Source organism: Falco punctatus (assembly GCF_963210335.1).
Source record: "Falco punctatus genome assembly, contig: scaffold_46, whole genome shotgun sequence".
NCBI classification, from domain to species: domain Eukaryota; kingdom Metazoa; phylum Chordata; class Aves; order Falconiformes; family Falconidae; genus Falco; species Falco punctatus.
The window spans coordinates 742,401-813,390 of record NW_027660143.1 but is presented as its reverse complement, the minus strand read 5'-3'; the positions used below and the strand labels follow the sequence as shown (position 1 = coordinate 813,390).

Sequence of the window (70,990 nt, the reverse complement as noted above, 5' to 3'; positions counted from 1 at the left end):
TGCACATTATCCCACTGTCTCTGTTCCGTACGATTCTACACTTACCGGGATCCCCCTCCCCCACCCCCCGTTTGTTTGGGGGTTTTTTTTGAACAGCTAGTACCAGGCTTGCCATGTTCTGCAGGGCCCTTGCAAACATGACGGCAAACAAGGCAATAGCAAACAAACGATACTGCCAATTGAGTGAATGGATGCCAAAAAGGCTGACATTTTCTCAGGTTTTGATAACATGTTGCTGCAATGGGGCGCCTAAAATCCACGCAGCATGTACCATCAAAATCCTCACAGCCATGTCCTTGAGCCAACAAGAAAAAGCCAATCCTTGCTCTTTTTTGTATGTAATAGTGGCCAATTTGACTCACGTTCTTAACTGCTTAACAAACAAGGTGATTTAACTCTTGAATGCTTTCCCTGCTGTTACTCCGGATAAGAGAAGAACCACTGCAATATGTTCCCGTCAGTTCCATAAATCAACTACATCATTACCTGCTTCATCCAAAGCTATATTGCGTTTAAGCGCATTATGCTTATCAACATGTTCACGTGTTGATTTATGTGGGTGTCATGGTCCCATCATAGCCTCCTACTACATTAGCATCTACCTAAAGGCAACTATCGACGCTCAAAGTGCAAACAATATCAGCTTCTTTTGGATTAACATTATACAGAGGTAATCACTTATCCCCGATATCAAGGCTTTCAGCAAGATTCTTCATTCCCCACATACATTCACTTGTTTGCAACAACGTTTGCAAGTCAGGAAGGGCACACCAAGCCAGGATGTGTTCAGTTGCTGTGCTAAGGAGACCCACACATCAGTTGTTGGGTTGACTGGCGGCAGCAGCACTCCCACGGTCCGGCACGCTAAGCTCAGGCCGCACACAGCGAGCAGGTATCCATCGCGGACCTGCATCTGTAGAAACACAAGCATCACCTCTCCCGCAAGTTAACAATCCATGCGGTCCTGCCAATGCCTGGTATGAGGGTCTTTCCCACGTACTAAGACACCTTGGTGCTTTTGCTGTCTGTCACCAGTTGACACAAAATATCGTACAATGGAAGGCACCGCATGGTCGACAGAGATTTTCAAAAAGTTCAAAATATAGCATGCTTTCTCTGAACGTGCCTCTGGGTCATTCCCCTTTTCTGTTTTTCAAGCAGGCGTTTAAGAGTATCATTCATGCATTCAACGATGGCTTGGCCCGCAGGGGAATGGGGAATACCAAATTGCTGGGTATTTGCCCCAGCAGACCCCAGGCCCCAGCACCATGTCCCCATGGGCAGGGCACGTGGGCAGGCAGCCTCAGGACCGTGCTGGGCAGGACTGTGCCTGCAGGAGGGCTGCTCCCAGCTGTGGGGCTGCCCAAAGGCTTGGTGGAGATGCGACTGCCGGCACCACTGTGTCTGTTTCTGCAAGCCCCCGTGGTGGCAGCGCTGCTCCCACAAGAGCAGTGGGTTGCCCTGCCAGTGAGCAGCTTGCGGGGTGCAGGGCTGGGAACCCTCTGGGGTGCACCCCCATCTGAAATGTTAAATCTTTCCTCTATCCTGGTGCTGGGGCTCATCCATCCATCCCGCTTCCGGGGCTGTGTCACCCTCAGTGCCTGAACCCAGTGGGGATGTGGGCACTGCTGGCACCCACAAAATGGGACATGGGGGTGTCTGGTACCACAGTGGGTGTGCTAGAATGGGGGGACCAGGCTGGGCTAGAGAAAGGGGCCAGCATGAACCTCATCAGGTCCAACAAGTGCCGACTCTGGCCCCTGGGGATGAACAAGCCCAGGCCCCGGCACAGGCGGGGGCCACCTTGCTGGAAAGCAGCTTGGCAAAGAAGGTCCTGTCGGGCTCCTCAATGAGCTGCCTGCTGGGCAGGGGATCTGTGCCCCTTGCAAAGGGGGGATCCGCTATGTATTGAGACCCCACGGTGAATCCATACACCACGAATAGAAAGGCATGTTATCCCCAGGTTGGCATATTCAAATGGCTAACAAATGGGGTATGGCCTTGGTGCCTTAAACAGTTTTGTCCAATCTAGATAATAGAGTTGAAACATGGGAATAAATCCCCCACCCCATCAAAACACTCCCCTCAGGAATTGTTTGTGAACCATTTGTTGTGAATCGTGGAATAGAACAATGGAGCATGGCATACCCCAGACTTGTGAACCCTTATTCCAAGCATGTGTCCTTGTTGGGGTTTTCAGGCACCAGGGTTTAAACCTGGAGATCCCACCTGTTATGAAAAAACTACCAGTCAAGGAAACACATTGCAATATGCAGTTTTGCTTACCCACAAAACAAAATGGAATTTTGTGTGGGAAGGAAAAAACCCAAACTACGACCCATCAACACGCTCCACTCTTCGATATCCAGCCCCTCAGGGTCTTTTCTGAGCATGTTCAGATGGGAAGATGTACTTTGTACTACCTACTTCCTCAAAATTATTTACATATGCATAAGGCACTTGGGTATGTCACTTTGATCCTGGGGGCCTTTCTTGGGGTCTTTAGAGATCGTTAGTGGTCAACAACTTGGTGAACTTCAGCTGAACCTTCCTGGGGCACCTGCACTCTACTTGTTGTTATAGAACTTGATTTCTTCTCTGTGCTATATGGTTTTGATGGCAACACACCGATAACCCACTTCCCTTGTCTATTGGTATAGCCCAGGTGCCTCAGAAAGCTTGCCACCTCTTACTGAGCTTATTCAATAGGTTGAGTTAATCATTGCTTTAGTTGCAGCCTCTCCTAGTGATTCTTTATAGCTTCATCCCATCAGCGATGAGAAGCGTCCAGCTCCGCCGCTGAAGGCAGCAGCCTCGAGTCACCAGGCTGCTCCCTACAGGAAGCAATCCTAACTGCCTGGATCTCACCGCTGAGAGGCTGTATTTAAAAATGGAGTGTTTTCCAGCAAGGGAAACAAGGCTTGAGCACTCATACTCCAGCTGGTGACTCTCCCAGGCAGCTGCATATTGCCAGTCCCTCAGCAGGGCAGGTGTAGCCAGGGCCCTGCCGGAGCCAGCAGCAAAACACGCTAGCCCTATTCCTGCAGGAACTACAAATGCCGGGGCGGCTGCAGGGGGGCTCTGCGAGTCGGGGTGCCTGGTGCCTGTGCACAAGGCACATGCCGGCACCTCTTTCCCTCCTTAGCTCTCGGCTCACCCCCAGGGCTGCCCCGGCCGGGCCTGACTCCAGCTGCCCCAGGGGCCTGGCACACCGGGGGGTTGGAGCCTCCCCACCGCACCCCCAGGCAGCCAGCAGGCAGCAGACACCCCTGCGCTGGCCTAAGGGCCTCCCTTGCCCCGCGGCCGGCCACAGGCCCCCCTCAGCTGGGACACAGCCCCAGCACAGGCTGTGCCTGCCCAGACCAACACGGCTGCCAGGAGGCCGAGGGTGGGCTATGGCAGCTCCCAGCATGCCCTGGGAACAACATGGCTGCTAGCAGCCCCGGGCCTACAGCTCCCAGCATGCCCTGGGAACAACATGGCTGCCAGCAGCCCCGGGCCTACAGCTCCCAGCATGCCCTGGGAACAACCTGGCTGTTGGATGGCCCTGGGCCTACAACTCCCAGCATGCCCTGGGAACAACCTGGCTGTGGGATGGCCCTGGGCCTACAACTCCCAGCATGCCCTGGGAACAACATGGCTGCCAGCAGCCCCGGGCCTACAGCTCCCAGCATGCCCTGGGAACAACCTGGCTGTGGGATGGCCCCGGGCCTACAGCTCCCAGCATGCCCCGGGGCACACCTCCCAGAAGGCCCCGGGGTGCCCCTGCCCTGCAGTTGGGCCCTGTGGGGAGACACCAACCCCCAGCCCTGGCCCTGCAGGCCCCACAGCCACTGCCCTGGGCTGCTTGAGCACAGGCCCAGGCCCTGGAGCCCCCGTGGGGCAGGGACGAGGGGGAGAGAGGCACCGAGCGACAGGGAGAGGTGGGTCAAGGCAGAGGGGTGGCCGGAGAGGGACAGGAGGCATCCAGAGGGGCAGGAGGAGCAGGAGGGGCTGGGCAGGGATGGAGAAAGGACAGGCACTGGGGAGGAGCAGGCAGAGGGTTGGAGCGGGACAGAGACAGAGGGGCAGGGGGGTGCCCGAGGGATGCAGGGTCAGCAGCAGGAGAGAGGGACAGGGAGAGGAGCGGAGGGGCGGGAAGGGGGACAGAGGCACAGACAGGGCGAGCAGGCTGTGACTTTGGCAGTGGGCGGCAAAGCTGCTTCTGTGGGTCTTTCCTTTCTCCCTCTGCCCTTATCCCCTCCCCACCCTTCCCGTCGGTGAGACTGTGTCTGTGGTGTGCCTGCTCTGGTGAAAGGAGCTCCTGCACCAGCCTGAAGGCAAAAGAAGAGGGGCAAGGAGCGAGGCGTTGCAGTCCTTAGTTTGCAGGTTTCATATATCGTCCCTGTTCAGAAAACACAGCGTGTATGTGGGTCTGTGGTGCCGGCAGATTTTTATTCTTTATAGCAATTTCTTTAAATACCGGACTTCATGCAGAAGGTTCACATGGTGCTGTGCTTCTAGTAAACAGAATTGCTTTTATGCATGCTGCAGTCTGGAGGTGGCAAGTGCCAGGTTAGAGATGAAGATGGAAATGAAAGCAAGTGACGCGCATGCAGTGGTGATCCTGCCACAAACGTGCTGTGTATTGACCTGGGAGAACGCTGCAGGGACTCTCAGAAGTCAAGGTTTTCAGTGCTGTTTCTGTATTTGAGACCCAAGGGGTGGTTTTCCTCCGTGTGCGTTTCTGTGCAGGCATGTGCATGGAACATAGGTGTGTCTCTGTGCCATAAGTGGGACTGATGGCAGCTTTTCATTTCATTCCAACTCAAAAGTAAAGAAAGACTGTACCTGCAAAAGAATTCAAACAGCTGTCTTTCTTTCCCAGAGTAAGCATAGAAGCGTGGGGGAGCAGTTTGCAGGTTCAGAATTTGAGCCTGCTCTTGGTGGTAAACCCTCAGGAGAGGAAAGAGAAGCCCCACTTTTTTAACTACAGCTCTGCTTCCCTTAATGTGTCTTCTTGTTAGATTGTGTCGGTGGTCTATTTAAAGAACGTGATTAAACTGTGCTTGTTTATCAAGATATTTGAGGGTTATTTACTGTCTTAAATCCGCTTACGAGTGGGGCGCTCTGTTGCCCTGTGGGCAGTACAATGTCGAGACTGGTAATTTTCCTTTTCTTCCCTAGTGTACGGATGCATTTATGAAGGCAAGTGTTGGGTCTTATTGGCGCCGCACAAGAAACCAACATGTGATACCCAGACATTCACTGTTAGAAACAGGAAGAAGCCCTTGCTTCAGATTCTGCAAAAGATGTACCAAGGCTGAGGAAAATGGCAGAAAGGGAAGAAATGCCGTAGCATAACTTTGGGATGGCAGGTGAGGTTTCCATCAGTGTTCCTCAAATGTAGCAGCCTCATTTTGTTTGCGGATGTGGTGTTGAACTCAAACTACGAGCTAGTTTCCTTTATTGTGGGTGATACTATAGCGCACGTACCTTTCATGTCCCAAGTGAAGTTGCCAAGGCTCTAGTTAAACTTCTGCAGAACCACTCAAATCTTCCTTAGTGCGTGATTTCCTTCAACAGTCAAGTCCAGGTCTGTGGCATACAATAACCCCTCCCCCATTTGGGATCTGGATGTGGCTGATTTTTAATTTAGACTTATCTGCTGTTAGAGGTTTTCTTTTTTTGGTCCAAATAGGGAAATGCTGATTGTGTGTATTCTTTTGCTTTCTCATAGTGTTGTTCCATGTTTAGTCATTTGTTCCTTACAACAAAAATGTATGGGTGTCTATGAAGCTGGAGGTGTTTACGTTCTTGTGGCTGAATGTAGCAGTGGAGCTATCTTGCTGTATTTAAATCAAGAGGAGCATAATGTAATTTCACTTAAAATCTGGTCTTGGTAGGCAGATCCTACCCTGATAAGCATTTTAAAAAAAATAATAAAAAAAAGTTCAAATCTGTGAAGAGGTATAGGTGGAGCACCTGAACTCGTGCAAGGCAGAAATCCTCTCGCTGGTATCCGCACATTGCAGAACTGTTGCCATCATGACCGTGAAATAGTGAGCCATTAATGTTAACTACTAGCAGCTTGTGAACCTAACAGTCAAGGTAGAAAATAATGTCCCACTGCCACCTTTTTTTAATTTTCTTTTATGCTTTAAAGTTTCTGATTTGATACTTTCTGATGTATTTGAAACCTGTGTCATTATCCTGTGTAGTTTGTGACAAGTGTGTGGCAGATGGGACTTTTCTGCTTGGAGAGGTGGTGAGATGGAGAGTGGAGAATGGTTTTATGGCACAAGTGTAAAAGTATAAAAAGGGATTAAGAGGCTTGTGTACCTTGCTGCCAGTTCAGTGGCATGAGAATTCCTGTAATGACAAATTCCTTCTGGCTCTGAAGGAATGAACATGCCAACCTGCTGAGTTTCCACCCAGAGCAACACTAGCAACGGATGTCGTTCCCAAATGGTGAGGTGGTTGTAAGCTTCATCAGTAGTAGAAGCTGTGGAGAAAGTCACGAATCATCTGCCGTTCTGCAAGTCAAGTGCTTGGCTCTTCTGTCACTAGTGTTGATTTAAGGGTACATTGCTTATAAATCGCACTTGACCTTTGTAATTCTTCCTACTGCTAAGTTCTCAGTGCCATAAGAGAACCATTGTGCTGTGAAGGTCCTGTAAACATACGGCAATGTTTGTGTTTATCCATTTTGCCTTCCCTTAGATGATGTTATTTTGTAATTTGAAACCTTAGTGGCAGGATTTGGGGCTTTATCCTGATCAGCCATCTAAGGGCCAGCTCTCGGCTGCAGCTGCAGCATAAGTATTCAGGTAGTTTGAGCACCAAATGAAACTTCCACTTGGCTGTCATTTTGGCTTTTCCCTTCCTCTTAATTTTTATATTTTAATAAAGAGTTTTAAGTATTTGGCTTCCTTACAGAAAAAAAAAAAAAACCAAACCCAACAGTGCTATCCTTGTCCTGTTATGATAGACCCCTAATCTGGAGGGCAGAAAGCTGAGACCACCAGGAAGATGTTGAGAGGAAGGGGAAGAATGTTAGAGCCATGAGTTGGGTGTTCTTCAGCTGGCCAGATCTGAGGAGATGGAAAAGGTGCCTCCCAGATAGCTACAGGGAAGCACAGGAGAGCAGCTGGGAGCCAGAAGTGTGGTGTGGGCATACGGAAGTGCTACACTGTGGTGTGTCAGGCAAATTATTATCAGGAAGTTTCACATTTGTTGTCATTTCCCAAGCTCCTGAGGTGCAGGAATGCTGGAGGCAAGAAGCTGCCAGCATCAACTATGTGGAGAAAGAACACTTCTATCTCCATTTTACTTTCCTCACTTCTATGTTACGGTGGCAGGGCAGTAAAGACCCTGACCCGGACCCGGACCCGGACCCTGACCCTGTGAGTACGCAGGCAGCTTGTGTGGCCAGTGCCGGTGCGGTTCTGGCACAGAGGATCAAGCGCTTCACGCTTCAGAGCTGTCAGGCTGACACTCTTCAGCACTCAGTGAAGCTCTAAATTACAGCTAAAGGAAGACAGAAATTTTGCTTCAGAGCTTGATAATGTCATTCTGATCCATCCTTTTGCTTGTTCAGTGGCTACAGAAGGGAGCCACTGCCTTGGTAGGAGCATCCATTGAGTTCTTCCTGTGTGATATTAGAGAATCATTGTGTCTGTTTATGCATGAGATCATTACAGTAGGTGTTTTGAAGATGTTCACATGTGGTACATAAAACCTTTGCCAGTGAAATAGTAAATCCATGCAGTGGGGTCTAAAGCACACAGATCCAGTGCAATCCTCCAAAGCGCTTTGAAAGTCTCTCTCCGAGGGTACAGACCTGGCTGTTGGTAATTCTGTTGACCTGCCTTTTATAGCAGGTTGCTTGGAGAAGTTGCTATGTCAGAAGTCGTCTTCTGCGGGCTGGATGCTGCAAGTGGTAGGATGTTTAAGGAAGCAAATGAATAACCTTCAGACTTGGTTTTATTCTTTTAACAGATTGTACACAAATGGGAGGCCTGAGTAGGCTGCTTTTAGCAGGGGAACGTGACCTGACTGCACAGGAGGCAAGGAACTCTCTTCTCTCGCTGACCATGAGCCCTCAGTTTCAAGGCAGATCTGAAGAGGAATATTTGACCCATGGGAAATGCAACTTCAGATACATAACTCAGGTGGGACCGCCGTGTGTGCCCTGTGATAGGAGCCATGTATCCCAAGCATGAACGTAGAGATTGGGCCCGGTTTTTAGCTTGGTTCAATATGAACTGATTCTGTGATCAAGAGCAGGCAAGTCTGCCCCCTGAGAGGATGTTGTCATGGGTGGAAGGGTTGAAGTGCAGTGACTGCGTCAACAAACAGGTGGTTTGAAAAGTCTTTTGGGCAAGGGTCTGGTACTATGGTGTAATGCCTTTTCCCTTTACAAAGGTGTCCAGTAAACACCAGTGTTCCTGCATGTGTCCAGTAGCGCAGAGACCTCTGTACTTTCTTTGGACTGATTGTTGTGTAAGATCTGGGGGGTTTTGGACAGCTCTGAAAATTGTTCAAAAGGTGTCTTGTATGTTGGGTGAAATGGGTCATCACTTCCATAAACCTCTAGCCTGTAAAGAAGAGCCGTGGAAGTAAGGAGATTTTATTTTTTGCTGTTTTTATTGTCACTGGGAGGAAAAGCAGTGATTAGCTATTGACCTGTGATACTCCAGATGCAGGCTGTGCAGTGCATTTGAGGTGGATCACTCCTGTACTGCCAAGACTGAGCCCAGACTCCTCAACGCTTTGCACACTGGCAGTGGAAGTCCTTGTGCAACTGTGGGTACTGGCTTTCTGTGCTGTAGCGAGAAAAATACAAAGCACTGGGGTTAAGGTTTGCAGAGAAGTGGGAAAAAGTTGATTATTTTGTGCTAGGAAGAGAATGTCCTGTACTTTTCAAACTTTGAATGTTTCCACTTGGAATTTAAAACCTGCTTTTAACTCTGTTGCTATGTTTCAGTGGGAGGGAAGGTGTCTTGTAGTTACAGATGATCCATTCCCTTAAGGATCTTTGCCTTCTGAGTTGAGCTTTCTTGGCTTTACATGAAAAGTGCCTCAAGCTGTACGATTTCAGATGGCAGTGAGGGAATTACATCTCCGTGGGGATTTAGAGAGAAATCCAGAAGTATGTTGCCTTATCATTTCAGTATATGAACTTTTCGAAACAGGATTTGCTGGGTTTTGAGCAGGAGACCCACTTCCCACGTGCCTACATAAACCCCGTTTTCTCGGACAGACACATGCATTATGGTTTGTGATGCAATATTGACTTGATTCGTAAGCCGTACTGTGCTGTGCTCTTCTGGGCTTGTCGTAGTCCTTTGAAATGCAGCCCTGCACCTCAAAGGGGCAAGCTGTGTGGTCTGCTTTCCCCCACAACACAGAGCAATGTAACTGTCGTAAGTACAGGCAGAGCAAAACTAGTTGAGGGATTTGTGGGCTGCTGTTCGAATCATGATGGGCCAGGAATCAGCCCATGCTTACTAATACGTTTAATTGTCCTACGCCACCTGAGGGGCAGGGCAGTGTCAGGGCATTTTCCCAGGGAATAAAACTGGACATGTCTGATTCTCTCTGAGGGTCCCCTATGTAAAAAAACATCCTTCAGCACCATCTGGGTGCTTGGTGTTCTCAAAAGGACCCAAAGGGATGAAGTTCACTCCTGCTGCCTGCGTGACAGCAGGAATTATGTCTGCAGCTGTGCTTCTGCGCACTTCGAAACTGCCTCTGTTTCTTTGCTTGGTCAACCAGAAAAAAACCAAAAAACCTAAGCTGACTTGGCAACAGTGTCTTGCTGTCCTCTCTGAAGGAAGTAATTTACCATCATCTCGCAGCTTGTCAAATGTGCACCAGGTGTGAAGAAGAACATGAGGTGCACTGTCCTGAGCTCTCAGCAGGTCAGGTTTTGCTGTCCTCTGGAAACTGTCTAGCTCTTCAGTTTTTCTCCACGAAGGTCACATTGTTTGGAGTAGTGATGAGGTGGCCCCCCAAATGCCCCAGCTTTGTTTCTAAGTGCTATTAAAGTGTTTTGCTTCCTGAAGAGACTGTTCCTCATGAGGGACGGTTACTTCTCAGTAAAGTGACCCCCTTTCCGTCTAAAGGGATGGAGCTTGAGACTGTGGAGGTGGAGGTGCTTGGTGAGGGAGGCAGTCAGGCAGTGCCACTCTGGGGTGCCCAGCTGCGCAGGGCAGTGACGGCACCCGTGTGCCTGGCGAACGCTTCTCTCGCAGTGTCGCAGGGAGAAGGTGTGAGGGTGCTGGGAGAGAGCCGGCGCCCCTGGGAATGACAGCAGCTAAAGGTGAGGGCTGGCTGCGTGGGCAGCAAAGGGTGAGCCAGCCATTCCCTTTGCAAATGCAGTGGAGAGGGAGGGAGCCCCTCCATCAGCACAGCAACGTCTGCTGGGGCAGGGCCGGAGGCACTGGCACCCAGGGCAGGGCTGGCAGGGGGTCTGAGAGAGCCACTCCGCCACCCCCTTGCTTACTGACCCTGTGGGGAAATCGCTTTGGGGGCAGCGATTAAAAAGTGCGTGCAAAGTTTTTAGGTCCAATTGGAACACTGAGAAGGGGTTCGGGGCCTTTCTCAGAGCGCCGCACGTTGCATAGTCATGTGTCATACGCAGATTTGGTGACTGGTTTCTTGCTTCTAATGCAAACGCGTACGCATCCTCAGTAGCACTGCTGAAGTGTTTTACGAAACACGCGTGCTCCCCAAGCGGGATTTTGGCCTCTTTGGGGCAGAACTATTTCAGTTAGAGGTCACTATCTCCCACTACCACAATTATCTTTGTCCTATTTTAAACTCATTTTCTGTTGATGTCAGTGGATCCCAAGACCTGATCAGCTTGTGTTCTCTGGCAGCCAGAACTTTCCTCATTGGAAGTCTTCTTCCTGCGCAACTTAGATAACGGTGCTCTTTTCACTGCCTGCTCTTTGTTTCTCACCCCTGCCAAGGCTGCCTCCCTTGATGAGAGTCCCTTCATTTGTAAATACTCTAGAGAGTGGGTCAGCTTGGTGGAGGTGTCAGCTCGACAGAAGGGAAGGTGGAGAGTCAGATCTCTGCATGTGGCAGGGGCTGCATTAACCCTCATCTCCCGCTGCGTGAATGACCGCAGGCAGAGGCGCTGTGCAAGGAATATCAAGCCTTTCATGAATGAAGAAAGACAGATCTGGTAGAGGGCTGGGGTTGCAGTGGGTGGGTGCAGGTCACACGTCAGAGGGATCTGTGCTCCAGCTCCACACCTTCTTTATCAATATATCAACGGTGACTGGGGCAGTGTGGAGCACCTTGTCTCCTGGTGTTCCTCAGGGTTCTGGCTCGCTTGGTGGGCACATAGTCGCTATTGGATGCCCTCTGCTTGCTGCTGCCCCCCTGCTCCCCGCTACAGCCCACCGCCGTGGCATCCCTGTGTGGCTTCCCCTCCCAGAGGGTTTTGGAGCTTTTTGCCACTAGGCACACCACCATCTTCTTCCTCTTCTTGGGTGGCATGCTGCCCTGTGGGGACGTCTCTGGCATCCTGAGGGTGTCAGCCAATGTGGGGCGCTTGGCCTGTTTGCCAGCAGCCTTGCCTGATCTGGGCACCACCCGGCAGGAGGAGATGCCCGGTGGTGGTGGCAAGAGGGTCAAAATGACCCGGAGCTGCCTCCGCAGCACCTCCTCTACCAGTTTGGCCATGCAGGGCGGATGATGCTGGGGTGCAGTCGGGGGGCTGGCCAGGGGTCTCTTCAGCAGGATCTGCTGAGGACTCTCTGGGAGACCCTTGTGGGGACCCTCTGGGCATCCCTTCAAGGGGCTCTCCTCTGAAGTGTCCATAGGACCCTCCTGAGAGGGCTCCATGGGACTCTCTGGCAGCCGGGTGGGGAAGACCGCTGCCAGCCCACCCTGCTTGCCTTTGGCGTCCAGCAAGGGGGATGTTGCCACCCTCTGCCAGGAGGGATTGGTGTCCTCCTGCATTGCGGCCACCACTTGGTCTTTGGGACAGTCGTCCTCCATCATGCACTCTAAGAGGTCAGGGATCCTGTTGAGGGTGGTGGTCAAGACAGGGACATCAGGGACACCATGGTTGGTGTCCTTGCTGTCCCCCAGCCCTGCCGCCAGCGATTGCTCCTTAGAGCAGCCACCCTTTGCCACGTACTCTGAGAGCTCCGGGAGCTTGTTGAGGAGGGTGGTCAAGCAGGAGCAACTGAGAACTTCAGAGAGCTCCAGGATGCTGTCGAGCCAGGCGAGCGGGTCACTGCTGTCCATGGTGGCCGAATGCTCATCCTGAAACTGCAGATTGTCCTCTGCCAGCTCAGGAAAGGCCTTGTTGAAGGCATCTGGCCCCAGCTCGGGCAGGTCCAGGAGGTTCTCTGGGCTTGCCAGGGTGGTCACCACTTGTGAAAAAGCAAACGAAGCCAAGCCACCCCCAGGGTGATGCAAGCCTTCCTTGGTGCAGGTCACCCCTATGGGCTCTGCCACCCTGCAGACCTCACCTTGGTGCTTGGTCCTGCTTCTGCCAGAGAGCATATCCAGGGCGGGCTGGCAGGGGGTGGCAGCAGGGATGCCATCCTCACTGGCCACCACGTCGTTGTTAAAGGCCTCCAACAGCTTCTGGGCGCTGCCAGGATGGGTGCTGAGCACAGGGGGGACCTGCACGCAGTGCAGAGCTGCAGGGTGTTGGGGTGGCAGGGGCCCAGCATGGGCAGGGATGTGCAGCCTGTAGGGTAGAGGGGCTGCCCCTGGCCCACGTCCCATGGTCCCAGCCCCACTGGCTGGTGGGGCACAAGTGTCCCCATCACCACTTGCTGTCCCTGGCCATAGGCAGGGGGACAAGGAGCAGGCAGAGGGGGCAGCCGCACAGCGCTGGGGAGCTGCAGCACGTGTGGCAGCTGCACGACCTGCCCCGAGTCCCCCAGGGGCCCCTACACCCCCTGCCAGGTTGCCAGGGCGGGCTGATGGGTGACAGTGGGGAGCTGGGAAGGCCAAACGGTGATCAGCAGCCCCGGGACAGAGGGCAGCACACCAGCAGTGACCAGTGGCGGCATGGTCAGGGTGGTGAAGCTTGTGCCGGGCACCTCTGATGTCGTCGGCAGCTGGAGGGGGAACCTCTCTGTTGGCAGAAGTGAAGGGGGGTGATGGGGTGAGATGCTGGCCGGCAGAGCTGGTTGGGGGTTACCCGGAGGGCAGGAGCACCACGAGGAGCGTGCTGCTCTATGCCATGGCAGTTGGCCAGCGTGGCGTTTGTTGGGGCAAACAGTGTTCTGGGGTTCCATCTCCATGGCGATCATTCCGCCAGCACCTGGGTCAGCCAGCGTTGTGACAGTTTGACTTTTCATGACAGAACAACTTCCCATCTCAATGGTTTCCCATCCTGCTGATGCTTTCCTGCCCTCAGTGCTGATTTCCCACCCACACCATAGTTTCCCATCACAACTGTTTTTCAGTTTGGGAGTTGAGTTTCATGTCAAAGGGGAGTTTTCACCTAAATTTCTGTTGATGTCAGTGGATCCCAAGACCTGGTCAGCTTGTATTCTCTTGCAGCCAGAACTTTCCTCATTTGAAGGCTTCTTTCTGCCTTCTTTCAGCCAGGGCAGGGCTGGGAGGGAGTTTGAGAGAGCCACTCCTCTGCTGCCTTGCTTAGGGACCCTGTGGGGAAATTGCTTTGGGGTGGGGGCAATTCGAGAAAACTGGGACCTCAGAGAAGCATAGTATTACAGGAAGCTTTTTAGGGTAAAAGACAGCTGTCGCTTTCAGGATGGCCGGCATTCACCATCCTAAATGTGTGTTGCCACGGCTCCCTAAGCAACGCAGCCTGCAACCTCAGCACGTGCTGACAGGAGTAACGGGGGCTGGAGCGGAGTGGAGACCCCGCGGCCAGGCTCTGTTATGCTCCTGCAGGAAGGGGAACTTGACGGTACCACAGAGCTGATGAGTTGTCCGCTGCCATGATTTTCCCTTTTATAACAAATTCTACCAGGGACGAGCGATGACAGAAAAGGCAGGACTATGGTTACGCCAGGACTTCACAGTCCCTTGAACTTGTTGTAGTTCCAGCGTACTGGATGGACTGTGCCCAGATTCTTTCTTTTCCAGTGAGTCTGGTGGAAGAGAGGCAGCTCCTGCAACCCACCAGACTCCTTGGAATTTAACTTCTTGTGCTGGCCCTTGGCACTTTGACTCTGGGACTTCCAGTCCCAACTTGATTAGTGTTGCCCAAACGGTTTTCATTGCACCTGTAATGCTTTCTGGCCCTTCTGCCCCGCTGAGGATGCCATCAATGTATCGATACACTGTGGGGCCAGGGGGAATGGTGATCTGTGCTAGGACTGTGGCCAGAGCATTGTGAGCGATAGTGGGGCAGTGTTTGTATCCTTGCAGAAAACTGTTTGAAAACATACTGAGTCCCGCTCCAGGCAAAATCAAACCGGGCTTTTTCTTGTGCGTGGAGCAGAATCACGAGGAATGCATCTCTAATATGTAAAGCATCTAAAGCTAACCTAACATCTATGTTAACCCTAATGTCCCACAAAAATCACTGGGTAGCTAGGTTACTGACAACAGCAGGAGAGGAAACAGCACTGTGAGAATGAAAATATCCCACCAAGTCCATTTTTTTGTCTACCTATACAGCAGAAGTGTTCTTTCATGTTAAAGTCAGAGTATGTTCTGATTTGCACTGCCCCACTAAATGGTTTTATGCTGTAAAGGTTTACTGAGAAATAACTGTTAGTGTTCTTCCTGGTTATGCACCCACATCTTATGATGAAAAAATTAGATGATAACGTCTTTGCTGTGCTACACTGTTGTATAACTGAAAGTTAGGTTGTGTTTTCATTTTAAGCATTCTCAAAAAAATACGGATAATTACAGCTTTTACTAACAGCACTGCGGCAAATGTGAATTCACTGGTGGGCTTTTAAGCCTCACCTCGGCATGTTTGATGTAGGAACAAACATTACAAGTACTCTAGTGTGTTTGCCAATGCTTTCCTGCACAAATTGTATTAAAAGCATAGATTCTTCTGGTCTTCCATGCAGAAAGTATGGTGAGAATAAATCTGATATTAAAATGACTTCTTCAGATGTCAGAGGTTTATTTAGGAATGTCCACTACCTGTATTTTTTTCTTATTTACTTGCAGTGGGTCATAACAACCTGCAGAGAAGATATGCAAAGTACGTCATCCCTATTATTTCCATTCCTGGGTTATGAGAGCATTTGGCACAGAATTTTAGATCAGTTGCAAAAAGTAATGCTGGGCCACGCATATTCAGATTGATCCATGATCCCAGGCAGCTCTATGGGATTTGGTAATTTTCTTTAATAAGTAAAGGAAAACTGCATGTATTATGAAAATGAGAATTTAGTGAGACAAAGGGCAGGTCCAGTTCCTTTTTCACTAATACACAGAGATGTTCTGACATATCAAACAAAAAGAAATTCTAAAGAAGTAGACCTTTCTGAGCTGGAGAAGAGGTAGATGAAATAGAAAAGATAGATCTAAAATCTGCAGCAAAATATTGCCTCTAAAGGAAGATGTGTTGGGGTTTTTTTCTTTCATGGAAACAAATGAACAATTACTCTGCAATTCTCCAAACTGGAAATTTGCAAAAAGCTGTGTAGCGTGGTTTTCAGTAGTATAAAAAGCAAAAGCTCTTCAGGGTTTCAAGTACATCTTTGCAACAGCTGTTAAAAATATGCAAACACGCAGATTGTTCCATTGTATGAAAACACCTTCATTTACTACTTATTTGTCATACAGGGAGTAAACTAGCAGTGACGACCGTTGGAAAGTTTTAGATGAATAAAAAAATCCTCCAAACCAGGAAAAATACTGTGCTATCAGGTAGCTGCAGCTTTGCTGTGTGAGCTTATTATTCACATAGTGACACATTTTTCTAAATGTGTCACTTAAGGCAGGGATGGCTTCTAATTCTAAAAAGCCATTTGCCTAGAGCAGTCGCTCATGTGCCACATACAGGATTTTTATGCTAACGCTATTAAAAAATTTCCCTAGAAAATTTTCCACCTCCTTCGAGTAAATACAACCGATGTCCCTAACTGTCTCAGTTTCCTATTCCACCATAGGTTGCTGTATTTCAAAGACAAAGTTAACCAACGGCTGGTTACTAACCGAGGGCTCAAACCATTTTTTGCAGCAGTCAGGTAGAGAGTTGCCATTTAGTCTGGACCCACTGAAGTGCCAATGTAAATATGAACAAAATAAGGTCTATCAAACTTTAGGTTCTCTAGCAAAACAATGGAAAGAAGATGAAGAACTACGTCTTGTCTACTGTCTGTTCCCCATTTGTCTGGTGATCGGCTCCCTGGAAAACAAGAGGCTGGGCTGGTGGTGGCTGTGCCCATGAATATGCCAGCTGAGTGCTAGGTGGTAGCAAGGAGAGCACTAGAGAAAAGCACAGACCCATTGACCCAGCACCACCGTTCTCATGTTCTTCATGCATGTGAGGCCTGTTAGCCATTGTACATGTATTTATTCTAACATGGGACATCAGTCAACAGTCACAACACCGGTGGATTACCAGCACTTCATCATATGCTTCACATATAGAGTTAAAGGAGAAATTTACACAGACGTGGGTACCACTAGGTTTGCTTTAATCGCCACTCAGAGCTGGGCCACCGCCCCAGAGAGTGGCAGAGAGCAAAGGGATACAGCACAGCTTATACACACTTATCAAATCATTATTTTGTCAATGCCCAAGGTTTTTAGAAGTTTCCTTTGGTCTTGTCCGTTCTGCAAATCCATCACCTGACCCTGTCCCTGTTGATTCATCTATTTGCTTCCAGTCTCTGCCTCGGTTCCAAGCTCCTCCTCGGATCGTGATCTTTCTGCCTGCTTTAACTCACACGCTCCTTCAAGCACACTTAGTCTTTGAACAAGCAATTCCTATTCACATCTACTGATTTTTTTTCTCAAAACACCTGTGTTTCTGCGAGCACCTTTGTGCACAGTTGATCATCTGTTGTTTCTCTGTTCTCCCACTGATCAACTGGACTGGGTGTTAAACCAGGCTTGGATTAGGGCTACACTAGGGACAGGGCCTGGTTCTGCCACTTTAGCTGCTTTAGCACTTTAAATTTCTGAATTCAAAACACATTTTCTTTAACAAGCAATACCAGAACAATGGAGAACAATTAACAATGGTTTGGTCACTGCTGTGACAAAATAATGACAATTATTATTTCTGGTGTAGGTTGCTGTATGTCCTATTTATGAAACTAGGATTTGCCGGAAGAAAAATGTTCTATTTCACACCCACAGATGAGCTCCCTGAAATGAGCATCCACGTTTTAACAAGCCTTTACATCAAAGGCTGTAAACGAGCGTCAGTCTGCACAACCAGCTGGGAATCTTGTGTTGTTCCAGGCCCATCTTTTTGTCCCATTCAATACCTTGTCTGTGTGATTTGCCTTTTTGTCTGTCTTGTGCTCTCCTGCTAAAGACTTTATTGGCTTCAGTTTTCTGATACTGCTCCAGCTCCTGCATCTAATGCTCCTTATCTCTATCTGCTCCATCAAGGTATTGCTGAAACAAAGAAGTCCAAGAGTACCAGGGAGTTGCCTCCCCTTCAGGAGGAAGGGAAGAGAAACAACTTGCCCGATGAAGTGCTGGTCCATTTCACCTATGCAAACAGGAAAGGAGTGAAGAAACAATGAGAATGTACGTGAGATGCAAAGACGCAGGATTTCTGGATAATATTACTGTATTCTGGTGTCTGTCGTGTCCGTGTCTCCCCCCCACCCCCTTTTCGCTTTTTTTTTTAATTCAAATCACTATTCTATTAACTCTTTTTTTTTTTTTTTTTTTTTTAGATCAAGCTTTAACGTTCAGACCCATAACTGCAGGGTTCCAATAAGCCCTTGTTTTTGTGCCCCATGGACAAAAATGCACTACCATTCTACAAGCACACACTTTTCCCATCTGAGAGGCAAACAAAACATCGTGGCTATTGGAAAAGAGTAGCATAAATATCAAAGAGCCTAGGTGATATCAATTTAAGCTATCTACGTTCAGGTTAAAAGAAAACCTCAGGCTAATAAGAAAAAAATATTTCACACGTGCGTAATAGAATGAGCTTAACTGGAGAATTCTTTAGGGGGACCGATGAACTGAAAACCATTTAAGAAGTGGTCACAACACTTGCTAAAGGGATCCTTTCCAGGAAAAAAAAAAAGTTGTTGAGCAAGTTTTTCACCCAGTGAGTTTAAAATTCAATGGGAATAAGTATTCAATCAGAGTGAACATTAGTCACTGGGTATGCCTTTTATTTTCATTGCGTCATCACAACAATACATGCAATAGTTATAAATTTCATGCATTTGCAAACCTGTTTTGATGCTGCTGAGGAAACAGTTAACGTTCTAGATTGGGGTGCAAATTTAGTGATGCTGGGTTTGCATTTCTTTTGGACACTGTATTCTTCCAGAAGACCCTAATTCTTCTCTTCTGTCTCCAGCAATGCGCTGCTGACAGAGTACAGTAACTGAGTCAAAAACAGCAGAAGTTTTTCCTCAGCTTGTGTCTTGGATGGATTGTTTTGATCAGTAAGAAGGAGTTCTACTGTACTACCTGTAAGTAGATGTCCTGGGTTTTCCAGCGCAGATCTATACAGTTCTTTAAATATATTTTTTTTTTTTTTTTTCTTATACAACTTAAACAAGAAGAATGATTTTTAGGGTGTTTGCTGTATGACTATAGGAATGGTCTTTTTCTAGGGGAGACTCACTATTTGGTCAGCTCAACCAGTCCTTATTTCAGTCAATTCCCGTCAGCTGAACGGTCCTTATGCTCAACACACAAAAGAAGTAGCAGGACTACCAGGCTGGAACAGGGGAAGCGCGAGACTTTCCCTTCAATTGTTGTATCGGACAACTAGTTTGCTAGTTGCTGCAGCTCAGACAGACCGGGACCCCAGGGACCGGGACCCCCGCAGCTCGGGACCGGGACACCTGCGACTCGAGACCTGGACCGGGACCCCCTGGACCGTGATGCTCACGGCTAGGGACTGGGACAGGGACCGAGACTCCCGGGACCAGAAACCCCACGGCTCGGACCAGGGACCGGGACTGGGACTCCCGGGACCGAGACCCCCGCAGCTCAGGACTGGGACAGGGACAGTTATCCCCATGGCTCGGACCGAGACTGGGGCCAAGACCCCGGGACCGGACCCCTGCGGCTCGGAGCAGGGACTGGGACTGGGAGCCCCACGGCTGGGGACCGAGACCGGGACCCCCAGGACTGGGACCCCCGCGGCTCAGACGGGATGGGGACTGGGATTCTCACAGCTCAGGACTGGGACCTGGACCACTGGGATCCGTGACCCCGGCAGCTCAGGACCGAACTGGGCCCCGGACCCCTGCAGCTCGGGACCGGGACCCCGGGGACCAGGACCCTAGCGGTTTGAGACCAGGACCGCCACCCCCGGGACCTTGACCCCCGCGGCTAGAGACCGGCACCGGGACCCTCGGGACGGGACCCCCGCAGCTCAGACCGGGACCAGTTCTAAGCCCTCTGGGGCTGGGACACCCGCAGCTCGGGACCGGGAGCGGGATCCCCGGGCCAGGACCCCCACGGCTCGGATCAGGGACCGAGACTGGGACCCCCGTGGCTCAAACAGGGACCAGGACTGGGACGGCCAGAACCGGGACCCCCACGGCTCGGATCAGGGACCAGGACTGGGACCCCCGGGGACCAGGACCCTCTGTGTCTCGCACCAAGACCAAGACCTGGGGACCGGGACCCCTGCGGCTCGGACTGGGACAGGGACCGGGACCGCCGGGACCGGCACCCCCGCAGCTCAGGACCACGACTGGGACGAGGACCTCTGAGGTCGGGACCAGGACCAGGACCCCCACGGCTCGGGACTGGAACTGGGACCGGGACGCCCATGGCTCGGGATTTGGATGACCAGGACCGGGACCCCCAGGACCGGGACCCCTGCGGCTCGGGACTGGGAGCGGGACAGGGACCCCCAGGCTCGGACCAGGAACCCCGGGATAATGACCCTTGCGGCTCGGACCGGGCCGGGACCAGGAACCACGGGGCTCAGACCGGGACCGGGACTGGGACCCCGGGACCGGGACCCCCGCGGCTTTGATAAATGAATTGTAAAGGCAAACCAGCTCGTTTTGTCATGACTTGTGGAAATGCATCTGTATCCTGTGCTGACATGCTATTTTGTTTTGCTGCAAGCCACACAAGTCTGCATCTAGAGAGGACAACGTATTAGTCATCACCAGTGTCCTTACACAGCCTCTTTACAGCCTCACTGCCTGGAACTGCAGGCGTGCTCTTGCCTTTTCCAGGCATCCGAGTGATGAGTTTTGCCTCAATATTGCCTCCACAATATTTTATTTTTCTTCACTATTTTCAGATGACTCCTAATAGTTTCACATACGAAGCACTTACTCACTTGTGTAGATCATTAAAAAAAACAAACCACCCACCATGAATAGTGTATCTACGTATTTTGCCACAGTGCAGGTATGTTTTTTAATTATAATTTCCAATTCATTACCAGGGTTACTTTAAATAATTTAATTCTTCTTCTAAATGCTTTACCAAAACACATAACAAATTCTCCCCCTATGAATGCTCTGCCAGTGCAAGCTATGAGATTGGCAACTTGATCGCTTGCTCAAAGTGATGATATATTGAACTGCTTTTGCTTCACAAAAGTGTTTTGCTGAGTTGTCAATCCATGTTTCAGTCTTAATATTTTATCTTTTCTCACTTGTCTGACCAAAGAATCATATTTATCTTTATGTTGAGTTTCGTAGTGACGATGCAAATTGTATTCCTTGAACGCAGACACTGAATTCTGGCATATCAGACAAACAGCTCTTTCTTTGTACTCTGTGAAAAAATAATCAGAAGTCCACTTTTCTTGGAACACCCCGCACTCGGAGTCAATTTTTCTTTTTTTTTGACATGATGGTGCGTGCGCTTCCCGCTGGTGCTGGCTTGCTTGTCCTGCCTGGGAGCTGGAGGGAGGGAGGGAGGGAGGTGAGAGACGGGGCAGCAGCCCCCCTCGCTGATGCCACCACCCCCCTCCTCAGCCCGGCCGCACAGTCCGGACAGGGTGGCCAGAAGGGACTGAAGGGACTTTGCCGCGCCGGGGCTCCGGCGATTTGCCCGAGTTGGCTGGACCTCGCAGTGCAGAGGCTGCCGACTGAGCTTGCCCAGCAGAGGAGATGCCCACACCTCTCGCCCGCCGCGCACGGCAGAGGAGGAGGAGGAGGAGGAGGAGGAGAAGGAAAGGAAAAAGCTCCTTTCTTGAAAGTGGAATGGCAGAAGGTGCCATAGTGTTTTAACGTATTTGGACAAAATTATTCTTTAGAGAGCCTCAGTTTACTTTTAATGACTCAAGAACCCAAAGCCAGAGTATGCGGTGCATTTGTAGTTCATCAGTTGAGCTTTTACTCCCAGATTCGTTTGGAGCACAAGGCTACAGTGCATCTGATACCATCAGTACATGCCATTTAGCCCATAGCAATCATCCAGAAAGCATCAAGTAACCTCTCTGTTACTTTCTGGCCAAAGTGCTTATCCACAATGCAAAGTCAAACAGCTTAGCTTGAAACAAGGAAAAGCCGAGAGAGGGTTTACACAGCTGTCACCTAAAGGTTCCCAGCTGAGAGGCACATCTACAAGTGCTTTCATTTCTCAAGTCTCAACTAAACTCCTGGCTCACTCTGGCATGATCTGAAGAGCCCGAGACTGAGCGGCTGTGGTGCTGGAGCAATGCCCACTGGTTTCCCGCTGCTGCCCTGACAGCCCTGCAGCATGAACAAGGCAAGGTGATGCGGAGTGTCTCTGAGGAGCTCTCGCTAACATAGTCCCAAGGCCTTAAGGTGGCTGTGTAGACAGAGTAATAACAGGAGCGGCTGGCATACAATGCCCGTCTGCCTCTGCAGTCAGCTAAATAGTTAATTGCATCCTTGGCTTTGTTTTACACAATTCACTATTGTGCCTGGAGGCTCCTGCATCTCTGCTGTACATCTCCACTGAGGACCCAGAGATGGAGACCTGAACTTCTGCTTTGCCTAGCAGCTAAATTATACTTTGTATAGAAAACTGATCACGTGGTACCTTTGGTGTCATGTTGTATAGATCTGTGACCCAATGAATTCAGAGTTGCTCTCCAAAGCTATGAAGTCTACCAGTCTTACGCTTACAGAGTCCCCTACAGGAATGCACACACTCCAGCTGGGTTCTCCACTCTCTCCTGAACTATGAGCGAGGAGGAGGAGGAACTGAGTGTAGGGCTTTTCATTTCTTCCCCTTTCATGCAGCACAAGACACTCCAGAAGCAGCCATGGCCCTCACGGAGCCTCCTGGCCAGAAGACTTCAATCTTGAGGGCAAAGGCTGAAGAGTGCATGAAAGTGAGAGAGACACAGGGGCAAGCACTTGTCCCACCTTGTAACATCACTTGTCGGCATCTTCTCATCTGACCCCAGGCTGCAAAGGGTTGCAGCTCCGCTTGTAAATGACTGGGTACCATTACAGCGGTATTATCAAGCAAGGAACAACGTTAGAGTAGCAAAAAGACACGGCTTTGCCCTCGGCTGGGGAGGCACACTGGGACAGCCTCCAGCGCCAGACCATTTTTAGCAAAACAATCACAAATACAATTAACTTCTTAGCTGACTTGTCTACAAAGAGGGAAAGGCTCCATACGATAAGCAGCACTCACTATTACTCTGCTGCAGAATTTAGTTCTTCCAGAAGTAATACACTCTGTTTTGCCAGCATCTAACAGCAAACCATGTAACACGAAGATGCGGAGTTAAGGTACCTGTAAATGCACTGGTTTTGTTTCCTGGCTTTTGTGCTTCCCAGGGCTGTCCTTTGTTGTGCAGCTCTGATATTTTCCAATGTTTTTATATTTGGATATAGTAATTGCTAACACAGAGCCTAAGGCTAGCAATCATAACATCTATTTACAACATGCACACTGGCTGTGTGCACCTGTTCCACCAGCCTCCCATTTGCTTCAAACATGTCAGTCTCCCTGAGGACACGTTCAACGAGAAACCACCCCCCTACCCTGCAAAGCCCTGCTTTATTTGCTGCCAAGCCTCCTGCATCCCCCTGGGCAGATTACTTTTGGAAGGCTGACCAGGGAATATTTACCAGCTATTGAATCAACAGAGTTCAGCCACATGCCAACATTTCATGCTGTTACCTGAACGGTGTCGGAACTCTCAGAACTCCATCAAAACCGAAGTGGTTTGCACTTTGGTATTAAAAGTTATGTGCAGGCCTGAACACCTCGTTGGGAGCTGGGCCACACAGCAGGCTCCTCTGGGCAAAGATTTCTTTTCTAAGCAGCCGTTACGCAAGTACCAATCTGTGAAAAAAAATTGAAACTCAAAGAGCGAGAACCTTGATTTGACATAGTGCTCTTGCTGCACGTTCCATAGAAGGAAAGTCACCCACATCTCTAGATCTAACGGAAACAGGAAAGAAGCACCAAGTGCCAGGTTCTGCGTGTGGGCTGGGGCAATACCAAGCACAAGCACAGGCTGGGCAGAGAATGGATGGAGAGCAGCCCTGAGGAGAAGGACTGTGGGGTGTTGGTGGGTGAGAAGCTCAACTCGGCCCAGCCCGGAAAGCCCAGTGCCGGGGCGGGTGGAAACTGGGCTGTAAATCCTGGGCCAAAGTTATTTCCTGCAGCGTAAGAAAACTGCGTGGTTCTGGTGATGTCTGGTCACGGTCTTTAAACCCCCGCACCCCCCACCCCCCCCAGTGGATATTACTAATAACAACGGGTTAGAAGCCAGCAGGCAGCCCCGCGGCGCGCAGGCAGCGGGCAGGCAGGTGCGAGCGGAGCCCAGAGCCCCCGGCAGCATCGAGGGCAGCACCGCCGCAGGCAGCGCTGCGGGGCCGGCGCGGCGGAGCGGAGCGGAGCAGAGCGGAGTGTCCGCAGCAGCGCGAGCCCCGCGCACCGCCCCCCGCGGGGCGCCCCCCCCCTCGCTGCCGCGGCCGCGGGCGCCAGGCGCCGGGAGCGGGCGGGCAGCGGCGCCGGGCACATGGGCAGCGCGGCAGCGGAGCCCGGCGCCGCCGGCCCCCCGCGGGCGGGCAGCCCCCGCCGCCCCGCCCCGGCACAAGCGCGGCGAAGCCCCCCGGCCCGACCCCCGACCCCCGGCGCGGGCAGCTGCGGCCGCTCCTCCCCCGGGCCGGCACCGCGGGCTCCCCCTCCCGCCCCGCCGCCCGCCTGCAGCCGGGCGGGGGCACCGGGGCGCGGGGGGGCAGCGCCGGGGCGCGGGGGGGCAGCGCCGCGGCCGGGGCCCGATCCCGCCGCTGCCGCGCCCGAGGCGCTGCCGCCGGGAGCTTCGGGCTCAGGCTGATGCCAGGGGCCCGGAACTCGGCGGAGGCTCCGCGCTGGCAGCGCTGCCCGGTGAGTAACGCTGCAGGTCAGACCTGAACCGCGGCGTGGGGCCGCAGCCGGGAAGCGGCGTGCGCGGAAACCCCGCAAAGCCTCCGCAGCCGCGCAGAAAGCGCGCACGGGCCGGCGCGGCGCTGGGAGCCGCCGCCACTGCCGCGGCTCCCGGAGAAGGGCCAGGGCCCGGGGCGGCTCGTTGCCGCGCAGCCAGGCTCGCCCCTGCAGCCGCCCCGCAGGAACTGGGACATGGTGCAGAGGAAGAGCGGGCCGCCGTCTTGGAAACTGCTCCGCCGGGCAGCGGCCGCTGGGGGATACACGTGTCAGCAAGAACCGCTGGAACAGGAAGCAGCTGTTTCTTCCAGCTGTGCCCAGCTCACCCTTGGTCATCGAGAACACGCAGAGAACCCAATGTGACACCCACTGCCGTGCCAAAGCTTCATTTATTGCAACACTGCTACGAGTCTGACAAGGGAATCCAGCTGGCAGCTGCTGCACATCTGTCACCTCCAGAAAGCAGCCCCGCTTCCAAGGTGCGTCCACCAGCAGACGGAGATCGAGGAAGAAAAGGGAGTGCTGAGTACACAGCAGTGCTCGGGTATGTTTCCCTTGGCAGCGTACAGAGCAACCGCATTTCTGTCGGGCACTACAAAATACGCTTCCAACGGCAGACTAGAACCTGATCACCTGAGGCCCACCCTGCCTGGGCAGGGGTACAACAGGACACACAAGGGAAACCACATACCACCCTTGCGGCGAATGAGGAGACGGGACGCAGCTTGATGCAAGCAAGTTGTCCATTTATTAGTGATTTTCTTACAATTATATACGTTTCTACCTTCTACATATTGCACACTGATTGGTTAAATCTTAAGCGTAAAAAACACTGATTGGTTGATATTTAAGGCACACCGTTAGAACAGTAGGAACTTATTCGTTTACCTTGACATAGCAACAGTTTCTATTCCAAAATTAGGGGGTTTCTTTCTAGGCGGCTTTCTTGATTAACAAAGTTACATATCGGTGCCATCCGTTCCCTTATCTGGCTACTTGTTTCTCTGTCCGCCTGGCTGCCTCCTCAGCTGTAACGGCTCAGGGGTCTGCAGTTAGCTTGTTCCTTGGTTCCCAAGGCTTGTGCCCTGCAAGTTCTAACAAGTCTCTGTTCATCAGGCTATCAGTACTTGGACTCCTGTCCTTGAGGCCTTGTCCTACACACCCTGCTCCCAGTAACAAGACTGTCGGTAAAAACGTCTTATTACAGAAGTTGCTACCTATTTAAAATACCTTATTACAAAACATCTTATTACAAAAGTTACTACCTTTTTGAAAAATATCTTGTTACAAACCATCTTATTACAGAAGTTACTACTGCTTAAGAAAGATCTTATTACAGAAGCTGTAAGGAAAGGTTTCGCCTCAATTCATCTTACTGGCCGGTGCTCCCTTAGCACATCCTGGCCACAGCTGGGAGCTACACAAGCCGAGGTGGTCCTGACAGCTTCTCTGCTCCCTTCTCGTGCGTTTCGCTCAGGGCCGGCTCGTATGAGCACGCATGAAGCCATTACATTGATGGTTTAGGTGCTCTTCCACATGGATCTCCTTAACACCACAAACAGAGGATGTGCCCCCTTTATCCTTCAAACAGTATTTTAACATGAACAGAAATGTATAGCTATTAAAAACTTAAGGTCTGTATCAACATAAGTACAATCTTCCTCTAAAAGTTTAAAAAATATTTTCAAGACATAAGTAGAACAGAGTACTAGAACAATAAATAACAATAATAATAATAAATAACTTATCATTACAGATAGCATTAACATCAAAAGAAAATTATTAAACCAGAAGAATTCTTCAGGAACGTAAAAGATCAGCAGCTGTGACATACATACACTTGCTGGTGAAACAGAGAGCTGGTTCAGGAAGGAAGAAGGTTTCCTGGTTAATCACTTAGAAAATTAGCTCATCTTTCCTTTAGCTGCTCTCCTGAAATCTCTGACCCATTCAGACCCAGAACCTTGCGACTTTCCAATGCTTTTGTTTCATACGCGATCCCCAGTAAAGGGCCACAGTATGACTGCAAGCAAAGACAAGCGAGAGCACCAGACACCATCTATGCTGAGCACACTATAGCTCCCAACAACATTAAATATATAAATAACGAGTTAAATAGATTCCTAAGAGAGCACTAAAACCCATTTGCTTCCCAGTAAGGATGTCTCAAGAAAGTTTTTAAGGTTTCCTGTAAAGTTCAGACTTTCCATATCTAAAGAATACATACAGCTAAGTAATTACTTCATATTAATTACTCTGACCACTAGGTGCTTTATAACTTGACAGGTAGAAAATGTAATGAAAGAGGCCTACTAAACAATACCCTACCAAGTTAAAGAGAAAGCAAAAAATAGAGTGGTGTGGGGCCGGTTATTTTGTTGGTTTTATTTGTTGGTTTTTTGTTGTTTTGGGCTTTTTTGCATGTGGTCTTTGGTTTTTTGATTTTTTTTAAACACAGCTGAAGTGATCCAAAGTGGCTGTTGTGGGCAAAGCTCCACTGCTGCTGGAGTCTGACAGGGGAATCCAGCTGGCAGCTGCTGCACATTTGTCACCCACTTCTCACTCTCTTGTTTCGTCCTCCAGAAAGCACCCCCGCTTCCGAGGTACATCCACCAGCAGACGGAGATCTAGGAAGAAAAGGGAGTGCTGAGTACGTATCAGTGCTTGCGTATGTTTCCCTTGGCAGCATTCAGAGCAATCGCATTTCTATCAGGTACTATAAAATATGCTTTCAATGTCAGACTATAACCTGATCACCTGAGGCCTACTGTTTAAAGAAATAGGAATTCTTCCAATTTTTCAAAAATTTAAATATAAAAACCCAACAAAGCAGATTATAAGAAAAGTGCTCCCATTCCTCAGTATGTATTATTCAGACGTGCCTTCGCTACCGTGGATACCAAAAGCCAAACATTAATTACTATAAACCCCTGGCAGTATCTACAGAAAGGCCTGACCTGCTTGTGCCGTATCCCTTTGTTTACCCAGATTTACCACAATTGCCTCAAAGCACACCACAGCCAGCGCCAGGATCCCAGAGAAAAGTCGTGGTGTCACAGAGAGGACGAACAAGAGGCTCCTTTTTTGACAATTACCTCGATCCACAGCAAAACAGAGATACTTGCCACGTATGGCCAGATCTTGCAGGTCAAGAAAGCAAACAAGTACCCCGATAAAGTCACAACAGCGCTACCACTGCAAACATCACCCACAAGAAATTTAACCTCTAAACAGACACATTCACATCTTTCAGCCTCTGTTCGTTCTCTGTACTACAAAGTTCCTGCCCGATAGGCACCACTTTTGCACTTTCTGACAGCTGCCTCCTGCCAAAGCAGACTCTGTTGGGAACACATCTTGAAAACGCATAGGGATGGAGAAATGAGGGGGCTTGTAACAATGCACCTCTAAATTATGTCAAGTTAGGACACAGGGTATAACATCCACTCATCCCAAAGAGCAGACTGCCAGGACAGGCAATTTGAAATGCCTTCAATGAATATATAATGACATCAAGGTAATGGCAACTGAGCTGGAGCAAGCAGCTGCCGCTTGGACCCCCGAGAGCAACTTTGCTTTGGGCTTCACACAGATGTTCAAGAGTTCAGGGCCAGGCCTGTCCCCACATTAACTCTTAACACCTTTGCAGGAAGAGATCTCACTGTGACCTGCTAGGAAAACTAAATGAATATTAACAATATTTTTGGCTGGAAGGTGCAGGAAACAGTTCAAGGGAACAGATGATAGCATGGGAGACCTTGCCTGAATGAAGATTTGCAATTGCACCCAGAAATCTACTTACCTTGGAGGGAATGAGAGAGAACGCACGGTGACACAACTGCAGTGGCATTGGAGTGGGTGGTAAATGTCTAGGGCCCCTTGCAGCACGATAGTGATGGATTCACCTGAGACAGTAGCATCTCAGTATTATGTCTGCATTCTTGCAGGAAAAAAAAAGAAAAAAAGTCAGAGAAAATCATCAGATTATTTGAAGGACTAGACGACTCACAGAAAGTATATGGTCAGCCATCGAGAAAGAAAGTTTTTTTCCTTAATGTCTCAGCATCATCTTAAATGCTTCAATCCAGAAGTAACAAATTCCCCCTACTCCATTCTGAGATCGCTATTTCCAGAAAGACGGGCTGCAAACAAAAATTCCTCCCATCAGAATCTGGTCCTTCTCCCATGCTCTTTTAGAAGAGGAAGCACAAGCCGCAGGTATTAGGTCCAGTACAGCTGTGTTCACTAGCTGAGTGTACCTGTGGAGCACAATACAGAGGAGATGGGGAAGGAGACTCAAAAGTATTTACAGAATTCCTCTCAATCCTTTGTGAAGTCCAAAAGGACTCCTGTTGCAATTGCGTATGCTGCCAACAAAAGCGAACAGATTTATTTCAAAACTCCCATTTTAACAGACAAGCTCAGCTAGAAAGTAGTGGGAAAAGCAGATGCATCATCAGCACCTTCAAATCTATGTCCTAAGAGCGAGCTTGGGGCTGAAAAAAGCAGCCCCTGAAAGGTGAACTATTCCTTGCACCTCTGTGTGATAAACATGGCAGGAGCTAGAGCACCATACCCATCGCCTCTCAAGAAAAGGAATGGGAAGGGAACAGATGACACAGCCTGTAATCATTTGCAATGATGTATCTTAGTGCTGAGTTAAGTTCTGCACCCTCTGCAGCAGACTCTGGCTCCCGGGAGGACTCAGAAATAGTTGTTGTTCTCCTGCTGCTAGCAAAGAAAACGGGGTCCCTCTGCCAAACTGTCAGGCACAAAGAAAACCAGTGCATAAGGAGTAAAGATATGGTTAAAGTGAACAATTGCATCCAAAACAAAGGAAGAGGAGGGTTCTTCACCCACTGTGTAGTTAACCTGCATTAATGACATTAACTTATAGAAACCACAGTGGATGCTAAATGTTTGCACAGCTTCAAAAAGGGACTCTAAAAATCAATTGAGGAAAAGGTTACTGAGGCCTTTTCTGCTTAATGGTACAGTAATGCCAAAGACACTGTTGGAGCCAGGACAATGAACTAGAGACACCTCTCATCTTGATTCTGCTGGGCAGAATGTTCTTAAAACTGCTAAACTAGAAGGTTGGTTAAATACATTGTTTTTCCATTTGAAGGAAGCAGATAACCTATTTCAGTGATTTATGGTGCTGCAGAGATGGGCTGGCAGCTATGGAGGGAAACCCTGGGGACGGTGTTTTAGTGAAAGGACGCTTGTCTTTTCTTGCTACAGAATAGCTGTGAAATGCAAAGAAGTCCAGTCCAGCTCTTTGGAGGGAAGTAATGCCTTCTCCACAAAGGCGGGTTTGATTCTTGGTGTGTTTTTACTGATTAACACCTTGGGTTGGGCTCAGAGCTGCTCCCAGTCACTGAAGTGACCCTTCCCCCTTCGTTATGTACCACATTATATTGGCTCTCGCCGTGTGGCATCTAGAACTCGGTGTCACCCCGTAACAAAGAAAAGTGAACATGTCAAAAGCCTACTGAAACAGATGGAACAAAAGCCTTTTCCACAGCAGGGTACATGTATCAAAGTGCAGGCTCAGAAAACTTGCAAAGGAGTGCCCAAAGGAAAACAGGAAAACAGACAGAACTCCAACACACTCAGAGGGTAAATTGCCAAGAAACACCTGGAAATCATCGTGATGCATTTTAGCACAGACAGATTAAGAAAGAAGTTGTTTCCAAAGTCTCACAGAGGACAGGAGGTGCTGACAGACAAAGGTGTGGTCAGAGCAGCAGAAGTCAGCTTGCACTTGAGCCTGCCTGCTTCAGGCTTACAGCTGACATGCAGCAGACAGGCTACGCCAGCCTGGAGGCTTGTATCACGCACTCAACTGATTTTGGGCTAGCTTGAGCCTGATGACGTTTGGCTCAGGTGTGCTGTCTATCTCTACGCTTTACACGCACACCAAGCCTCAAAGGTACAACAGTGGAGATGCAGGCCTGGATGACCGTCACATTTCCCAGAGAGCAGACTATGCCAATTGTTGCTAATGAGCGTTAGCATAACAGTGTTTCATCCCTGTGGAACAATCCCATGGGAATGCTTTCCAACATGTTCCTGTACATAACTTTACAACTGGCACATTAAAGTTCCATATAAAGATATGAAAGCTGAGAAGTTTGCTAATTATTCGTGATACCAGGAAGTAATTGAGCAAGAACTCTCGATTCTGTGTTTTAAACAAAAGCTTGTCTTCTTTCAAGGTGGCATCCGACCTTTTTTCTCAGCTTCCTGACAGAAATACTTTATTCCTTACTTAAATGTTTGAAACTGATGGGCATTATGAGCTGAACTATTAACTAGCACCATGATCTGGAATCTAGAAACTACCCTTTGAAGTGAGCAACAGCTCTTCAAACTCTACCATCAGCTTTTTGATGAACACCTGTGAGGGAAACAGCTTCTTAGAGACTTGCAAGCTGAACCAAATTCTCTAGAATGGATCCCAAGTACTTTTTGTGTCCTCTTATATCTCTCTAATCTGTGGACGTTTAGGTTTTTCCTTCAGTTACTAGATTTGTGAAGTTTTTAGCCTCAGATACTCTGCTGCTTGTTTTTCTCATGTGTTTCAGGACACGTATCAGACTGGTACAATGTATTCAGTGATCTGAGACAAAGAGTTCAGACTTCTACACTAACTTCATCAGTTTGGTGGGTTTTGCCCCTGGAACTTCCATAGTTACCTCATTACTCAGTGTTTCCTTCACAGCACAGTCGCCCTCCAGCAAACACAGCTATGGACTTAATCTCAATATTGTGACATCCAGGTTTCTGGCACAACTCCCAGAACTTCAAGTTTTATTTACTTACATAATTTATACCCTTTCCCACATCAGAGTAATTAGCATAAGTGTATCTATAGAAGTGTGTTGGTAAGTACACTAAGAGGTTGTACAAGTTTAATATTTTAACTGAAGGAACAATGGGGTACTTACACGGCAGGCAACAACTAAATTCTTCTACTCTCCCCTTCCTGTAATAGTTAGTTTCAGAGTAGCTGTCGCCGTAATCTCTGAGAAAACGTAGAATCTTTCTTACCGAGAGAGTTGCCTGTGTCTGAACCGTGTCTTTTCCTGGAGAAAGATTTTACAGATGAATCTGTCTGTCCTACAGATTCGTTCACAGGCTCAGCTCCTGAAGTGAATTGTCTCTCTTCTGTCTCCGATGTCCTGGGTTCACTTTTAACACTAGTATTCTCCTTAAAAAAAACACAACACAACATCAAAAGAAATAAAACCAAAGATCACTCAATGTTATCTTATAATAAAACTAATATAAAACCAATAAAACAAAATAAAAGCTATTCTTCTCCAAAATATCCTCTTATATTCATATCCTCTCCAAAAGGGCATCTAACAGGTGTTGAACACTGCCTAGACAGTTGACATAGTAAGTGTTTTTAACTCAGAAATAAGGTTGCTAAATTGAAACAACCTCTTACAAAACACTGTATTAAGCAAAATATGAGATCAGAAAACTAGAATACACAAAGTTAGGGTACATGTCCCCACAGTGAGCTTTGCCCTCAGGTATCAAACTAGCTGTAAGAAATAAGCTGGAAGAAATACAGGTGCGCTCGTTGTTACCAGCACGTCTATTAAAAACAACAGATCTAGCTCAAAGAACTGGTTCTGTTCCGGTATTTGGACTCTGATTCTGTTCCGATAATTGAACTCTGATTCTGTTCCGGTATTTGAACTCTGATTCTGTTTTGGTATTTGAACTCTGATTCTGTTGGGTATTTGAACTCTGATTCTGTTCTGGTATTTGCACTCTGATTCTGTTTCGGTATTTGAACTCTGATTCTGTTCCGATATTTGCACTCTAATTCTGTTCCTGTATTTGAACTCTGATTCTGTTTTGGTATTTGAACTCTGATTCTGTTTTAATATTTGTTTTAATATTAAGGTAATATTGGAAATCCGTGTTTTAGTTGGAAGACTGAAAGTTTTGATAATTTGGAGTCTATCCGTGTATGTAAGATTAATACTTATAGGATTATTTTTACATTTTTACTTTTTTGATGTTGGCAATTTAAAAACATTTCTGTATAATATGAATGTGGGTGTGTGAGCCATATTTTCAGCAGACTGTCTCAGCAAAGGCTCTTTCAGTTATTCACCAGTTTTCTCCTCCCTTTATTCTTTGGTCTTTTAGGTACCTCTCACCTGTGCTGCTGTTTTTAGCTTCAGGAAGGAAAAGCTTGCATGTCTCCCCAAAGCCAAACTGTCTCCTTACCCAACTCTTTCCTTGTGTTTAGATCTATATTTCCGTATCTAGCACCTAAAAGATTTCTCATAAGAATGTCCCTTGCAGAAAGGCACATCATCAGAGAGAGCTTAGGACTGGCATCTGCTTGTGGAGGCTCTTTGCTTATTTATGACACTTGATCGTTCTTCACATTGCTTGCAAACTGGAAAAATTCTTCTGCGCCTGAGTGCAGCCTGTCCTCTAAGGCAAACAGGTGGGTGAGGGTGCAAAGGAGCTGCAGCACCCACCTGCAGAATTGAGGGAGAATTGTGATGTAAGGAGAAGGGATGTGAGTCCCAGGGGACAATGAGAAAAAGGGTGGTCTTGGGGACATTCTGAGCAAGGTTGTCCATCCTGTGTCAGACCTCAAGGGACTGCGTTTCCTACCAGTCCAGACCTCCTCAGGAGATCCTCTGCATCATTATCACTTGGAGATTGCTGCTAGAACCTCCCCTCTAACCTAAAAAGTAGCAAAATGTAACCTATGAAATAAAATATAATTATTTTCAGGTGCACTTTGAAATCTCCTTTATCTACATGAATGGAACAGATTCAATTAGCTGCACATGTTTGAAGACTTGAAGGAAATGACAAAAAGGCAAATACCTCGTTAGGGCATTGGGGCTCCTGCCATGAACCTGAGCTACTGAGAGCAGACTGAACCAACCACTGAAGGAATGTAAGTCAGAAGCAACACTGAAAATACCTTCAAACATTGATGGGTCCCACTGAGGGCCATTGCTGACAAAGCATCCCCATGGACTCGTTAGAGTAGCTAATTACAGGCCAGAACTGCAGGTAGGCAAAGGCACTGTGTCGATGGCTGTAATGCTGCAAAACCCATTTGGATTTTTTTTAATGAAGCAGAAAGACCAAGCCCCAACCCTTGGAAGCTCTTGGAGGGCAGAACAGAAGACCCTCCAAATCAAGTTCCATGTCACAGGCCTAGATGACATGGGCAGCTGCCATTGCCAAGTGGACAAATCCCTCAGCCCCCTGTGGGGCCATTCAGCCTTGCTGCAGCCCTGGGCCATCTCCACTGCAAGTTGCCCTACACTGTCCATGTGGCACCTCTTTCCACTCTGGTGGTTGGACTCTTCCTTGCCTTCCTACCCAGCACTCACACCCTCATTTCTCTGCCTTTTCTGAAGTTTCTCCCCTCATCCCTGCTTGTTCCTTGAAACTCAAAGCCATGGGCTGATCCAGGCTCCCTCTGGGTAAACTCTGGCATCAGAGGGCAACCCACCAAGGGACATTTCTTTTTCCTCACATCCAATCTTACCCTTCCAAGCAGCACTTTGTGCAGGTTTTCTCTTCCTGCCGCTATCAGGAATCACTCCCTTATCTCTGACATCTCTGACAGCCCCCTTCAAGCAGGTGCATGCTACTACTGTAGTGCCTGAGGATCCATTTGGTCGGTCTCAAGAAGCCCAGCACCTTCAGACTCTCTCCACAGACTCCAAACTCCATCCAGGCAGGTATCCTCCACAGCCTCTCCAGTTTTTCCCCACTCCTCCAGAATAAGAAACCTCAAAGCCCAGACACAGATAATCTGGATGTGGCCACAACAGTGCTCTGTCAAGGGGGATGATGCTGAGTCAAGGGGGATGATCAGTCCCTCTTCTGAGTGGCCACCTATGGTGAAAACCTCCAAAGAATCACCAAAGGAGGACAGACAATGGCCAGGGAGGAAAGGGAAAGGAGGGGTGGGCTGCTTGCGTGGGAGGATACAAGGGTAGTCAAGGAGAAGCAACTGTGCGTGGGAAAGGTGGGGAAAAGGTAGGAAAGGGTGAAGAACAGGAATCAATAGGAACCAGCCAAGCAGCCCTGCATCTGAGCAGCAAAGCTTGGAGTGGGAAAGGAGCATTGCAGGTCATCCGACCAACTTTCTGTTAGGCTTCAACAGCCGCTGGAAACCTGAGTGATTTCCCTCCCATCATGAAGGCATGATCCGTGGTAGATGAAGATCCAGAATCATTCATGCTGGAAGGGACCTCCCGAGGTGTCCAGGCCTACATGCTGCTCAGAAAACGATCAGTTATGGGGTTGAAGCCAGTAGCTCAGGCTTTCCTTCAAGTGGGGCTTGAAAACCTCCAAGGATGGACATGGCACAAGCTCTGTGGGACATCTGATCCACTGCTTGACTGTCTTCTTGGGGAAGGACATTGTCTTCCCTTGCTTCAGCTGATGCCCATTGGCCCTCACAGTAGCATCACGCACAACAGGCAAGAACCTGGCTGCCTTTTCATGCTGATATGACCCAAGAAGATATGGGAAGGCTGTTATTAGGTGTCCCCAAAACTCCTCTTCTCCTGATTTCCACCTTTCAAACAAATAAGGCCCACGGCATCCTGGGCTGCATTAGGAAGAGCACTGCCCAAGGGTTGGTGGAGGTGATCTTTCCTCTCTACTCAGCCCTGCTACAATTTGTCTTGCTGACTTGCCCTTGATTTCTACTTTACCAGCGTCACCCATACTTGACTGAAAGGTGTCGTCCACATTTTTCACCATTCCTGCCTTGTCTTTCTGTTCAAAACAAGTCCAGCAAAGCATTTCTGCCATGTTGGTGGGGATCATCTTCCAGTTTCCAATCAACCTAACCCTTGAATTAAACCTATTTCTCTAGCGGTCTAAAGGAGATGTCGTTCTCCTTCTAACCTTCATCAGGAGGTTGAGAGAATCTGAGCAGAAGACCTTTGCACATGGAGGAGTTAGTGATGAGTGTCACAGAAAATCAGAGCAGGCCTGTGCTGTGCTCCATGTACCTCTTGGCCTTCAGGCTGGGCTGTGCTGAGTGTGTCCCTGGGTTGCAGAATAAGCCATATTGGAAGAAGAAATCTGCAGGAAGATGCTGGTGAATGGCCAAGCGCACGCCCTTACCTTTACCTGGGACTGCAGTTACCAATTCCCAAGTGAACACCTCCTCTTAGAACACGAGAAGTGATGACTAGAATGGGTTTCCCTGGCAGAAAACACTTCAAGAGCTGACAGGAGACAATGTGGGATAAGCCTTCTGCAGGCAGGATCTGCACCACTTGCTGCACCACTCTCCCAATGCTGGAAACTCCGTGTTCCCGGCCTCGGAAGGGACGGCATACAGCTGACACGGTTGTCTCTGTGTGTAGAGAGTTTGCTCTAACCAAGGCCATTTGAAATGACACTTTGTCTCAGAGTCCAAGTGCCTTTCTTACTGCAGCCATAACCGGCTGGGCTGCTGATGGCCAGTCCCCCAAGGGAACTGGACACTCCAGGGACCTCAAACTCACCTTCATGGCCACGTGCCTCCTACTGGCCTATGGGCTTCTCAGATGTCATGGGTGTCATAATGACAGCCCAGATCATCAGCCTGCTTGTGGCCTTGGTTACTCCTTGGTCAGCGGTTCCTGAACTGGAGAAGGCAGTGACAAAGAGATGCACAGCAATGGAAGAGATGGGCAAGGACCCTGCAGGTGCCATGAAGGCTTTGCAGGAAGAAGTGTGAGGAATAGCTCCTATAGCTGTCCAAAATGGAATGGCATTAGATATGAAGCTGGCGTCTGAAGGCAGAGTCTGTGCTGTTGTTAATAGCAGTTGTTGCATATACGTAGATCAAAGTGGGAGAACTTCTACAGATACAAAAAAAGATTTGGAAACATCCTAATATTTGTCATGAGTCCCAGGAAGTTCACACCTTCTCTGGAATTCAAGACATTTGGAATACGCTGACGTGCTGCTTTCCTGATTTACAGCTCTGGGTTAAGAAGTTCATCCCCAGATGCCTTTCTCCTCTTCCTCTGTGATCACTCCAACCCATTCTACCTATGTAGCTTCTGCTTTAAGGTTCAGAGAGGAAAAGTTGGACTGTCTTTCAGTAGTGTCTCTAATATTCCCTATGGGCAACTCTTCAGTTGTGGCAATAGACCTCATGGGGATCTGCTTGAACTAACAATTATAGAGCTGAGAAATGTATTTTTTATTTATTAATTTCTACAACACTCCCCCCCCCCCCCCCGATATGTAATCCCTCTTTTATTCCTGTTTACGCCCCGTTCTCTAAGGAAAGCAGGCAATAATTACTGCCAAGAACTTGTTATATTCAGCTGCAGAGTTGGTTGAAGAAGTCTGATGTCAAGTGATGTAAGTCTCATGGGGCTGAGGAAAAAAACAGTGGGGCTGGAGAGCTGAGGAGCAAGGCTGTCTACACAGTGTTTAGCTCCAGGGACTGCTTTTCCTACCTGTCCGCACCTCCTCAGGAGACACTGTGCATCAATAGCAATTGGAAAAGCCTTCTATAATTTCTCCAAAGTGCTCATTACCTGCCTTCCTCTTTCACTGTACGGCTGAAACTTATCTCATTAAGTGTAGGAGCCAAACTTGAATACCAGATGTCCCTGATGGAAGAGATACGGCTCGTAAGGGCTTTCTGCCTCGTAATGAGCCCAGGATGTCTGTGGTGCTGTGAACTGCAGGTGTTCAGAGGAGACTGAAGAAACCTCTCAAGAACACCAAGTCAGGAGCCAAGCCCACAGCCCCTGGAAGCGTTAACGGGCCCCGCTGAGGGCCATGGCTGAGAAAGCCTCCCCATGGCCCTGTTAGAGCCCATCCTTGGAGGCTGTGAGTGCAGGAAGGCAAAGGCGCTGTGCAGGCAGCTCTGCTGCTGAGCAAAGCCTTGGCTTGCTTGATGAAGCAGGAAGGCCAAGCCATGACCTGCAGCCTGTGGGAAGGTCGGTGCTGTCCCTCACACAGGGCTCAGGGCTCTTCCTGGGGACCATGGAAGGTGGGCATCCAATGCCCAGTGAAGGACAGCAATGGCACAGCAACTTCCAGCTTCCCCATGGGGCTGCAAGGAGGCAACGATGTCCCCGTGCCGTGAGGACATCATGTCTTCTCATAGCCTTCCCTGGTAGAGACAGCTGCCATAGCCAAGGGGACACAGACCTGGGTTCTGGTGGTGCCTTCCAGCCTTGCCAGCATCCTCTGCCATCTCTATTTCAAGCTGTCCTACATGGTTGGAGCCCTGCCCCTGTTGCCCTGCAGGCTGTAGGCACCATCTCGCTGCCCTGCCTTGCTCTCACCCCAACATTGCCATACCTTCGCTGAGGTACCTCCACTCTCACCGGCTGTTCCTTGAAACACAAACCATGGGCTGATCCAGGCTCCCTCTGGCTGAGCTCTGGCACTGCAGCAGGACCCCTGGAGTGACAGATCTTCCTGCTGAGGTCCAGTCTCTGCTTTCCAAGTTGAAACTTGGTGACATTTTTTCCTCTCTCCTGCTGTTTTCCACTGCCCAGGAAAGGTTTACCATCTCAGAAAATACCCTTCCAGCAGGGAATGCAGCCAGGAAGCCTTTTTTTATGCTCTGCTCTCTCACCAGAGAGAAGGAATACTCCCATGGTCTCCCAAACCACGTAACTGCTGCTGGCCTTTCAGCTTCTCCCTGGGACATGACCAAGCCATGTGGCTGCTGCTGTCCCATCATGTCCCCAGGTGCAATGGACGTGACAACCCCTACCCCAGCCCTTCTCCTGGATGGGGCCTATGGGGTCCCTTGGCAGAGGGACTGTCCCAGCCACGTTCCTGATGCTGGCCTGTCACCTCCAGAGGCAGAAGTGACCTCACAGGCCCCTCACAGCCAGGCACGTCCTCCTGCATGAGGAGTTCCTGAGACTGATTTTCCCTCCCAATACCACACCCCTCCATCACCCTCATTCTGGCCCAGGTCCTGACCACAGAAAAGCATGCTTGTTTCATCAGATTTGTCAGATATCTTTCCCGCAAGCCATTTCCCACAAGCTCATCTTCAGCTGAGCCCCTCTATTTGTGTTGACACATTTTATATATGCCTTTATAGCTCTATGGTGTTTTTTCAGGTTGGACTGACCTTTGGAGGTCATCGAGTCCACCCCTCCAGCTGAGGCAGGGTCAGCTAAATCAACATTCTCAGCAACTCGTCTAGGTAGGCTTGCGATATCACAGAAGCACAGAAACAGAGAATCATTTAGCTTGGAAAAGACCTTAAAGATCATCAAATCCAAATGTAAACTCAGGACGGCCAATTCCATCACTAAATCATGCCATGAAGAACTGCATCTACCTCTTTTTGAAACACCTCCAGGGCTGATGATTCCACCAGCTCCCTGGTTCCAATGCTTGACCACCCCTGCAGTGAAGATGTTTTTCCTCATATCCAATCTGAACCTCTCCTGGTGTAACTTGAGGCTGTTGCCTCTTGTCCTGTCACTTGTTATCTGGGAGAACAGTCCTACCCACCCCATCTACAACCTCCTTTCAGGTACTTCTAGAGAGCAGTAAGGTCCCCCTTGAGCCTCCTACGATCCAGACTAAACAAGTCCCCTCAGCCACTCTTCATCCAAGCAGGGATCCAGACCCTTCACCGGCTTTGTTGCCCTTCTCTGGACACGCTCCTGGACCTCAACGTTTCTCTTGAAGTGAGGGGCCCAAAACAGAAACATGATGGTCGAGGTTTGAATTCAGCAGTGCCGAGTACAGGGGCTCCATCACTGCCCTGGTCCTGCTGGCCGTGCTCTTTCTGATACCAGACAGGATGCTATTGGCCATCTTGGCCACCCCGGCACACTGATGGCTCATGCTCAACCATCTGTCAACCCTCACCCTCAGGGTACTTCCCCACCAGGCAGCCTTCCAGCCACTCTGCCCCAAGCCTGTAGCGTTGTGTGGGGCTGTTGTGACCCAACTGCAGAACTGGCACTTCTCCTGGTTGAACTTCATACAGTTGGACTCACTCGAATGGTCCAACCTGTGCAGACCCCTCTGCAGAGCCTTCCTGCCCTCAAAGACATCAGCACTGCCACCCCACTTGATGTTGTATGCAAACTCACTGAGGGTGCACTCAATCCCCCTGGCTGCATCATTGATAAAGTTCTGAAAGAGGACTGGCCCCAACACTGAGCCCTGGGGAACACCACTCCTTATGGGCCGTCACCTGGATGTCACTCCATTTACTCCCCCTCTTGGGGCTTGGATGTACATCCAGCTCTAACCCAGCGTGGAGAACACCCACCGAAGCCATGAGCAGCCAGTTTCTCCAGGAGAATGCAGTGGGAGATGGAGCCAAAAGGCTTTCCTAAGGTCCAGGTAGACAGCATCCACAGCCTTTCCCTCATCCACTAGGCAGGTCACCTTGTCCCAGAAGGAGATCAGCTTCATCAGGCAGGACCTGCCTTTCATAAACCCATGCAGGCTGGTCCTGACCTCCTGGTTTTCCTGCACCTCCTGTGTGATGGTGCTCAGGTTGATCTGCTCCACAACCTTCCCTGGCACTAAGATCAGGTTGACAGGCCTGTAGTTATCCCAATCCTCCCTCCTACCCTTCTTGTAGGTGGGCACCACTTGACTAACTTTCAGCCTTCTTGGGCCTCCCCAGTTAGCCAGCACTGTTGAAAGTCATCGCTGTGCTGAGGCAATAGAGAAACAGACCAGTGATTTTCAAAGTGTTCCTGCATCACGGGATGTCCATGGTCAAGGACACAATCAAAAGCACCTTGTCCTTTCTGGGTATAAGGTTCACCGGAACCACATGTCCTCTGGGGCTGCAGAGGCATCACTGGCAGCAATGCCTTCTCCTGCAGCACTGCACAGTCCAGCCCTGCATGTCTCTGGTCCCAAGGACAGCGTGGATTGCTCTCCTTAGGGACATCTCATATCACCGTCACAGTGACCTCTGTCCACCACCCCAGCATGCTCTGCAGCAAAACATTTTGCTTGCGTGTGACCTTGGACACTTGGTACCCATTATTATTTTCGTTGTTACGTGTCTGAGCTTGGCCCTGGTGACACAGGTGTGGTTCAGGGTAACTGCTCTGAAATAACCTAAATCAGGGAGGGGAAGGGGAAAAGTCTTATTTAAGCAGCGTGAGGAAGCCTTAGGATCAATAACCTGACATCTTATTGGGGAATTTAGAGATCCTGTGTGTTTACATGGCAAGGGTTTGGGAGCGGTTTGGAGGTGTTTGTAGGGCTGGCAAAGGTGAGAAGAGATCAAGCGCTGACTCCATGGCAATAAATCCACTTTCATTTGACTCCAAAATGGACCAGCCCCTGCCCAAACCTGAGCCAATAAGCAATTCTAGTGGCACCTCTGTGATACCCTATGGCAGAAAGGACAAAACACAAAGGGAGAGGGGTGAGAATTATGTGAGAGAACAACCCTATAGACATCAAGGTGAGTGAAGAAGGTGGGAGCAGCTTGGTGGGATCCTGCCAGTGGTCAAGTAGCCACCCACTGACAGTCACAGGGCAGTGCAGTGACAATGCTGCTTTAGGTGTCTGCAGGTTCTTTGCATGGGCATTCTAGCACAGTTGACAGATAGGCCAACAGCTGTGATGCTCCCCTGGATCTGAAACCCTGCATCATTTGTGTCCACCTTGGTTCTAGGAGCTAAGAAATGGTGGAGTCTCATCTCCCAGGGGGAGTGAGGCAGGAGAGCAGCAGAGTGCAGGTGCCAGGTCACACACTGGCAGGCTGTGGCCTGTGCAGAAGGAGGGAACGCTCCTTCGGGTGCCCTGGAATTGCCCCACAAGCATAAACTCCATTTTGAATGTTGGACCTGTTGGAGGCTGCTGTCCTTGCCGAGCAGCTGTGCTGAGCTCTGCCACCTGCCTTGGCACTTGGTTCCCTCAGTGTCACAGCTCTGTCTGCAACAGGACGGGCTCCAGCTGCCTCCGCATGGGCCCCTGGCTGAGGGCACTGCTGCACATCTGGGCTGAAGCCCCCCAGCTGTGGCACCAACCCAGCTCTGCCTGGACATAAGGCAGCCGGGTACCAAGTGTCCCCGAGCCCGTGGGTGCAAAGGCTTTGCTTCAGAGCAGAGACATGGCCCGGGCAAGGGAGAGCTGAGTCTTTAGCCCTGAGACTACAAACCCAGAGCTACATGCCTGCATTGTGTGAGAGTAGCTGAAAACATCACACCCCAAACCCCCACACTGGAGATCTGAGCTGCTTTCATGTGAGCTTCCTTCTGTACTGTCTACTGAAGGGTTAACAAAAGGTGACACTCATGCTGAAAGCTTTTTTTTCTAGTAGGAGAAATTCCACTGCTGGAAATAAGTGTCTGCAGAGCTGAGAGACAAACATCAGTGACTGCACCATCCTGCTGCCCAGCAGGTTCCCCTGCAGCCCCAGGGACAGCTGGAGGGAGCCCAGAGGGGCAGAGGAGGGAGGCAGGGAGAGCTCAAAGGCTGGTGGGAGGCTGCTGAGAGCTCCCTGCTGGAGAAATGTGCAGAGCCCTTGAGCCGGTAAGTGTGTGGCTGCAGGGCAATGCCTCTGCAGTTGCTAGCCGGGTCTGCAGCAGCTGGGGCACCCCCAGCCTGTGGGACCGTGTGGGAGCCTTTTGCTGTGGAGGAGGCCAGTGTGCTGCAGAGCAGGGCTTCCCTGCTGCAGCGTGGGAGGGCCAGGGCATGTGGGCTGCCTTGTGCCAGGGCCGGCTGCAGGGCTGTGAAGGTGGCTGTGCAGGCAGGGGTGCCCAGGGCTGTCCTTGCCAGCAGGGTCCCTGCAGCCGCGGGGGCTGTGTGCTGGGGCAGGGGCTCTGCCGCCTGCCAGTGGCAGCTCTCAGCCTGCCGGGGGGCTCCCCACAGCTCTGGGGGCGTATGGACTGAGCCCCGAGAGGGAAGGATCTCTCTGCTGTTGAGAGTGTGCTGCATGGCTGAGCGCCGCTTAGAAGTATAGGTTACCCTCAGAATATGTCTGGATGAGACTTTTCGTATCGAAGGTCAGCGCAGGGATTGCTATGATAAATCCAGGGCTCTCCTCAATCTGTTTTTTTCAGTTTTCTGTTGTTGGGGGCAGGAGAGGGAAGGCAGAAATGTTAATGGAGATCTCGAGTTTGAAGATGTCCCTGAGACTGCCAGCTGTAACTCTGAGTGATGAGGAGGTCTGCCAGGAGCCTCCTGAAGTGCCCTCAGCCACTCCTCCGCCTATGAACAGCAGCAGCAGCACCTTTGCTGGAGCCATCAGGGTCGTTCTGAGCTGCCCTTTTCCCCCTGCGGACAGGACCCTGCGCCCAGCCAGTGCCCTGCAGAGAGGCAGGTTTGTGCGGGGCCAGTGCACAGAGGCAGAGATGTGGTCTGTGAGCGCTGACAGGGAAAGACGTGGCACAGGGAGATACCTCCCACAAGGAAAATCTCCTGACATCCAGGATATTGCAAGGACTGGTAGGAAACTTCAGACAGAATTGTTGTTGAAAGCAGAATCAGAAAGCTCTCTCTGACCATGTGCAGTGCAGACCCCTTTCTCTGAGGCATCCCCCTGGCTGCTCTCCCCCCAGCAAAGCCTCTGCCCTCAGGGCTGGGGGTCCCGAGGTGTGAGCCACCCCCTCTGCAGCCAGAGCTCCAGCAGAGCCGCGGTGCAGCTCTGCAGCCACGTGCCCCGGTCCCTCTGCAGAGCACAGGGGCTGAGAGCAGCTGCCCGGCAATGTTGGTGTGGGGGAGGTGGCGAGCAGAGCTGGGCAAGGGCAACGCTGCCCTCAGTGCCTGGCACGCTCGCCCTGGACACTCTTGCCTAGACCATCAGTGCAATTTTACTTCTTTCTCTGCCTTTTTGTGTTAGTTTTATTCTCTTGCTCTTGCTGTCAGGCTCTCTGGGGATGGGTGTTTCAGCTGCAGAGTCACACTCTGACCTTGTGGGTCCTCTCCTGCAGGTGTGTCCATGGGAACAAGTGTCCCAGCTTTCCTCTCACCTGTGGGGCTGTGGGCAATGCCCTATGTGGGGCTGGGCAATGGGCTGGTTCTCCCTGAACCTGATGCTCTTGTTAGGGCACTTGGCTACCTCCTTGAAGTTCCCTTCCAAGCAGTGAGTTGCCCTCCAGAATGGAAACCTGTCCCCTCGCACCCATTAGTGATCTGAAAGCCCCACGTAGAGGCGTAGAGTTTCTGTGATGGAGAAAACGCTGTTGGGGTGGGTGAAATGAGCTGTGTATCCTTTGCTGTGGGTGGGATGCTGAGTTCTGATGAACGTCTACAACCTTTACTGGTCTGTGGTGGGTCAGTCTGTTCTCAGCAGTGCCTTGTGGTATTTCAGGGTAACATGGGAGTGCTGCCACCATTCATCTCAGGAAGGTGCAAGCCCACAGAAACTGGGAACCAGATGGACAGACCACCTCCCCTCACTGGGCACTCACCCACAGGCAATCCTCTTGCCTCACAGACCTCACTCTGTTCCACCGGAGGGCAGCCAAAATGCTCTGCTTTTCTGACATCCGAGAATACGCAACAGGAGAGATGGGGGGGAGCTGTGAAAAAAACTAAAACTCTCTTAAAATGCCTTCACACTTCCTGTTCCTTAGCACTGGCGCTGCAGATGCTGACCAGCCCTTCTGCGTTGGCACTGGTTTCACAGGACAAAGTTAAACACCAGGACTGGTCCCTGCCCCCACCCACTGCTGCAGAGTGGGGCTGGCTGGTCAAGAGCCCGTGGGCAGATGCCCTGCTCTTCATCGCCCACACGGCCAGCACCAAGCAGGGCTGCAGCCACACAGCTGCAGGAAGGTCTCTGAGAAAAGAGAGGGATGTCTGTGTGTGACGGGGGGATGGTCTGTGGGAAATGGCTTTGATTTTGCTTGCAGAAGTCTCCCATAAATTATCACTGTCTTTTTCTCCTGTGACAGGACCCTATGCCCAGAGGCAGCAGATGTCCAACAGCAGCTCCATCACCCAGTTCCTCCTCCTGGTATTTGCAGACACACGGGAGCTGCAGCTCTTGCACTTCTGGCTCTCCCTGGGCATCTACCTGGCTGCCCTCATGGCCAACGGCCTCATCATCACCGCCGTAGTGTGTGACCACCACCTGCACACCCCCATGTACGTCTTCCTCCTCAACCTCTCCCTCCTCGACCTGGGCTCCATCTCCACTATTGTCCCCAAAGCCATGGCCAACTCCCTCTGGGACACCAGGGACATCTCCTACTCAGGATGTGCTGCACAGCTCTTCTTGATTCTCTTTTTCCTTTCGGCAGAGTGTTCTCTCCTCACCGTCATGGCCTATGACCGCTACGTGGCCATCTGCCAGCCCCTGCACTACGGGACCCTGCTGGGCAGCAGAGCTTGTGTCCACATGGCAGCAGCTGCCTGGGCCAGTGGGTTTCTCAATGCTGCGCTGCACACGGCCAATACACTGTCACTGCCGCTCTGCCAAGGCAATGCCCTGGGACAGTTCTTCTGTGAAATCCCACAGATCCTCAAGCTCTCCTGCTCACACACCTACCTCAGGGAAGTGGGGCTTATTGTGGCTAGTGCCTTTTTATTCTTTGGGTGTTTTGTTTTCATTGTTCTGTCTTACATGCAGATCTTCAGGGCTGTGCTGAGGATCCCCTCTGAGCAGGGACGGCACAAAGCCTTTTCCACGTGCCTCCCCCACCTGGCCGTGATCTCCCTATTTGTCAGCACCTCGTATTTTGCCTACCTGAAGCCCCCCTCCATCTCGTCCCCATCCCTGGACCTGGTGGTGTCAGTTCTGTACTCGGTGGTGCCTCCAGCACTGAACCCCCTCATCTACAGCATGAGGAACCAGGAGCTCAAGGGTGCAATGTGCAAACTGATAGCTGGATGTTCTTCTGAAGCATTAACATTATGAATAGCGTTTATAATGTAATTCATCACAGACCCAGACTGTCTTCTGAATTTTTTGCATTTGCTTGTGGTATTTAATTTCTGATAAAGTGGCCATTCCCATTCTAATTTCTTCTGTGATTTTCCTTTCTGAAGGTGCCCTGCTCTCTCTTTGTCTAACAAAACCAAAGGGCCATTAAGCAATTTTAATTTTCCTGGGATTCTTCCTTCCAAGGCCTTTCTGGAGCTGCAGGGACAGTTCCTGAGTCCACAGACGGAGGGGAAAAGTTCCTGGCATGGCAGCATTGCCAGGGAACAGCAGCCCTTGGCTCTCCAATACTGTCCTCCTTCTACCTACACACTCCCCTTCTGACCCCCTGCCTTGGTGTAAGGCCTGAGTGCTCTGGCAGCTTGGTCACCGCCGTGCTGCGTGGCAGTCCTGTGAGCGCAGGCAGGGGCAGGCAACGGGCACTCTGTGACGGTGCTGGCCTCCATCAAATGTTCTGGATTTGTGGAAGCCACCTGAATGCAGCACTGCAACGTGCTTCCTTGAACCGAGGTCCCCGTGCCCATTGCTCATGACGAGGGCCATCTCCGAGAGGTGCCGAGCAGGGCGCGACACCCCCGGGCTGAGGTGCTGCCAGCCTCTGGCAGGGGCAGCAGGAGGCCAGGCAGTCACTGTGCCCGCTGCAGTGCTCTGCCTCCGCACGTGCCAGGGATGGGCTCGTGCCTCTGAGCCCCCCTGTGTGCGTGAGGCTGGGGTTCAACCACGGCAGCAGTGCGTGAGGCCAGCTGAGGTGGGGACACCTCCCAGGGCCCGGCCGTTCCTGTGTGTGACTGCAGGAACAAAGGCCACTGTCCCAGGGAGATTCATCTCACCCGCCTTGGGCAGGCTCATTGCAAGTGCCTCTGTCTGATCACGGCACCCTTTCTGGATGGTGCCCTCAAATGTGTCCGAGCAATCAGGGAGGTTCTGGGGTCCTGGCAAAAGGCAGACATCCAGCCTTTTGGGATTTCTGCACCCATACGTATTGAGGAAAGAAGGGGATGGTTTGTACCTGGACCTTTGCAAGGGTTTTGACTTTTTCTCCTGCAGTTTGTTCATAGGCAGATGGGTGACTTCTGGAGTGAAGAAATGGAGGATGCTGTGGGTGGGAAGTTGGCTGGGGGCTTGTGGCTATGTCTCGAGCTAGCTCAACGGCGTCAGGGAGCAAAAACCGACCTTGGGAGAGAGACACAGTTATGCCTGTTGGAAGGAAGCCATGGGAGCAGGAAGAGGAACTTCAAGATAGGGAGTGGTCTGCAGAGCTCGTGGCCTTGTAGATAAAGGGAGTTGCTGAGCTGCTGTGTCTGTAATAAAAAAAGAGCCAAGAGTGGAAAATTGCTGAGCACAGTCCCAGGCTGACACGTCAGCCCCCTGCAAAGGTATAAAAGGCTTGCTTGATTTTAATAAAGTGTCTTCGAGGTGTCTTCGTGCCTTTGATCCGCTCCTAGAGTCGGTGCATCATACGCCACAGGGGCTCAAGGCCAGATGTCACCAGTGGTCAAGTCCTCCTGGTGGCCACTGACTCGTGGCATCTTCCAGTGCGAGCAGGTTGGCCAACTGTGTTGAATGTCTTTATTGTCTCCCAGTACAAGTTGACAAAGTGGCTTTTCAGACCCTTCTGTGGATGATGCCAAAGTGGGCAGAGCCCTTGAGCGATGCCAACCAGTTCACCCTGCCTTCAGCAGGACAGCTGGACAAGGGCATTTACAGGGGCCTCTCCCAACCTGAGATATTCTAGGACTCATCGACTCACTTCCCTGGAGAGCTCAGTTGGGATGGGATAGCAGGGGGAAGAAGGGAAAACAGAGGCGCAGAAGCAGAGACAAAGCATGGTCCGGCAGAAACAGAGCAGTTCCCCTGAGGAATGTTTCTCCACCCAAACTGTGGGTAGGAAATCCATGAGATAAATTGGCTGAGAGAACCTTCCCTTCATCTGCTGGGTGCTGGGCCACGGGGAGGGTGACGGCTGAGGACGGTATCTCGTGGTCAGTTGTGTCTCAGGGACTCACATCCCAGCAGGAAGCCAATGGCTGTGACGGGGGCAGTGAGGCCAGTTCTGCCTGCGGAGGGGACAGCCCAACAGCAGCAATGTGCCTGGGAAAGGGGCGGTGAGGTCACCTCTGCCTGAAACAGCGCGTAGGGCAGCCCCTGACTCACGGCTGGGACACGTGCTGTTAAGCTCCATCTGCCCGTGCCTCGGGCAGGCCAGCAGAAGGCCCCTGGGTGGCACGTGGGCTGTGAGATCCCCTCTGCCTAAGGACCTGGGCTCACCCCACCAAGGGGCTTATTTCTTGCTTGTCACGTCGCTGCTGCCTGAGAACATGGCAGCACAGCAGCAGGCACACCGCTTGCTCGTGTCTATGCGAGAAGCTGAAAGGCTCGCAGCCTTGGAAGAGTCTGAGATCAGTCCATGTGTGTGTGTTTGCAGGAACAGCGTGTGAGGGTGGGCAGACATCGGTGCATGTGTGGCAAGGGCAGGGTGAGAGCAAGGTGGGGAAGCCAGATGGGTGCCTGCAGCCTGCCGGGGAAAAGCAGCAGCTGTGGGACGGCGTAGGACAGCGTGAGATGGAAGGCAAAGGGCACGGGCAAGGCTGGAAGTCACCAAGAGAACCCAAGGGTTGTCCCCTTGCGTACGGCCATTGTCTCTGCCACCAAGGCCTATGAGAAGGCGAGTTGTCCTGTGGCCCTGGGCCTCATGGCCTCCTTGCGACCACTTGCACTGAATTCTTCTCCCTTGAGTGATACTGCCCAGTGAAAGTTCCCAGTATCGGCCACAGCCTGCCACCCTGAGGCCTGGCACCTGCACTCCGCTGCTCTCCTGCCTCACTGCCCCTGGGAGATGAGACTCCACCATTTCTTTGCTCCTAGAGCCAAGGTGGACAGGGGTGACGCAGGGTTTCAGATCCAGCTGAGCATCACAGCTGTTGGCCCATCTGGCAGCGGTGCTAAAATGCTGATGCAAAGAACCTACAGACACCTAAAGGAACATTGTCACTGTGCTGACCTGTGAACATCGGGGTCAGTGGGTTGACCGTTGGCCTCCATGAGCCCACCAAGCCTCTCCCTCACTGCCCCCCCTCCTTCTTCACTCACTTGGTGTTTGTAGGGCTGTTCCTGTGCCCTGTTTCTCACACCTCTCTCTTACAAATGCTGCACACTGTGTTATGTCCTTTCTTCCACTGGTTTTTCACAGAGGTGCCACTAGAATTTCTTATGAGCTCAGGGAAGTAGCAGGTCCATTTCAGAGCCAGCTGAATGTGGCTTTCCTGGCCATGGGGCCAACTCTTGACCTCTTCTCACCTTTGTCAGCCCTACAATCCCCATGACCGCTCCCAAACCCTTGCCATGTAAACCCACGGGGTCAGAAAAGTCCCCAGTAAGATGTGAGGTCATTGATCCTAAGGCTTCCGCAGGCTGGTTAAGTAAGAGTTTGGCCCCTTGCTCTCCCTGATTTAGGTTCTTTATGGCAGAGAAGAGACGCATTGGACCTCAGCTGTGGCACCAGGGCCAAGATCAAACATGTAACAAAAACAGCGGGTACCAAGTACCCAAAGTCCAATGCATGCTAAATTTTGCTGCAGAGCATACTGGGGTGGTTGGCAGGTGGCACTGTAACGGTGAAATGAAATGTCCCTAAGGAGAGCAAACCCAGCTGTCCTGAAGACCAGAGGGACAAAGGGCTGGGCTGTGCAGTGCTGGCAGGAGAGGACATGCCTGTCTGTGTTGTCTCTGCAGCCCCAGAGGACCTGTGGTGCAGGTGAACCTCATGTCCAGGGAGGACAAAGTGCTTTGGAAAGTGTCCTTGGCTATGGACATCTCGTGACCCAGGAACACTGTGAAAATCGTTGGTCTGTTTCTCTAATGCATCACCACAGGGGTGACTATCAAGCGTCCTGTCTAAGTGGGGAGGCACCAGAAGCCTGGGGGTTAGTCAAAGTGGTGCCCACATGAAGGAAGCGTAGAAAAGGGGATCCTTCCTAGGACTGTCAACCTGATCTTAGTGCCAGGGAAGGTTGTGGGGCTGATCATCCTGAGCAACATCCAACAGTAAGCACAGGACAACCAGGAGGTCAAGACCAGCCAGCATGGGTTTGTGAAAGGCAGGTCCTGCTTGATGAATCTGATCTCCTTCTGGGACAAGGTGACCTGCCACAACTTGAACACTGTGTTTCTGTTTTGGACCCCTCACTTCAAGAGAAATGTTGAGGTGCTGGAGCATGTCCAGAGAAGGGCAACAAGGCTGGTGAAGGGTCTGGAGCCCCGGTCTGTTGTAGAGTATCAGAGGGGACTTGGCTGGTTCAGTCTGGAGAGGAGGAGGCTCAGGGGGGACCTTACTGCTCTCTAGAAGTACCTGAAAGGAGGTTGTAGATGGGTGGGCGTAGGTCTCTTCTCCCAAATAACAAGTGACAGGATAAGAAGCAACAACCTCAAGTTAGACCAGGAGAGGTTCAGATTGGATATGAGGAAAAACATCTTCACTGCAAGGGTGGTTCAAGCATTGGAACAGGCTGCCCAGGGAGATGGTGGAATCACCAGCCCTGGAGCTGTTGCAAAAATACACAGATGCAGATGGTTCAGTGATGATTTACTGATACTCAGGTTATGGTTGGATGTGATGATCTTTAAGGTCCTTTCCAACCTCAATGATTCTCTGTTTCTGTGCTTCTATGGTATTGGAAGCCTACCTAGACGAGTTGCTGAGCAGGCTGCTCTAGCTGACCCTGCCTCAGCTGCGCAGTTAACGGTCAGTCCAACCTGAAAAACAGACCATAGAGATATAAGAGCACATATAGAATGTGTCAACACAAATAGAGGCGTTCATCTGAAAAATGTTTCTCCACTCAAATGGATTGCGGGAAAGGTATTTGATAAATCTGAGAAAAACAAGCCTGCTTTTCTGTGGTTGGGTTGTGGGCCATGAGGAGGGTGATGGAAGAGTATAGTATCAGGAGGGCACCTGGGTCTCAGGAACTCCTCATGCAGGAGGACGTGCCTGGCTGTGAGGGGCCTGTGAGGTCACTTCTGCCTCTGGAGGTGACAGGCCAGCATCAGGAACGTGGCTGGGACAGTCCCTCTGCCAAGGGACCCCATAGGCCCCATCCAGGGGAAGGGCTGGGGTAGGGGTTGTCACGTCCATTGCACCTGGGGACATGATGGGACAGCAGCAGGCACAGGGCTTGGTCATGTCCCTGGGAGAAGCTGAAAGGCCAGCAGCACTCATGTAGTTTAGAAGATCATTTGGAGGTGACTTCTTCCTGGTGAGGGGAAAGACCATAAGAAAAGGCTAATGGGTTGTGTTCCCTGCTTGAAGGGCAGTTTCTGAGACAGTAGAGCTTTCCTGGGTAGTGTGAAAAAGCAGGTGAGAGGAAAAAAATTCACAAAGTGCTATCTCAAAGGTGGAGAGTGGCTATCGGGAGTAAGAACTGTCACTCCAGGGGTCCTGCTGCGGTGCCAGAGCTCAGCCAGAGGGAGCCTGGATCAGCCCATGGTTTGTGTTTCAAGGAACAGCCGGTGAGAGTGGAGGTACCTCAGCGAAGGTATGGCAATGTTGGGGTGAGAGCAAGGCAGGGCAGCGAGATGGTGCCTACAGCCTGCAGGGCAACAGGGGCAGGGCTCCAACCATGTAGGACAGCTTGAAATAGAGATGGCAGAGGATGCTGGCAAGGCTGGAAGGCACCACCAGAACCCAGGTCTGTGTCCCCTTGGCTATGGCAGCTGTCTCTACCAGGGAAGGCTATGAGAAGACATGATGTCCTCACGGCACGGGGGCATCGTTGCCTCCTTGCAGCCCCATGGGGAAGCTGGAAGTTGCTGTGCCATTGCTGTCCTTCACTGGGCATTGGATGCCCACCTTCCATGGTCCCCAGGAAGAGCCCTGAGCCCTGTGTGAGGGACAGCACCGACCTCCCCACAGGCTGCAGGTCACGGCTTGACCTTTCTGCTTCATCAAGCAAGCCAAGGCTTTGCTCAGCAGCAGAGCTGCCTGCACAGCGCCTTTGCCTTCCTGCACTCACAGCCTCCAAGGATGGGCTCTAACAAGGCCATGGGGAGGCTTTCTCAGCCATGGCCCTCAGCGGGGCCCGTTAACGCTTCCAGGGGCTGTGGGCTTGGCTCCTGACTTGGTGTTCTTGAGAGGTTTCTTCAGTGTCCTCTGAACACCTGAAGTCCACAGCACTGCAGACACGCTGGGCTCACGACGAGGGAGAACGCCCTGACAAGCCATGTCGCTTCCATCAGGGACATCTGGTCTTCAAGTTTGGCTCCTACACTTAATGAGATAAGTTTCAGCCGTACAGTGAAAGAGAAAGGCAGGTAATGAGCACCTTGGAGAAATGATAGAAGGCTTTTCCAATTGCTCTTGATGCACAGTGTCTCCTGAGGAGATGCGGACAGGTAGGAAAATTAATCCCTGGAGCTAAACACTGTGTAGACAGCCTTGCTCCTCAGCTCTCCAGCCCGGTGATATCTCTCCTCAGTCCCATGGCACTTACATCACTTTACATCAGACTTCTTCAACCAACTCTGCAGCTGAATATAGCAAATTCTTGGCAGTAATTATTGGCTGCTTTCCTTACAAGGTGTAAACAGGAGTGGGATAGAAATTAATAAATAAAAAATACATTTCCAGCTGTATAATTGTTAGTTCAAGCAAATCCCCATGAGGTTTATTGCCACAACTGAAGAGTTGCCCATAGAGAAAATTACAGACGCTAATGAAAGACAGTCCAACTTTTCCTCTCTGAACCTTAAAGCAGAAGCTACATCGGTAGAATGGATTGGAGTGATCACAGAGGAAGAGGAGAAAGGCATCTGGGGATGAACTTCTTAACCCAGAGCTGTAAATCAGGAAAGCAGCACGTCAGCGTATTCCAAATGTCTTGAATTCCAGAGAAGGTGTGAACTTCCTGGGACTCATGACAAACACTAGCATGTTTCCAAATCTTTTTTTGTATCTGTAGAAGTTCTCCCACTTTGATCTACGTATATGCAACAACTGCTATTAACAACAGCACAGACTCTGCCTTCAGACGCCAGCTTCATATCTAATGCCATTCCATTTTGCACAGCTATAGGGGCTATTCCTCACACTTCCTCCTGCAAAGCCTTCATGGCACCTGCAGGGTCCTTGCCCATCTCTTCCATTGCTGTGCATCTCTTTATCACTGCCTTCTCCAGTTCAGGAACCGCTGACCAAGGAGTAACCACAAGGCCACAAGAAGGCTGATGATCTGGGCTGTCATTATGACACCCATTACATCTGAGAAGCTCATAGGCCAGTAGGAGGCACGTGGCCATGAAGGTGAGTTTGAGGTCCCTGGAGTGTCCAGTTCCCTTGGGGGACTGGCCATCAGCAGCCCAGCTGGTTATGGCTGCAGTAAGAAAGGCACTTGGACTCTGAGACAAAGTGTCATTTCAAATGGCCTTGGTTAGAGCAAACTCTCTACACACAGAGACAACCGTGTCAGCTGTATGCCGTCCCTTCCGAGGCCGGGAACACGGAGTTTCCAGCGTTGGGAGAGTGGTGCAGCAAGTGGTGCAGATCCTGCCTGCAGAAGGCTTATCCCACATTGCCTCCTGTCAGCTCTTGAAGTGTTTTCTGCCAGGGAAACCCATTCTAGTCATCACTTCTTGTGTTCTAAGAGGAGGTGTTCACTTGGGAGTTGGTAACTGCAGTCCCAGGTAAAGGTAAGGGCGTGCGGTTGGCCATTCACCAGCATCTTCCTGCAGATTCCTTCTTCCAATATGGCTTATTCTGCAACCCAGGGACACACTCAGCACAGCACAGCCTGAAGGCCAAGAGGTACATGAACACAGCACAGGCCTGCTCTGATTTTCTGTGACACTCATCACTAACTCCTCCATGTGCAAAGGTCTTCTGCTCAGATTCTCTCAACCTCCTGATGAAGGTTAGAAGGAGAACGATATCTCCTTTAGACCGCTAGAGAAATAGGTTTAATTCAAGGGTTAGGTTGATTGGAAAGTGGAAGATGATCCCCACCAACATGGCAGAAATGCTTTGCTGGACTTGTTTTGAACAGAAAGACAAGGCAGGAATGGTGAAAAATGTGGACGACACCTTTCAGTCAAGTATGGGTGACGCTGGTAAAGTAGAAATCAAGGGCAAGTCAGCAAGACAAATTGTAGCAGGGCTGAGTAGAGAGGAAAGATCACCTCCACCAACCCTTGGGCAGTGCTCTTCCTAATGCAGCCCAGGATGCCGTGGGCCTTATTTGGAACGTGCAAAGCCAGGAGAAGAGGAGGTTTGGGGACACCTAATAACAGCCTTCCCATATCTTCTTGGGTCATATCAGCAAGAAAACGCAGCCAGGTTCTTGCCTGTTGTGCGTGATGTGACTGTGAGGGCCAATGGGCATCAGCTGAAGCAAGGGAAGACAATGTCCTTCCCCAAGAAGACAATCAAGCAGTGGATCAGATGTCCCACAGAGCTTGTGCCATGTCCATCCTTGGAGCTTTTCAAGCCCCACTTGAAGGAAAGCCTGAGCTACTGGCTTCAACCCCATAACTGATCGTCTTCTGAGCAGCATGTAGGCCTGGACACCTCGGGAGGTCCCTTCCAGCATGAATGATTCTGGATCTCCATCCACCATGAATCTTGCCTTCATGATGGGAGGGAAATCACTCAGGTTTCCAGCGGCTGTTGAAGCCTAACAGAAAGTTGGGCAGATGACCTGGGACGTTCCTTTCCCACTCCAAGCTTTGCTGCTCAGATGCAGGGCTGCTTGGCTGGTTCCTATTGATTCCTGTTCTTCACCCTTTCCTACCTTTTCCCCACCTTTCCCACGCACAGTTGCTTCTCCTTGACTACCCTTGTATCCTCCCACGCAAGCAGCCCACCCCTCCTTTCCCTTTCCTCCCTGGCCATTGTCTGTCCTCCTTTGGTGATTCTTTGGAGGTTTTCACCATAGGTGGCCACTCAGAAGAGGGACTGATCATCCCCCTTGACTCAGCATCATCCCCCTTGACACAGCACTGTTGTGGCCACATCTGGATTATCTGTGCCTGGGCTTTGAGGTTTCTTATTCTGGAGGAGTGGGGAAAAACTGGAGAGGCTGTGGAGGATACCTGCCTGGATGGAGTTTGGAGTCTGTGGAGAGAGACTGAAGGTTCTGGGCTTCTTGAGACCGACCAAATGGATCCTCAGGCACTACAGTAGTAGCATGCACCTGCTTGAAGGGGGCTGTCAGAGAGGTCAGAGATAAGGGAGTGATTCCTGATAGCGGCAGGAAGAGAAAACCTGCACAAAGTGCTGCTTGGAAGGGTAAGATTGGATGTGAGGAAAAAGAAATGTCCCTTGGTGGGTTGCCCTCTGATGCCAGACTTCACCCAGAGGGAGCCTGGATCAGCCCATGGCTTTGAGTTTCAAGGAACAAGCAGGGATGAGGGGAGAAACTTCAGAAAAGGCAGAGAAATGAGGGTGTGAGTGCTGGGTAGGAAGGCAAGGAAGAGTCCAACCCCCAGAGTGGAAAGAGGTGCCACATGGACAGTGTAGGGCAACTTGCAGTGGAGATGGCCCAGGGCTGCAGCAAGGCTGAATGGCCCCACAGGGGGCTGAGGGATTTGTCCACTTGGCAATGGCAGCTGCCCATGTCATCTAGGCCTGTGACATGGAACTTGATTTGGAGGGTCTTCTGTTCTGCCCTCCAAGAGCTTCCAAGGGTTGGGGCTTGGTCTTTCTGCTTCATTAAAAAAAATCCAAATGTGTTTTGCAGCATTACAGCCATCGACACAGTGCCTTTGCCTACCTGCAGTTCTGGCCTCTAATTAGCTCCTCTAACGAGTCCATGGGGACGCTTTGTCAGCGATGGCCCTCAGCGGGACCCATCAATGTTTGAAGGTATTTTCAGTGTTGCTTCTGACTTACATTCCTAGAGTGGTTGGTTCAGTCTGCTCTCAGTAGCTCAGGTTCATGGCAGGAGCCCCAATGCCCTAACGAGGTATTTGCCTTTTTGTCATTTCCTTCAAGTCTTCAAGACCTGCGCAGCTAATTGAATCTGTTCCATTCATGTAGATAAAGGAGATTTCAAAGTGCACCTGAAAATAATTATATTTTATTTCATAGGTTATATTTTGCTACTTTTTAGGTTAGAGAGGAGGTTCTAGCAGCAATCTCCAAGTGATAATGATGCAGAGGATCTCCTGAGGAGGTCTGGACTGGTAGGAAATGCAGTCCCTTGAGGTCTGACGCAGGATGGACAACCTTGCTCAGAATGTCCCCAAGACCACCCTTTTTCTCATTGTCCCCTGGGACTCACATCCCTTCTCCTTACATCACACTTCTCCCCTCAATTCTGCAGGTGGGTGCTGCAGCTCCTTTGCACCATCCCCACCTGTTTGCCTTAGAGGACAGGCTGCACACAGGTGCTGAACACTTTTTCAAATCTGCAAGCAATGTGAAGAATGATCAAGTGTCATAAATAAGCCAACACCCTCCACAAGCAGATGCCATGTCCAAGCTGTCTCTGATGAGGTGCCTTTCTGCAAGGGACACTCTCATGAGAAATCTGTTAGGTGGTAGATACAGAAATATAGATCTAAACACAGGGGAAGAGTTGGGTAAGGAGACAGTTTGGCTCCAGGAAGACATGCAAGCTTTTCCTTCCTGAAGTAAAAACAGCAGCACAGGTGAGAGGTACCTAAAAGACCAAAGAATAAAGGGAGGAGAAAACTGGTGAATAACTGAAAGAGCCTTTGCTGAGACAGTCTGCTGAAAAGATGACTTCAGAAGTCGTCACTGTCTCCTGCTCAGGTGCAAATATGTTAAAGATGGGGGAAAATAAGGACCTGGTATAATTGTAATAATGATGGTGAAGTTCTGGTATAAAATCAGTATTTCCTTGAAGTATGGCTTTTGAAAGCTCCTTTTATAAGCAGAGGTCTCTTGTGAGAAAGGACAAGCAAGTGTTGCAACTGTCTTGGAAGGAGTCCATACGTGCAGCTCGGGGAACCACAGGTTGCACAAACCCCCATGGTGAGGGGTGTGCCATCAGTTAGAGTCCCCTTGGGTGACATTTCTGGCACTGGAGCGGGTAACTGTCCAGGTGGATTTCCCAAGGGTAAATCCTGCCTCGCCAACCTGACAGCCTGCGGCTGTGCGTGAGGAGCTCCACAGTGGATGTCATTTCCCTCGGCTTCAGCAAAACTCTTGTCATGGTCTTCATCAGTGTTCTTCTGCCCAAGCGAGGCCATGACACTCTGGGTGCGTACAGAAAGAGATGGGTAAAACACCAGTGGGATGGTCAGGCTGAGAGAGCAGTGGGGAAGGGCTCACACCCCACCTGGAGGCCACTGGGACACACTGGGGCATTGTGGGCAGCACAGGGGACTCTCCTGCTTACACTTCAAGAGCTGTAAAGATAATCCAGTGGAGGCAACTCTCACAGTGTCTGTCGGTGGCACCAAACTGCGAGGACCATCCCTGTGCCCTAGGGATGCCATGGAGGGGAACCCTGGCAGGTGGGGTGGCCGCCCTGTCAGGGGCTGCACAGATGCAGGAAGGACCAAGGGCAGAGCCTGCACCTCCCTCGCATGGACTAACACCCTGCAGCTGCAGGGCCTGGGACCTGCCTGGCTGGGCAGTGTCCGTGCAGAAAAGGCCCTGGTGGTCTGGGGGACAGAAGGCAAAACACAATCCCACCCCGTGACCTGGTAGCAGAGGCAGCCAGCAGTGCCCTGGAGCGTATGAAGAGGTGCCTTGCCAAGAGAGGGCGGGAAGTGATTGTGCCCCCTACTCATTGCTTGTTAGACCACCTGTCTGTGACTGTGTTTATTTTTGGGCCCTGACTGGGGAGGGAAGGAGGGAGGGAGCAGCTGGGTGGCTGCTGGGCTTTTGGCCAGAGACAAGCCACTACAGCAAGGAAGATGTGTATGACTGGGAGTGAGTTCAGTGAAGGGTCACTGAGATGCTCAGGGGCTGGAACACTTTCCTGGGAGGGGAAACTGAGGGCAAGGCCCTTGTTCAGCCTGCACAAGGGAAGGCCTTGGGAGCCTCCTAGTGACCTGCCAGTCCCAACGGGGAGGTGGTCAGGAGGATGAAGCCAGTCTTGGAGCTGTGGTGCCTGGCAGGAATGTGATAGGCAATCGTCAGATATGGAAATAAGAATGTTCTTGGCAGGAGATAACGCAATGACCAGCCTCCACATCATGGGGTGCTTGAAGCTATAAACAGAATGCAAACAAATGCTCTGCTTGGATAGTATGAACTTCTTTGCTAAAAGTGGGTGGTGGAAGAATGTCAGTGCTTTCCAGTTCTATGGAAGATTTAAGGCCTCTGGGAAAGAGCTGAAGGTAACAGTTTAGCTCCCCCCTTTCAGTCTGTGACACCCAGATGCCTGACCTGCTCTTCCTTCCCCTCTTCCCATCAACTGATGAAGGGATGAGAAGAAAGGAAGCAGAAAGGCCCTAGGACTAGGAGGGCCATGAAGTCCTTTCATTGGTTACCCCATCAAGAATCAAACCGGGATGTAAGCCTGAAAATTTTGATTCAACAAGGTCCATGGACAGGTTAGACTTTGTCTATGGTTGTGCCTAGAGACCCACACACCTACAGCATGGATGATGCTGGGGCCTGTTATAGTTGAATTTGAAATAACTAGAGTCCGAAATAAATTCACTAAGTATTTATTAAGGCAGGAAAGCAAAAACAGCGCGCTGGGCGTCCGAGGAGGCGCAGCTCCATCCAGGCTCGCAAATTCTGACAAGTAACACAGCCCTGTTATTCTCAGCTTCAAAGCCGGTTTAAGCAAACAGTTATGTTCTCAGTCCCGTAGCAAGAAGCTGTATATTACAAAACTAATCTATTTTTACACTAAGGTCTAGACGAAGACAAAGGTTGTCATAGTAACATGAGATTATGGTTTAACATTGGCCTTGTGAAGGTACATCTCTCAACCTCACGGTAAACAGTTAACTCATTTCGCGCCAGACAGAAGGTTCTCAAATCTGTTGCAGCAAGATCATTCCTTTTGTTAAAAGCCCATTTGATCAGCAAATTACCCTTAGTTACTTATTACAGGCAGAACAGAAGACCCTCCAAATCAAGTTTCCTGTCACAGACCTTGATGACACGGGCAACTACCATTGCCAGGGGGACAGAGGCCTCAGACCCCTGTGGGGCCATTCAGCCTTGCTGCAGCCCTGGGCCATCCCCACTGCAAGTTGCCCTACACTGTCCATGTGGCACCTCTTTCCACTCTGGGGGTTGGCACATTTCTTTCTTTCCCACCCAGCCCTCACACCCTTGTTTGTCTGCCTTCACTGATGACTCTGCACTCATCCCTGATTCTTCCTTGAAGGTCAAAGCCATGGGCTGATCCAGGCTCCCTCTGGGTGAACACTGGGATCAGAGGGCAACCCTCAGAGGGACAGTTTTTTTCCTCACATCCAACCATATCCTTCCAAGTTGCACATTGTGGAGTTGTTCTCTTCCTGCCGATATCAGGAATCACTCCTTTATCTCTCACACTCCCTTTCTAAGCAGGTGCACACTACTACAGTAGTGTCTTGAGGCTCCACTTTGCCGGTCTCAAGAAACCCAGGACCTTCAGTCTCTCTCCACAGGCTCCAAGCTCCATCCAGGCAGGTTATCCTCCACAGCCTCTCCAGTTTTTCCCCACTCCTCCAGAATGAGAAAACTCAAAGCCCAGACACAGGTAATCCCGATGTGGCCACAACAGTGCTGTGTCAGGGGTGATGATGCTGAGTTAAGGGGGATGATAAATCCCTTGTCTGAGTGGCCACGCACCCCCTAATTCAGCCCCACATGCAGATGGCCTTAGATGTGCTGAGCATGCACCAGTAGCTCCTAAGCATCCCCCATAATACTCAGGTCCTTCTCCTCCATGGGTTTGTACCTCAGCCACTCAGGTGCCCTCATAGGTGCGGTTATTCTGCCCCCGCTAAAGGGCTGACCATGTCTACTTGGAAAACCTCTGAGGTCCCAATTTCACAATCGCAGTGTTTTGGAAGGTGCTACTTGGACCAGCTTTGGTATGTGCATGGACATGGCTCACCCTGCCACGTGGTGCCTCTGGCAAGGTAACAGCATAAGGAACTGCAGGACGCCACAGATAATGAAGGGAGGCAGAGCTTCAACGGTATTGCTGACCATGGTAGGCGCTCCCATGGTGAAGAGCTCAGAATCCCCAAAGGAACACAGACAATGGCCAGGGAGGAAAGGGAAAGGAGAGGCAGGCTGCTTGCACGGGAGGATACAAGGGTGGTCAATGAGAATCAATTGTGCATGGGAAAAGAAGTACCAAAGAAGGAAAGGGTGAAGAACAGGAATCAATCAGGGCTGTTCGGGGGTACCTGCCAAGCAGCCCTGCATCTGAGCTACAAAGCTTGGAGTGGGAAGAGAAAGTCACATGTCATCTGACCAACTTTCTGTTTAACTTCAACAGTCACTGGGAACCTAAGTGGTTTCCATCCCATCATGAAGGTAAGATCCATGGTGGATGGAGATGCAGAATCATTCATGCTGGAAGGGACCTCAGGAGATGTCCAGGCCAATGTGCTGCTCAAAGCAGGATCAGCGACAGGGTCAGAGCAAGTAGCTCAGGCTTTCCTTCAAGTGGGTCTTGAAAAGCTCCAAGGATGGACAAGGCACAAATCTCTGGGACATCTGCTCCAGTGCTTGACTGTCTTCATAGGGAGAAAGATTGTCTTCCCTTGCTTCAGCTGATGCCCATTGGCCCTCATCCTCCTATCATGCACAAGAGGCATAAACCTGTTTGCCTTTTCTTGCTGATATGACCCAAGACCACATGGGAAAGCTGTTATTAGGTGTTCCAAAAACCTTCTCTTCTCCTGGCTTTGCACCTTTCAAATAAGGCCCATGGCATCCTGGGCTGCATTAGGAAGAGCTCTGCCCAAGGGTTGTTGTTGGTTATCTTTCCTCTCTACTCAGCCCTGCTACAATTTGTCTTGCTGACCTCTCTTGCTTTGTACCCTACCACCTTCACCCACACTTGACCCAAAGTTGTCGTCTAGAATTTTCACCACTCCTGCCAACTTTTTGTTCAAAAACAGTCCTGCAGAGCATTTGCACCATGTTGGTCAGGGATCATCTTCCACTTTCCCTTCAACCAAGCCCTTCAAGTACAGGTCCCTTTCTCTAGCGGTATAAAGGAGACATTGTCCTCCTTCTAATTTTCATCAGGAGGTTTGGAGATACTGAGCAGAAGACCATTGTACATGGAGGAGTTAGTGATGAGTGTCACAGGAAACCTGAGCAGGCCTGTGCTGTGCTCCACGTACCTCTTGGCCACACCTCTTGTGCTGAGTGTGTCCCTGGGTTGCAGAATAAGCCATATTGGAAGAAGGAATCTGCAGGAAGATGCTGGTGAATGGCCAAGCGCACGCCCTTACCTTTGTCTGGGACTGCAGTTACCAATTCCCAAGTGAACACCTCCTCTTAGAACACAAGAAGTGATGACTAGAATGGGTTTCCCTGGCAGAAAACACTTCAAGAGCTGACAGGAGACAATGTGGGATAAGCCTTCTGCAGGCAGGATCTGCACCACTTGCTGCACCACTCTCCCAACGCTGGAAACTCCGTGTTCCCGGCCTCGGAAGGGACGGCATACAGCTGACACGGTTGTCTCTGTGTGTAGAGAGTTTGCTCTAACCAAGACCATTTGAAATGACACTTTGTCTCAGAGTCCAAGTGCCTTTCTTACTGCAGCCATAACCAGCTGGGCTGCTGATGGCCAGTCCCCCAAGGGAACTGGACACTCCAGGGACCTCAAACTCACCTTCATGGCCACGTGCCTCCTACTGGCCTATGAGCTTCTCAGATGTAATGGGTGTCATAATGACAGCCCAGATCATCAGCCTGCTTGTGGCCTTGGTTACTCCTTGGTCAGCGGTTCCTGAACTGGAGAAGGCAGTGACAAAGAGATGCACAGCAATGGAAGAGATGGGCAAGGACCCTGCAGGTGCCATGAAGGCTTTGCAGGAAGAAGTGGGAGGAATAGCCCCTATAGCTGTGCAAAATGGAATGGCATTAGATATGAAGCTGGCGTCTGAAGGCAGAGTCTGTGCTGTTGTTAATAGCAGTTGCGGTGTATATGTAGGTTAAAGTGGGAGAATTTCTACAGATATAAAAAAGATTTGGAAACATGCTAGTGTTTGTCATGAGTCCCAGGAAGTTCACACCTTCTCTGGAATTCAAGACATTGGGAATACGCTGACGTGCTGCTTTCCTGATTTACAGCTCTGGGTTAAGAAGTTCATCCCCAGATGCCTTTCTCCTCTTCCTCTGTGATCACTCCAATCCATTCTACCGATGTAGCTTCTGCTTTAAGGTTCAGAGAGGAAAAGTTGGACTGTCTTTCAGTATTGTCTCTAATATTCCCTATGGGCAACTCTTCAGTTGTGGCAATAGACCTCATGGGGATCTGCTTGAACTAGCAATAATACAGCTGAGAAATGTATTTTTTATTTATTAATTTCTATCCCAGTCCCCTCACCACCACCACCATCCACCATTCCCTGTCAGCTCTCCCTCTTTTAGTTCTGCTTACAAGCAGCCAATAATTATTGCCAAGAACTTGCTATATTCACCTGAAATAGTGAGGCTGGGGACGTGAAGAGCAAGGATGTCCACACAGTATTTAGCTCCAGGAACTGCTTTCCCTACCTGTCCACATCTCCTCAGGAGACACTCTGCATCAATAGCAACTGGAAAAGCCTTCTATCACTTCTCCAAAGTGCTCATTACCTGCCTTTCTCTTCCACTGTACGGCTGAACCTTACCTCATGAAGTGTACAAGCCAAACTTGAAGACCAGGTGTCCCTGATGGAAGAGATACGGCTCGTAAGGGCTTTCTGCCTCGTAATGAGCCCAGGGTGTCTGTGGTGCTGTGGACTTCAGGTGTTTGGAGGAGGCTGAAGAAACCTCTCAAGAACACCAAGTCAGGAGCAAACCCCAAAGTCCCTGGAAGCATTAACAATCCCCGCTGAGGGCCATGACCGAGAAAGCCTCCCCATGGCCCTGTTAGAGCCCATCCTTGGAGGCTGTGAGAGCAGGAAGGCAAAGGCGCTGTGCAGGCAGCTCTGCTGCTGAGCAAAGCCTTGGCTTGCTTGATGAAGCAGAAAGGCCAAGCCGTGACCTGCAGCCTGTGGGGAGGTCGGTGCTGTCCCTCACAGAGGGCTCAGGGCTCTTCCTGGGGACCATGGAAGGTGGGGGATCCAATGCCCAGTGAAGGACAACAATGGCACAACAACTTCCAGCTTCCCCATGGGGCTGCAAGGAGGCAACGATGCTCTAGTGCCATGAGGACAACTTGTCTTCTCACAGGCCTCAGTGTCAGAAACAGCTGCCATAGCCAAGGGGACAAAGAGCTGGGTTCTCTTCAGGCTTTCCAGCCTTGCTAAAAACCTTTTCCATCTCCACCGCAGGTTGTTCTACATGGTTGGACAACTGCCCCTGTTGCCCTGCAGGCTGTAGGCACCATCTCGCTGCCCTGCCTTGCTCTCACCCCAACATTGCCATACCTACGCTGAGGTACCTCCACTCTCACCGGCTGTTCCTTGAAACACAAACCATGGGCTGATCCAGGCTCCCTCTGGCTGAGCTCTTGCACCACAGCAGGGCCCTTGGTGTGACAGTTGTTCCTCCTGACAGCCACTCTCCATTTTCAACATTACACTTTGTGAAATCTTTTCCTCTCTCCTGCTTTTTCCCACTACCCAGGAAAGCTTTACCGTCTCAGGAACCCCCCTTTATGCAGGGAACCAACACTGTTTGCTTTTTCTGGTGGTCTTTCCACTTAACCACAGAGAAATAATCGCCACATGGTCTTCTACACCACATGCCTGCTGCTGTCTTGTCATGTCCACAGGCAAAATGGACATGACAAGCTGTATCCCAGGCCTCTTCCTGGAGAGGTCCTAAGCTGTACCTTGGCAGAGGGACTTCCCCAGCCACATGTTCCTGTTGCTGGCCTGTCACCTCCAGAGACAGAGCTGGCCTCACAGGCCCCTTCACAGCCATGAACTTCCTCCTGCATTAGGGGTTCCTGAGACTCAATTGCCCTCCTAATACCATACCTCTCCATCACCCTCCTCCTGGCCCACCACCTGACCATAGAAAAACAGGCTCGCTTCTTCCTGATTGATCAAATACATTTCAGAAAAGTAATTTGAATGGAGAAACATTCTTCACATGAACTCCTGTATTGGTGTTGACACAATTTATATATGCTCTTTTAGCTCTATGGCTTCTTTTCAGGTTGAACTGACCTCTGGATATCACCTAGTCCAACCCCCATACTAAGGCAGGGCGAGCTAGACCAGCTTTCTCAGCATCTGCTCTAGGTAGGCTTGCAATGTCATAGAATCATAGAAACAGAGAATCATTTAGGATGGAAAAGACCTCAAGGATCATCAAATCCAACTGTTACCTCAGGACGGCCAATTTCATCACTAAATCCTGTCCCCAAGCACTGCATTTATATATTTCTGACACACCTCCAGGGCTGGTGATTCCACCGCCTCCATGAGCAGCCTCTTCCAAAGCTTGACCACCCTTGCAGTGAAGATGTTTTGCCTCATGCCCAATGTAAACCTCTCCTGGTGTAACTTGAGGCGGTTTCCTCTTGTCCTGTCTCTTGTTATCTGGGAGAAGAGACCTATCCCCACCCATCTACAACCTCCTTTCAGGTATTTCTAGAGAGCAGTAAAATCCCCATGAGCGTCCTTTTCTCCACACTAAAGAACCCAAGCCTTCTCAGCTGCTCATCAACATACCAGGGCTCCAGACCCTTCACCAGCTTTGTTGCTCTTCTCTGGCCATACTCCAGCACCTCAAAGTTTCTCTTGAAGTAAGGAGCCCAAGACGGAAACATGGTGCTCGAGGTTTGGCTTCAGCCGTGCCGAGTACAGGGGCTCCATCACTGCCCTGGTCCTGCTGGCCATGCTCTTTCTGATACCAGACAGGATGCTATTGGCCATCTTGGCCACCCCGGCACACTGATGGCTCATGCTCAACCATCTGTCAACCTGCACCCTCAGGGTACTTTCCCACCAGGCTTCCTTCCAGCCACTCTCCCCCAAGCCTGTAGTGTTGTGTGGGGTTGTTGTGACCCAAGTGCAGAACTGGCACTTCTCCTGGTTGAACTTCATACAATTGGACTCACTCAAACAGCCCAACCTGTGCAGATCCCTCTGCAGAACCTTCCTGCCCTCAAGGAGATCAGCCCTCCCACCCAACCTGATGTCGTAGGCAACCTTACTGAGGGTGCACTCAATCCCCCTGGCTGCATCATTGATAAAGTTCTGAAAGAGGACTGGCCCCAACACTGAGCCCTGGGGAACACCACTCCTTATGGGCCGTCACCTGGATGTCACTCCATTTACTCCCCCTCTTGGGGCTTGGATGTACATCCAGCTCAAACCCAGCATAGAGAACACCCAGCCAAGCCATGAGCAGCCAGATTCTCCAGCAGAATGCTGTGGGAGATGGAGCAAAAAGGCTTTTGTAACGTCCAGGTAGACAGCATCCACAGCCTTTCCTTCATCCGCTGGGCAGGTCATCTTGTAACAAAAGAAGATCGGTTTCATCAAGTAGGACCTTCCTTTCATAAACCCATGCTGTCTGGTCCTGACCTCCTGGTTTCCCTGCACCTGCTGCTTGTTGGTGCTCAGGATGATCAGCTCCACAACCTTCCCTGTCACTAAGATAAGGTGGACAGGCCTGTAGTTATCCTCCTTTCTGCCTGTCTTGTAGGTGAGCACAACTTGACTAACCTTCAGTCTTGACTTCAGTCCTGACTGCCTTAATAGCCATTCCTTCATTTGCAAACAGTTGTCCCTGGGATACCTTGCCTGAGTCACAGAATCGGCACAATTAATTGCTCCAGCCAACTGCTCATAGTTAACAGCAATTCCCCGATTAAGGTTTTCAGTCAAGGCCACTACACATAGCTCACAAAAATCAAATAAGACCACATGGGAAAGCTGTTATTAGGTGCTCCAAAAACCTTCTCTTCTCCTGGCTTTGCACCTTTCAAATAAGGCCCATGGCATCCTGGGCTGCATTAGGAAGAGCTCTGCAGCGAATGAAAAGATGGCACGCAGCTTGATGCAAGCAAATGTCAATTTATTGTACAGAAGCACGAGTTTATATACACTTTCAGAAGCTGCGCGTTTTAAACAGATTGGTTCTTGAAGCTAAGCCTTGCATACTAGGCAATCCCTGATTGGTGGTTAACTAGCAGCAATTAACAGCAAGGTGTTACCTTTCCTTGGCGCCATCCTTGGCGCCATCCGTCTCCCACTCCCCTGTGCTCTGTAAACATGCCTCATCATGTTAATCGTTGTCTAGACAAGCTCGAGCACATTCCCCTCAGCTAACTGATTGCCACGCATGGTCCTAGTTTCCAGCCCGCTCCTGCATCTCCCCCTTCCTGTTGCACAAAAAGAACCTTTGAAACCGAACAAGTAAAAACAAGGTATAAGTAATAGAACAAATAAAAACCCAACTGAGACATTTTATCAATGTCAAAATAACCCACTGTCTCTGTTCCATACAATTATACAATTTCCCCTTTTTGTTTTTGAACAGCTAGTACCAGGTTTGCCATGTTCTGCAGGGCCCTTGCAAACATGACAGCAACCAAGGTAACAGCAAACAAACGATACTGCCAATTGAGTGAATGGATGCCAAAAAGGCTGACATTTTCTCAGATTTTGATAACATGTTGCTGCAATGGGGCGCCTAAAATCCATTCAGCACATACCATCAAAATCCACACAGCCATGTCCTTGAACCAACAACAAAAAGCAGTGGCAATTTTGACTCGCATTCTTAACTGCCTACCAAACAAGGTGATTTAACTCTTTAATACTTTCTCTGCTGTTACTCTGGATAAGAGAAGAACTGCTGTGACACGTTCCCATCATAGCCTCCTACTACATTAGCATCTACAGAAAGACAATTATCGACATTCAAAGTGTAAACAGTATCATCTTCTTTTGGATTAACATGATACATAGGTGGAAGGGCACACCAAACAAGACCTGGTTCAGTCAAAAAGTTCAAAACATAGCATGCCTTCTCTGAACATACCTCTGGGGTCATTCCCTTCATTCCCTCTTTTTTTATGCAAAGAGAAACACTTTTACCATAACAGAGAAGCCCCTATTTACATCTCTGAGCCCGGACACAAACCGCAGCTGTATGCTCCACTAGGCTCAGGGCAGAAATCATTCATGCAGTTACATAGCTATATATCACTACAAGCATGCAGACACCTATTAAACACTAGATAACCATGTTTATCTTTCCTGTTCTCCTTCACAATACCTAGCTGTTCTCTCATCTCTTGTTAGGTCACATATTCTCCAGTTTCCTCTCCTGTATATCTCTTCAGACATTCTCTATCCTCCCCTTTTTTGCTTAATTGCGAGGAGGCAAAGGGTGTGTGTAGCTGGGTGACCATGACCTGCTTTATGTTACAATCAACTAAACACTGAATACAGGAAAAAAAAGCATGGGAGACATAAGGCAAACATCAATAAGGTGGTTAAAGATAATTATAATAAATCCTGTAATACTTTTGAGTCATGGCCCAAAGTTTCCCAGCCGTGAGAAGAGACCAAAGGCATCCCGTCCCTGGCTCTGTTGCAGATCTTTGTTTTAAGGCTTTTGAGTTTTGTATACTTTTGTAAATTAATTCACAGTGGTCACTCAGATTCACGTAACACATCCTATCAAAGTCTTCACACTTGTGTCCCTGTGCTAATAATAAAAATCAATAGCAACTCGGTTCTGTAGCAACATATGATGGACAGAATCAACATGTGTTAATAAGCCAGAAAAAAAAGAACAGTATTTGTAGTATTACTTTGTTTAGCAAGCTAGCAGCCTAATTTACTAAGCAAGTTAAGAGCGTGTACTATTCTTACAGAAGAGATTAGAGAAGCAAAAACGTATTATGCTGCATTCCAGAACTCAGCCTGAGAATTACAGTCTGCTGTGAGTTCTGCTTTACAATCATTTGACACATGTTGGGGTTGCGATTGTGAAAGTTGCCCATTTACAATTTTCATTGGCATTATCACAGCTAGTTGTTTTAAAAGCAACCCTTGAGCTTCCTGATGTTCAACTTGTTGCAAAATATTCTGAAGCCAATCAATAAAGTTAGTATTAAAGTTAGTGACTCTCTAGGACCCGGCAAGACTGTGGCAAGACTCCCGCATCCGGACTGCCTTAATAGCCATCTCATTCAGTTGCAAACAGTTGTCCCTGGGATACCTTGCCTGAGTCACAGAATCGGCACAGTTATTTTCTCCAGCCAACGGCTCATAGTTAACAGCAATTCCCCGATTAAGGTTTTCAGTCAAGGCCACTACACATAGCTCACAAAAATCAGATAACCACATCATATACTATATCAGTTAGTACCATACAAAGCAATGACTTCCAATCATGCAGTGTGAGTGTATAAGGCTCTGCCATCACTTCAAGAAGGAACATAGCAAATGTATTATGAATCCTCCCTTCCTGCACTGCTTTGCTTAACTCTTTAACAGCCTCGTATTGCACAGGCTGCCACTCTGCAGGTTGATTTGTCTGACAAAATACTGAACATGCCATAGCGACTCCCAAATCCCATGACTTAAGTATTTCCCACTTGCATTCCTGCCACCAGTCCCTCAGACTCCCTTTCACCCTCCCCAAAAATACAATCAGTGCATCAGGAGAGACAAGGGGGCCTTGGCGCCATCCGTCTCCCACTCCCCTGTGCTCTGCAAACATGTCTCATCATGTTAATTGTTGTCTAGACAAGCTCGAGCACATTCCCCTCAGCTAACTGATTGCCACGCATGGTCCTAGTTTCCAGCCCGCTCCTGCAGCGATGCCCTCTCCTGCCAGCACTGCACAGCCCAGCCCTGCATCTCTCTGGTCCCAAGGACAGCATGGATTGCTCTCCTTAGGGACATCTCATTTCACCTTTACAGTGACCTCTGTCCACCACCTCCGCATTCTCTGCTGTAAAAAACTTTGCTTTCCTCAGACCCTGGACACTTGTTACCCATTATTACTGCTTTTGTGACATGTCTGATCTTGGCCCTGATGACACAGCTGTGGTCCAGCGCACCTCTGCTGTGAAATAACCTAAATCGGGGAGAGGAATGGGAAAAAGTCTTATTTAAGCAGCGTGAGGAAGCCTTAGGACCAATAACCTCACATCTTCTTGGGGAATTTAGAGATGCTGTGGGTTTACATGGCAAGGGTTTGGTGGTGCTCACGGTGTTTGTAGGTCTGGCAAAGGTGAGAAGAGATCAAGCGCTGACTCCATGGCAATAAAACCACTTTCATTTGACTCCAAAATGGACCAGCCCCTGCCCAAATCTGATCCAATGACCAATTCTAGTGGCACCTCTGTGATAAACCTAAGGCAGAAAGGACAAAACACAAAGGGAGAGGGGTGAGAATTATGTGAGAGAACAACCCTATAGACATCAAGGTGAGTGAAGAAGGGGGGTTTCAGTGAGACAGAGGCTTGGATCCCACCAAGACAGAGGTTTGGTGGGACCCTGCAAGCCAGTGGTCAAGTAACCACCCGCTAACAGTCACAGGACAGCGCAGTGACAATGCTCCTTTAAGTGTCTGCAGGTTCTTTGCATCAGAATTCTAGCACATCTGCCAGAAGATGCGACTGCCGGCACCACTGTGTCTGTTTCTGCAAGCCCCCGTGGTGGCAGCGCTGCTCCCACAAGAGCAATGGGTTGCCCTGCCAGTGAGCAGCTGGTGGGGTGCAGGGCTGGGACAGCCCTGGCGTACCCCTTCATCTGAAATGTTCAATCTTTTCTCTATCCATGGTTCTATCTATGGAGCTCATCCATCCATCCTGCAGCTGGGACTGCATCACCCTCAGGGCTTGAACCCAGTGGGGATGGTCTGGCATTGGGCACCGCTGGCACCCACAAAATGGGGGGTAGGGGTGTCTGGTACCACAGTGGGTGTGCTGGCAGCTGGGGACCGAGTCTGGCTGGAGAAAGGGCGCAGCAGGGACCCCATCAGGTCCAACAAGTGCTGAGTCCAGCCCCTGGGGAGGAACAAGCCCAGGCCCCGGCACAGGCGGGGGCCACCTTGCTGGAAAGCAGCTTGGCAAAGAAGGTCCTGCTGGGCTCCTCAACGAGCTGCCTGCTGGGCAGGGGATCTGTGCCCCTTGCAAAGGGGGGATCCGCTATGTATTGAGACCCCACGGTGAATCCGTGCACCACAAATAGGAAGGCATGTTATCCCCAGGTTGGCATTTCAAATGCCTAACAAATGGGGTATGGCCTTGGTCCCTTGAACGTTTCTCGTCCAAACCAGATAACAGAGTTGAAACATGGGAAATAAATCCCCTAGCTCATCCCAATACTCCCCTCAGGAATTGTTCATGAACAATTTGATGTGAGTTGTGAAATAGAACCACGGTATACCCCAGAAGCGCGAAGCCTTATTCCAGGCACGTGTTCTTGTTGGGGTTTTCTGGCACCAGGGTTTAAACCTGGAGATCCCACCTGTTATGAAGAAACTCCCAGTCAAGGAAACACATTGCAATATGCAGTTTTGCTTACCCACAAAACAAAATGGAATTTTGTGTGGGAAGGGAAAACAAACAAGCTACAACCCATCAGCACGCTCCACCGGTCAATATCCAGCCCCTCAGGGTCCGTTCTGGGCATGTTCAGATGGGAAGATGTACTTTGCACTAACTACTTCCTCAAAATGATTTACATATGCATAAGGCACTTGCCTATGTCCCTTTGCTCCTGGGGGTTCTTTAATGGGGTCTTTGGAGAGCGCTGGTGGTCAACAACTTGGTGAACTTCAGATGAACTTTCCTGGGGCACCTGCACTCTACTTGTTCTTATAGAACTTCATTTCTTCTCTGTGCTCTATGCTTTGGAAGGCAACGCTCCGCTACCCCACTTCCCTTGGCCACTGCTATAGCGCAGCTGCCTCAGGAGGCTTGCCACCCCTTGGTGAGCTAATTCAATAGGTGGAGTTAATCACTGCTGTAGCTGCAGCCTCTCCTAGTGATTCTTTATAACTTCACCCCATCAGCGAGGAGAAGCGCCCAGCTCTGCCGCTGAAGGGCAGAGCCCCAGCAGGGCCCCAGCCCAGCCCAGGCTGCGCCTGCCCAGCTCCACATGGCTGCTGGGAGGCTGAGGGTGGGCAATGGCAGCTCCCAGCATGCCACGGGAACAACATGGCTGCCCTGCAGCACCGGGCCTACAGCTCCCAGCATGCCCTGGGAACAACCTGGCCATGGGGCTGTCCCCGGCCTACAGCTCCCAGCATGCCCCGGGGCACGCCTTCTCCCAGCAGCCTCCCCAGGCAAGAGAGGGGAAACACCAGCCGTCCCCAGGGGCAGGGGTCAACAAAAGCCACCCAAGCGAGTTGGTGGCCAAACTGGATGCCTCAGGGTCAGGGTTTGTCTCGGCGGGTAGATGAAATTCCTTGGCAGCGGACCTGTCAGAGCCCAGGTGCTTTGCTCCACGAGTCTCACGTGCACAGCCCTGTAGCTGAGAAGAGTGGCAAAGAAACCCTGCGCAATGGACGGTGCCAGCCACAGCTGTGCACGGGCAGCTTCCAGCCCTGGGCAGGAGTTTCCTCCTCTGGCTGTGCGGCGCAGGGAAGAGGTG

At 50.3% G+C, this 70,990-nt stretch overlaps 1 protein-coding gene and 2 long non-coding RNA genes across 3 annotated transcripts; all 3 read left to right on the top strand.

Moving 5' to 3' along the window:
• The first annotated feature begins 5,062 nt into the window (after positions 1-5,062).
• On the top strand, positions 5,063-18,898 carry LOC308057838. Its single transcript, XR_013925488.1, has 3 exons — positions 5,063-5,357; positions 7,981-8,153; positions 17,527-18,898. It is a non-coding gene; the product is annotated as an uncharacterized lncRNA (long non-coding RNA).
• A 24,888-nt stretch (positions 18,899-43,786) lies between these two features.
• LOC308057822 (olfactory receptor 14A16-like) lies at positions 43,787-46,277 on the top strand. The gene has a single exon (XM_080411859.1). It carries the CDS (start codon positions 44,273-44,275, stop codon positions 45,299-45,301), a length of 1,029 nt encoding a protein of 342 aa, XP_080267985.1. The 5' UTR covers positions 43,787-44,272; the 3' UTR covers positions 45,302-46,277.
• Positions 46,278-65,422: 19,145 nt separating this feature from the next.
• LOC308057842 lies at positions 65,423-67,229 on the top strand. Its single transcript, XR_013925492.1, has 2 exons — positions 65,423-67,082; positions 67,122-67,229. It is a non-coding gene; the product is annotated as an uncharacterized lncRNA (long non-coding RNA).
• Positions 67,230-70,990: the final 3,761 nt, after the last annotated feature.

Bases quoted from the DNA above. Each gene is read 5' to 3' on its own strand.
- LOC308057822 (XM_080411859.1), top strand. From the start codon at position 44,273: ATGGCTTTGATTTTGCTTGCAGAAGTCTCCCATAAATTATCACTGTCT.